This window comes from Hibiscus syriacus, unplaced genomic scaffold (assembly GCF_006381635.1).
Source record: "Hibiscus syriacus cultivar Baekdansim isolate YM2019G1 unplaced genomic scaffold, ASM638163v2 tig00111064_pilon, whole genome shotgun sequence".
In the NCBI taxonomy this organism is placed as follows: Eukaryota; Viridiplantae; Streptophyta; class Magnoliopsida; order Malvales; family Malvaceae; genus Hibiscus; species Hibiscus syriacus.
In genome coordinates, this window is record NW_024062968.1 from 273,623 (window position 1) to 345,711 (window position 72,089).

The 72,089-nt window shown below is 34.5% G+C and overlaps 5 protein-coding genes, 1 non-coding gene and 2 pseudogenes across 7 annotated transcripts; 3 read left to right on the forward strand and 5 right to left on the reverse strand.

Moving 5' to 3' along the window:
- Positions 1–10,930: 10,930 nt before the first annotated feature.
- Positions 10,931–15,216, forward strand: LOC120151659 (annotated as a pseudogene).
- A 1,651-nt stretch (positions 15,217–16,867) lies between these two features.
- Positions 16,868–18,123, reverse strand: LOC120151663 (ras-related protein RABA1f-like). Its single transcript, XM_039164040.1, has 2 exons — positions 17,660–18,123; positions 16,868–17,498 (listed from the first exon to the last, which is right to left on the reverse strand). Exons 1-2 carry the CDS (start codon positions 17,878–17,880, stop codon positions 17,066–17,068), a joined length of 654 nt encoding a protein of 217 aa, XP_039019971.1. The 5' UTR covers positions 17,881–18,123; the 3' UTR covers positions 16,868–17,065.
- Positions 18,124–19,915: 1,792 nt separating this feature from the next.
- Positions 19,916–25,087, reverse strand: LOC120151664 (annotated as a pseudogene).
- Positions 25,088–25,525: 438 nt separating this feature from the next.
- On the reverse strand, positions 25,526–26,224 carry LOC120151661 (ethylene-responsive transcription factor ERF091-like). Its single transcript, XM_039164038.1, has one exon. It carries the CDS (start codon positions 26,216–26,218, stop codon positions 25,526–25,528), a length of 693 nt encoding a protein of 230 aa, XP_039019969.1. The 5' UTR covers positions 26,219–26,224.
- Positions 26,225–29,395: 3,171 nt separating this feature from the next.
- On the forward strand, positions 29,396–32,076 carry LOC120151662 (nudix hydrolase 15, mitochondrial-like). The gene is made up of 4 exons (XM_039164039.1): positions 29,396–29,782; positions 30,504–30,646; positions 31,697–31,845; positions 31,946–32,076. Exons 1-4 carry the CDS (start codon positions 29,443–29,445, stop codon positions 31,989–31,991), a joined length of 678 nt encoding a protein of 225 aa, XP_039019970.1. The 5' UTR covers positions 29,396–29,442; the 3' UTR covers positions 31,992–32,076.
- Positions 31,906–33,723, reverse strand: LOC120151660 (spermidine sinapoyl-CoA acyltransferase-like). 2 transcript variants are annotated; one of them, XM_039164037.1, is made up of 3 exons: positions 32,917–33,723; positions 32,395–32,851; positions 31,906–32,059 (listed from the first exon to the last, which is right to left on the reverse strand). In XM_039164037.1, the coding sequence occupies exons 1-3, from the start codon at positions 33,717–33,719 to the stop codon at positions 32,000–32,002; spliced, it is 1,320 nt and encodes a 439-aa protein (XP_039019968.1). In that variant the 5' UTR covers positions 33,720–33,723; the 3' UTR covers positions 31,906–31,999. The 2 variants fall into 2 exon arrangements, with proteins under 2 accessions (XP_039019968.1, XP_039019967.1); XM_039164036.1 differs by lacking the exon at positions 31,906–32,059 and having other exon boundaries at positions 32,246–32,851.
- Positions 33,724–51,300: 17,577 nt separating this feature from the next.
- LOC120151643 (GDSL esterase/lipase At5g45920-like) lies at positions 51,301–54,304 on the forward strand. Its single transcript, XM_039164024.1, has 6 exons — positions 51,301–51,724; positions 51,836–52,072; positions 52,183–52,188; positions 53,545–53,606; positions 53,682–53,846; positions 53,968–54,304. Exons 1-6 carry the CDS (start codon positions 51,626–51,628, stop codon positions 54,122–54,124), a joined length of 726 nt encoding a protein of 241 aa, XP_039019955.1. The 5' UTR covers positions 51,301–51,625; the 3' UTR covers positions 54,125–54,304.
- A 1,248-nt stretch (positions 54,305–55,552) lies between these two features.
- TRNAI-AAU lies at positions 55,553–55,626 on the reverse strand. The gene has a single exon. It is a non-coding gene; the product is annotated as a tRNA-Ile (tRNA).
- Between the last annotated feature and the right edge of the window lie 16,463 nt (positions 55,627–72,089).

The following is a 72,089-nucleotide window of genomic DNA, read 5'->3' on the forward strand; positions in this document are numbered from 1 at the left end:
GTTATTGGCCTTATGGTATCGATACTGCCTCTTAAGTGTTGATACCCTACACAAGGTATCGATACTCTGGTTCTAATTATTCTTGAAATAAAAAAGAAATATTGATACTCATATAGGGAGTATTGATACTCTCTAGAGTACCGATACCAAAATGGTATTATGGAAAACTGAAACACGAACGATATCGGTATTGTTCCTCTAATATCGATACCACACTCGAAAATACCCTATTTGGGCACCCCCAAACTTACCCATATTTCTATTTTTAGGTTCCCCATTGTTATTAATATCTTATGTGAGCATAAAGGGTCATAAATAAGGCTTTAAAACATGTTAAACATCTAAAACATAAAATCTACCACGGAAATGCTTATCATACTTTGATCTCAACTTTTATGATATCTAGCATTTCAATGATCACTAAAGATATGAAAAGAGTTGTGAATGTGTTACCTTGGATTTTTTGTTGTTATCAAAACCCTCAAATCATTCAAGAGACAATTTCTCTTTTCTCGTTACTCTTGAGCTTTCTCCCACTTCTTTCACTAATTAAAAGTAAGAAAAAAGAATGATTACATTAACTAAGTGCTAAAGGTAGGAACACTTCCTATAACTTGAATCTATCCACAAACTACCTAGAATCCATAAATTCTTCTAAACCTCCCAAAAACCCATTTTTTGTTTCTATGGCTAAAACTTGTGATATGAAGCTTAAATGGAAGCTTGAAAGGTGGGGATTTATATTCTTACCTTAGTTTAACCAAACTAAACTTGAAATGCTTGAAATCTTCACTTTGGGAAGGAAGATGAAGAAAAGAAATAATATATTCTTACCTTAGAACGGAAAATCTATCCACCATAGCTTTGATGTCTTCATTCAGTTTCATATTGAAATTCTTGTAGCTATGGTTGAGAAGACTGATTTTTGTTTCCCTCACTTCATCCGTTTCTTCATGAGTGACTTGGAGCTTGTCTCAAATCTTATTGGCATTTGAACAAGATGAGACTCTTCCATATTCATCCGGGCCTAATGCACAAAACAAAATATATGTGGCCTTAACGTTAAGTTGGAACTTTTTTTTTCTCAATTTCACTCCATTCCGCCATAGCTCTAGTTAGAGTATAATGACCCATTAGAATAGAGTTCCAACCATCTAGATTGGTGGCTTGAATGAAGAGCATCAAACTATTCTTCAATATGCAAAATTTACTCCATTGAAATAGGGAGACTTATTGATTGGTTGAGAATCTTCAATGTAGTAAAAGTCGGAGGAAAAAGTCATCTTCTCAGTTGAGTCAAAAGTTGATAGAGCTCTTCTAGGATCTTCACAAGGTTGTTAAATCATCAATTTTGACCCATACTGATACCAATTATTGGAAATTTGGAAGCTCGATTCTATTAACTGAAATATGCCAAGAGGGAGTGAATTGGCGAAATAAAAATTTTGGGAGTATGGAGAGAAAGGATAGACAATTTGCACAATGAATTAGAGTGGTTTGACTTATCAACCAAGTCTACATCTACTACCTTAGCTCCACACTAAGAATTTTCTAAGAAATTCACTAATTTTTTATTTATTTTTCTAGGTTAAAGAGTAACTTTTTACAACTCTCTAGTTTTTAATGGCAAAACTAGAACCAAACCCCTTTTACAAAATGATACAAAGATTGTAAGCAAAAAAACTTCACAAGCTAGGTGTTTACACAATTTAGCTTACTAAAACACTGCATACAAGAGAAAAGAAAGATAAATAGTGAAAAAACTTTTCTCTTGATGATCAATCCTTGGATAGGTGTTGTGTAACCTTTGAATGTTTTGAACTTGTTTTTATATGACAAAATGAGTTTGTGGACATTTCTAGCCGTTGGAGATGTTTTGGAGCCATTGGGAACCTTAATTTTGAGCATTAAATGCTCACTTGCAACTTTGGTATCGAGACCGGAAAAATGGTCTCGAGGCTGGGTCTTCCAACGATAAAAAATATAGTCGTTGAACCCATAATATCGATACTCATTCAAGCTGTATCAATACTCATCCATCAGTATCGATACCAAATTTGCCTACTAGAATATCGGCCTCGAGATTACCATGTTGATCTCGAGACTGGCTGGTATTGGTCTCAAGACTGGCAATTTGGTCTCAAGAATAACAAAGTTTTTGGTTAATTTTAAGGGTTTTTGGCTAATTTCAAGAGTTTTGAGTTTTAAAACAATATTTGAAAGTTTGACAAAGTTGGAAAAAACATAATTTTCAAATTTATTTAGACTTTGAATAAATTCAATTTAGCCTAACAAACATTTTACCCTTATTTGTTATATCAATTTATCATCACAAAGCAATCCATATATATAGATATATGCAATATTCATAATACGACTAAATTATTTAAAGACATTTTATCGAAATTAGTTCGATGACCGATTAGTAACCTACGAATATATCGATCTCACCTCCTAATCAAGTATCGATGCGATATGAATAAAATAAAAATCATTTTGCCTCATTTAGGCACATGGTTGTTATACACAATATCCTTTTATCTCATCAAAACCGACGTCTTAAATAACTTGTATACAAGTGTTATAGATCCTATGACATATCGATTGTACCTGGAACTAAACTTATAACTAAGGTCTCATTATAAGTTTTATCAAAGTATGAAAATTGAATTACCACATGGCTTAATAGCAATTGGTATAAAGCATTTAGCTCACTAACACTTATCAAATATGATAACCTACGTATTACACATACCTTGCCAAATAGTATGCTGGCCAAGCGTTCGGATTAAACATAAATTCATACACTAAGCAATGTGAACATAATTTGCCTACACCAAACACATTAAACATACTCATATATATACAAACATGTATTAACATACTCAATTTCGATTATACTGATCACCTAATTTGAGCTTGTAATATTTTTCGAATATAAATCTTTCTTTCTAAATGATTTTTAGGTTTTCTCTGTCAAGAACTCAAATGTTCTTCAATGGAATTTGAAAGTTAAAAGAAGACGAGGAAGAAAGATCTCTTTCTCCTTTTCCTAGACGTTTTGATTTAGACCATTAGGCAAAATACATGTTTTAGTTGTTTACCATATTAGCTTTAACATGCATAAATAATTGTGATATTTAGCATACAAATATCTTACTTTTACTTATTTTTTTAATTTAGTCTTTCAATTTTAGTTATTTCTTTTGTAAACTTTAAAAATTCCACTTAATTCATTTTAGTCCCTTACCAATTTAGTATTCTCATATTTGTTCCTTAAATTTAATAAAAGAGTATTACCAATATACCCCTAGTAACATCAATACTTATTGTTGGGATATGGTCAAATGGATTTCGATACCTAAGTGAAGGTACTGATATACCGTTACGTAGGGTGTTCAAACGGGTAACTCGGTTAACCGACAGAACCGAATTACCTAAATTTCATTAACCGATTTTTTCCCCATTAATCGTTAATCGAACCAATTTTTTTTAAAAAAATTTAATCAAACCGAACTAAATTCGGTTAACTGAATTAACCAAAATTTATAAATAATATATAAATTATATATTATATATATTAAATATTAAATATTTTTTGGTATATTCTGTTAATTTGGTCGGTTAATCCGGTAAAAACCGAGTTCAAACACTTCTAAAGATAAATATATATATATATATATATATATATATATTAATAATTCCGGTTAATTCGATTAATTAACCGATTTCGAACCGAATTAACTGAAATCGAAATTCAAAAAGAAAACCATTAACCGTTAACTAATCTAACCCAAAATTAACCGACTGAAATTTTGATTCGGTCAGTTAATTCGGTTTTAACCGAACAATGAACACTGCTACCCTATGACTATCAATACACATAGTTTTTCCTAAATAATTTTCAAACATCAAAACGATGTATGATATAGGTACTATTTAAGTGTTATGGTTACTGTAATGAAAGTAGTGATACATTTCCCCAAAGTATCAGTATTCTATTTATTACCTCACATTTATCATATTTATTTCACATACTCACTTACTGTGATTAAATGCAAGTTATTTACAATCAAGTAATTGATTGTTGTCTGTAAACACAATAATGACTAATTTTAAAATATCTAAATTACTACAAATTTTTATTCTTATTTTTAAATGTCTAATTTTTATTTTTTTCTAAACCATCCTAATATTTAGTTTAGATTTTATTTTGATAATCGTCGTTAAAAATTAATAGTGATCCTGACATATCACCATAAAATAATGTCACATCATCAATATATATAAAATAAAAATGTCATGTCAGTAATTTTATTAATTTTTTAATGACAAATACCAAATTAAAAACTAAATTATGTATATTATGTATAATTTTGAAAAAAATGTGAGTATCAAAATAGAATTAAAATAATAATTTACTTACTAAACGTGTAATTGTAACATCACAAACTATGAGTTAGTGACTAAATTGTAAAATTTTAAAATTTGGTGATTAAAGTAGAATAATTAAATAGTTTAATGATTTATGTGGAGATATTTCCTAAAAGTTATTAGTAATTATTAAATGAAGTGAATGGCAAAATGGTCATTTGACTTAGAAATTAATTAAAAAAATGTGATTGATAAGTATATAAGGATAAGATGAATGAGATATTTTCTCCAAAACTTCTCTTCATCTTCTTTCTTTCTTCTTCACGTGAAACCCAAAGGTAAAGGTGAGTTTCTTTGTTAGTTAATTATTTGTTGATTTTATGGTTGGGTTTTGATCATTAGATGATAACTAATCTTAAGGAAAGCTTAAGTTGTCTTAAAATCAAAAGATAAAGAAGTTATTAAAGATTAAAGAAAATGAGTTTTAAGTGAAATTTTGAATAAGAAGGTTTAAATGAATTTGGAGGTTGAATTTGACTTGTCATCTATGAGAATAAGAAGTTAGAAGTGTTAGAATTAAGTTTGGATAACATGAAAAATTTGGTATGATTCTGAGCTTTAAGAATTTGGACGAAATATGGAAGATTATAGGGTGTTGGAATGATAGGAATTGGTTAAAATTGTTATAGATGAATTTAGTAGCATGATAAGGATTTTATACATGAAAATTTGGATGAGCTATTGATTAATTTCAGGCTATTTTGGACAGGTGCATCGATACACTATGAGTATGTACCGATGCACTAAGACAATTTTGAAGGTGCATCGATGCATTAAGGGGTGCATCGATGCATGGAAATTTCGAAGCTATTTTGTGTACCGATGCACCCATAGTGCATCGATACACCCCTAAATAAAAATGGAATTTTGGTTCATTAAATTAGCCTAAGTTATTAATACCAAGTTATAAGGTTTAGGCTTTTGATAATTATTTCGTAAATTATGTTTATGTAGATATTGAGCCTAAACAAGTTCCGGAACAATCAAAGAGTTAGGATTGAATCAAAGCAAGGCTATGGTGAGTGTAATTTAATTGTACTAATGTTATTGATCAAACATTCGATGAGCCAGTGACAGAGTTATTATGGTAACAAGTAATTTCTAAAATGTTATGTGATCTTTATGTGTGCATGAGTACATGAAATGTGTATAGGTGTAATATGTTATTATGTGCAATATGTGATATTGAACTACATGAAGATATATGAAAAAGATTATAGCAACTATGTGATATGCATGATATGTTATCTTATGTGTTATGTGATGTATATATGACATATGTATATGAACAAATGAGAAATGTATGAGCTATGTTATAAAGGTATGGAAATGATATGTCTATGAGAAGACGTAAGAACAAGATATAAACCATGTGACATGTGAAAGTGAATCATATGAAAATGTTCTACGTGTAAGTGAACTACGTGCCGATATAAATATGTAATAAATATGAAAGATAATGCCCATGTTCTGTATCATGAGATCTAGAGGTATAGTTGGCATGCCAAGAGTAGAGGGTCTATGCGGTCCTTCGGGACAAATTCTACGTGATCCTTCGAGACGTATATGTATTCTTTGGAGCATGTATGAGGTCTTTTAAGACACTTACTTGATCCTTGGTATATGTATATGATTCTTAAGGAATTTATATGTGGTCCTTATGGACAATCTTATATGGCACTACGGTGCATTTCTACGCGACACTTCGGTGCAAATTCTACGTGGCACTTCGGTACAATTTATACGAGCTGTGGTGACAGCATTTGTGCACAACCTCATTGTACTCACATACCTTAATTTCTCAACAGTGTACATGGGCTAATAAAGAGATTTAATAAGTATACTGAATATGATATGTATATGTGATTTGTTATATGGAATAGATCACAAGATTTATGTAACGGTGTATTGCTTAGTTAATGCATGATACGTTATGTATAAGATTGTTATTTATAAGGATTAATGATAATGGATATGAAATATTAAACGTGTTGATCATGATATATGTGCATGTGGGTATATATTACAGAAATAATATATGTTTTTATATGATATGATCGTAATAAATGTTCATGCATTTGATATGAATTATATGAGGTTAAGTGCATTTATTTATAAAATGTTTTACGATTTCCCTTATATGTTTATATGTCTCACTAAGTCTATGACTTAACGTGTGATTGTTTCACACGTAGGTTTCGAGAAGAGAAAGATTGATAAAAGTTATACAAGACAAGTCAATTTCCCCTTTCCAAAAATCAGATCAGAAAAGAAGTTAATAGTATTTATTTTGTAATAATTATAGTGGTTGGCATGTAATAAAGATTTGAATACAATATGCTCTAATTGGTTTGTAAAATCATATGAATGAGTTTTCTAATGTTTAAACGTATTTATGTAAATGTAAATGTATAGTAATGAACAGTTAAATTTTACGAGTTTTATGTATGTTTTATGAAAATCACTGTAGCACTGTTCATGACACAGTTCTTTACTTTTCACGGTACTGTTCATATCGTATTTTACTGTTCATAAATATGTTTTTATCTCAAAATATTATACCAAACACAATTGAACAATATATGATCGTATTTTCTTAATATAAGTTCAAATATTTTGATATTTTGTAAGAATATGATTTTAAAAAAGTAATGTGACATTTCGGACTCGTATCCGGGTCGGGTACGAATTGAGGGTGTTATAGTAATTTACCCATAATAATATTTTTTTTGAAATTGTTAAAGATAAACATAAGAATATAATTGAGAGTAATGAAAGTCAGTCCAATCCATAAATGAAGAAAATGATTGAAAGGAGAAGTAGAAATGTGGTTAGGATAAAAAATGGTCATTTTAAGAAAATTTTGGTGAACAACCTCTCTTGAATGCTCCACACCATCACTTTGAAAAGGGGAGCCCCATAGTTAATGATATCCTAGACTTGTTGGTTTATTATATTTGAGCCACATATTTTCTTTTTCTTTAATCCTACGAAGTAGAGGTTAATGAGTTTTTAGGAGCATTAATTAGAAAGCAATTGGGCTTGTTAAAGATGTAAGTTAATTTGGGAGAATGTGTCACAGTAATGAAGGTGAGCAGGTCCTTATCAGGGTCATCAATTGCAAAGAGGAACCCTAACCAAACCCACCCCTAGAGCTCAGACCTCTAGGCCCTAGGCTTGGCCAGATAATCAGGATAAATTGAAAATTTATAATTGTCCAACTCAAATAATTTTTTTATTTATTTTAGGAATTTATCAAACTATTTTAATGATAAAAAAGTTTATTTTTTTAAATATATTCAATTCAAATAACTGTACTTATAGATTATATACGTTATTAATGATATAATATAGCATGCAATATATTTTCAGAATTTCTTTCACAATCAGTTAGTCTAGTGGGATGAGGCACTAAGTTTCTTAAGTAAAGTCAGGATTCGAATCTTGACGTTTGCAAATGGAGCAAACTAGATTGGAAGAGTCGTCCTCGCCTCTGTAGTATCTGATCTGAATTAATTGATTAATAGATCGAATACGAGTAATTAATTAAAAAAAATCTATAACTATTAGGGGTTTCATGGTTTCAAGAAAACCTTTAAATCTTACGCCCCCCCCCCAGAATAGTATAATTTTTATGTTAATCTCATCATCGATAAAGTTTATTATATGATAGTCAAAATTATTTAATTTATATATCTATAAAAAAATAATCACCACTCTATCACAAACATTAAGAATATGTGCAAAGCTAAAGAAAGAACTTCTTCGCTTTCCCTCTCAAATATTAGAATTGTAGTTTATCATCTTCCTCAACTTGCTTCTATCCTCTTTTACATCTACAATATCATCATGTATGATTCTTTATCTAAATTAGAAAAATGAATTGTTCGAGAATTGTAACCTTCATTTTTTCATCTATAATAATTTAGAATAAAAAAATGTTTAAACATACATAATATATAACGCTCAATACTAAATAAGTGTTCAAATTATATTGTTTTTATGAATAGGCGTCTAAACTATTTTTCGACTCAGCGATGTGCTTAAAGTTACAAACGTTATCTACTTAGGTACCTAGGCCATCAACGACATTAATTTATTCGTTAAGTGACGCGTATCTTAATCTGGTGCTTTTAAATGTTTCATTAATTTTTTTATAAAAATTAAAATTATATATATATATATATTTATAGTAAAACATAAACATTTTGAAATAACCCAGAAACTTTGAAAACCTTTATTTCAACCCCTAAACCCACGTCACTCATCGCCCTTTGCCGTCGTCGAAACTCCACCCGATCTCATCTCCCCTCAGTGACCAAAACCCCATGAGATCGTGATCGATCGACGGTGAATCGTTGTTTTATACCCGCGAACCCTATAATGAAAATCACGATCCCACACGTTGTCGACGGTCATTCGACGGCAACTACAACGACGTGTGACTAGGAGGATGACAGAAACTACATCGGCCATGGCGGTCATGGCCGAAAAGGGCGACGATAGTGAGTTAAGGATAGAATTTGAGATTTTAGGTATTTTGAGGTTTTTTTTTTATAATTTAAGAGAAACTAGGTTTTTTATATAAATATAATAATTTTTTAATCAAATGCACTAGATTATGACACGTATAGCTTAACAAGAGAAATTAAAACTGTTGACTGCTCAGACATCTAAATGAGTAATATTTGTATCATTAAGTATTTGGATGAGTTAAAATATAATTTAGACACTTATTCGAAAAAAAGGTATAGTTTGGGTAATTATTTTAATATTAAGCCTAATATATAAATATAAATTTTGTTATTAAAAACATTTATGTTTTAATAATGGTAAAAAAATGTGATGTTTGGGTGACTAATGTTATGCGTCAGCCCCTCACCAACCGCACTAAGAATGGTTCATAATTAGAGTGGGCGTTCATTTGGGCACTCACTCTAGTTCCGGTAAATGGGCGACTCTCTTCCATTTCATTTTATTAGGGTGGTCATTCCGCTTTAGTTAAGCTTCATGATTAATCTTGGTCAAATTCGTCCATTAGTCCCTGCAACTTTTTTATTTAGCTTGAGGTTCGGTCTTGGTCAAATTCCTTGGTTAGTCCCTGTAATATGCATATTTTATGAATTTGATACATATATACTCTAATTTAGTCTATTTTAATCTCATGTTTCTCAAAACTTAAAATTTCAATCATGATTCAAGTAATACATGAACAATATGGTTAAATTATAGAGACTTGGTTAATAGAAAATTTAGAATAGATACTAAATCCATAATTAAGACAAAATACAAGGATTAATAATTGAATTTGGTCAAATGAATTTGTATTTAAATATAGGGGTGTAAATGAACTATGCTTTTATATGATCCAAGTCTCCTAAACATTTAACATTACCATTTTATATTTTTATTTGTAAGTAAAAAATGGTGAAACTACAATATTAGTCCTTAAGCTTTTTGGGTTTCACGATTTAAACCCTAACTTTACAATGGACTCATTTTAGTCCATATTCTCACCAATATTTAAAATGTAAAGAAATAAAAGGATAATCAGATAAACAAACTTATAAATTAGTCAGTAAATTTATTTATAAACAAATCAATAAATGAATTTGTTTGTGAACATAAATGAACTCAATATACATGTGTTTGTGTTCACTCGTATATTACATGAACATAAAAATTTTGTACATACTTATTATATCAATGATTCATGAAGGCCCTATTCACAAATATAATTTACTCTAATTTTTATTTGATACTTTTAAAGGTAAATCAATTTCAACATCTTGTTTATCTTCTCAAGCAACATTGTGTTTAGCTTTTCGATTCGTTTCAGTGTGCCTCGCCACAGGCTGGGCCTGGGAACCATTGCTTCTAGGGAAGAAAAAGGCCTTCAATTTTTGTGGATTTATTGGGAAGAAAATACAATCGTTGAAGTTTTTATTTCAAAAAACAAAATAATGGTAAAATGGTTGTGATAATATAAGTGTGATTTTTTAATTCTTCATATAATTCAATCGGAGATTATTTCTCATATAGGATGAATTGAACAATATCAACTTAAAGATACCATATGCTTCACGCGTCTTCAAGTTAGATATAAAGACTCTACGACTGCATGAAATCTTTAAGTAAATAAATAATACCCCACAAATACATGACGTCTTAAGATAATTTGAGAAGATATTAAAAATACACGACGTCTTCATACCAATAAAAAATCTTAATTCAAAAAATAATATAATAAATGTCTAAAAAAAATTTATTTTTTCCCAAAACTATGCGAAAGCCCAAGGATGGTCCTACTTTTGTGGTTAAATGAAAAAAATGCAAAAGACAAAGATGCGAGGACAGACAGTGAAAGGGAGCGCGTGGGGAATAGAGTGACATAGGCGTGTGCGGCAGAGAAATGGAAGTAACAAATGTAGGGCCCACATGACTAAAGTTAAGCCTGCAGGACACCCAGAGTGACCCTCGACTTTTACGCCGGTGACTGCTGCTTTTTTATTTTCTCTGCCCCTTCGTCTCAGCCTTACATCGTACTTTAAGTCTTGTCAATCATCCCCGCACGCGCCTTCATGCTCATTTCGGTCACCACGCTCTGCCTCTTTGTACCGTACACCGTCCACCGAACAGGAAGCCTAAAATTCATAGCCGAATCCGATGGAACCACGCTCCCTTGTGTTCGAACCTACGAAAACGACCTCGCTCGCCTTGCCCTCGTCGGAGCCGTCAGCTTCGACCAGGCTCTGACGGCTGCAGCCGCCGATGGAGGCTGAGCCGTTACGGAGCACTTCGAGGCCGGTGTCCCTGCTATGGTTATTGAAACTGTTTACCCAGGTCCCACATCTAAAAGAGCCACTGTTTCAACGCGATTGGTAAGTTCATTCCCGTCTTTTATGAAAAATAAGAAACTAATTATTAAATATGTATCTCTATTTATGTTTTTCTTTGGGAACAGTTTTTACCGGCTAGGAAAGTTAAAGAGAAGGCTCAAAAGCTGAAAAAGTCATTCTCTGAAGATGTTTTAGCTGGGACATCATCGAAAAACATACTGGCAATGACGTTTAGGCAAGTAGTTATGCAAAAGCTTTTGAGTTTCGAATTGGTTTTGTTTCCTCCTGGAACTGAAAGAGATATGGAAGACCTTGAGAATCCAAGAGAGGTTAGATACGCTTCAGTATTTCTTATTTGTGGGTTGTGTTCTTCGGGTTATCTGTATGTCGGATATTTTCATGTAATCCCATAATTAATGTCTTTTCTGCAGGTTCCACTTGATACTGATGGGTCAGTTCTCTTGTTATGCATTTACTATTTGCAGGTTTCGACATCGTTCACTCTCCGGTCATCAGAAGAAAGGGTTATCTCTGTGCTTGGTGAAGTTGTTTGCACCTTGGCTTTACAGAGCACTGAAAAACAGTTCCTGCAACATTTATTGGGAAAAACTCCCTCTATCTTCTTTGCCTGGTTTCGGAAATCGAAAAGGGTCGTATCAAAAGATTCCTCGGTTGTTATATATAAAGTGTTTGAAGATGAGATAGTTCAAAATGCAAAGTCTTCTTGACAGTTTTAATGCGAGTAAAGAGAGTTTCAAAGGTATGGATTTGAGGCGGAAAAACTATTGGTGGTCTCAACCATTGCAGTCTAAGATGGAAAAGATTGGTGGTCATGAGTTTAGTGCTTGGACAAGTGAGTTTATACCTGCATATCGGCTTGAAATAGATGCAAGTAGAGGTGTGCAAATCCGGGTACCCGGACCGGGTACCCGAAACTTCCGGGTCGACGATTTCTCGGCCCGTGTGTCTCGACCTGGATGTTACGGGTACCAGTAATTCGGTACCCGGATTTTGCGGGTACCCGGTAATCGGGTACCCGATACCCGGTTTTTAATTTTTTATTTTTATATTATTAATTTAAAAAAATATATACACAAATTTAAATGTTCGAAACTTCGAATTACATACTCTAATATCCGAACATAAAATTTAAAAGTTCAAAATACAAAATATAATAATTCATAATATAAATAAGTCATTATATTTTATATAATTATATATAAAAAAATAAAAACTAACGGGTACTAGGGTAACCGGGTACCCGGAAAAACTAGATTTTGTGACCCGGGCCTGACCCGGAAAATGTCGGATCGGGTACCCGATCCGGCCGGGTAATTTTTTTAAAGAATTACCCGATTTTTTTAGATCCGGGTCGACGGGTCGGATCAACTGGGTCAGGTAATTTTACACACCCCTATATGGAAGTGCACTTAAGCGTGTAAAATTTGAAGGATGGAGAGAATCTGACGAGAATAAGTGGCAAGTTCTTTTGACACACTCCCAAATGGTACTCTATTCCTTCCTTCTGTGTTTCTTCTTTTGATTTGCATGTCATCTATAGTGCTTTTTTATAATTAAGGTGTACTTTAATGTTTTGTTCAGTTTTATACCATGCATTATTTCATGGCATATTCACCTTATCCTTTTGATGCTAGCTTACAAAAATTTGTAGGTTGGACTGGCTCTGATATATTAGATATGAACTATGAAGATGTCTACACACTGCCCATGAAACAACTCCACTCTGGTATGATTTCCATTTACAACAGCTTGTCCAAAGCAAAGGTATTGAAATGTTTAAGCTTGAAGCTTTATTGTTGTTTGGTTCTATTAATCTTAAGTTTTCCCATAGGCAGAGCTCCCAGTATTTGGTGTTTAGAAATTTTAAGATGGGAGATGACTGAAAATCATTTGCAATTTAATAAATCAGCTAAGTAAATATTAAACAAGTTTCAAAGCTTTTTATTGTGGAAGTATGTGTAAAATTGTTGATAATGCTTGGACAGGAGGTGTTAATAAACCCAGTACTGGCTAGACTTATCAAGGACGTTTGAAACAATCTCTTCGAAAATTTTCAATATAAATAGTTAATATTTTGCGAACTATATTCTATATTTGAGTTTTGTGAAGTTTTTCACTTATTTTGTGGGATTTTTCATTTTGAGGTGTTTGGCCTTGTCTTATAGAGGAGCTCATCTTTCTTGAAAGTAGTAACTGCCACAGTTGCAGGTGGAATTGTTCTCATTACCATCAGTACTCTCAGTCAATTTAGTTTTCCTCAGCTAGGCAAAGGTGGAAAGAGGCCTGGAGGACCTAGGTCTCCATCGTCATCAATTACCGAGCATACAACAATTGAATCTCTAGACACTGAAAAGGTGCGATAACACTGTGGTTACTATGTATGTAGCATTCTACTAATTCATTGTCAGTTGTCTGTGTAATTGTTTTTGTATCCATGCTCGGTAACTTAATACTAAGATTAGAATAGGCAAACAATTTCCCTATAAATTTGCTATGTTTTTAGAGTTTTTGTTACCTTATACATGTTTTCTTCACTGCCAAAAGATTCTTGTGATTTAGGAATGCAGTTTATAGAGCCCCTTTTTATTTTTTGACCGAAGGGGAATCTTATTGAAGCAAGATTAGTAACAAGAGGAAACAAACAATATTAATAGCTAAAATACCCAATCATCGGAGAAGAGAAACTCTGAGGAAGGCCATGAACCATGCTTAGAAAAGTAACTACCAAAAAGGGTGGAGTTTCAAGACACAGTCCCAAGATTTAAAACACATTCCATCCATGATCTACTGCTCTTTGTGGAAGGACGTGTACTTCAATCCTATTTCTGACTGTCTAAAATGTTAAAACTTCAGTTCTCTTTTGTCTTTTCTGTTATATTCTATTATTATTATTATTATCACTAACAAAAGTTGCATTTGATGTAACAACTGATACATTGACTTCATATGGATAGTTGGGGACATTTTGTATATTGGTAATCCAAAAGATTAAGGATGCTTTTGGCTGGCCTGATGACATAGCAACAGAAACCAATCTTGGTGCCCGGATTGGTGAAATACCATACTACTTGAAAGCACCTCATCAAGTAAATTCTGACAGTGAAGCTTCGACTAATTCTGCTGATATGGAGAAAATGGACGATGATATAAAGTCATCAGTCCAGGATATTGCTAGCTATCAGGTAAACTCCTTGGTTTAAATTTTTCCTTTTATTTTCCGTTTGCTTTCTAGCTATATACTAGGTATCAGAAAGAAAAGAGGGAGAAGTGAGAAAGTGCGATCAAGCTTAAGTTGGTATTAGTCACCGACGCTTTATCTTGTGTGGAAAAACTGCCTTTGCTGGCAACTATAACTGAAAAATGGTTGCAATCTAGGTTTCGGATCTCAATTAAAACGTGATCTAGCTTGCCATGCAATGGCATCCTGTATTCTAATATGCTTGTTTGTCCCTTAGGTTGGCATCTAGGTGGTTTTATCAACAGATGGGAAAATAGTTGGGTTCCAACCTACAAGTCGGGTGGTTGTCAATCATTGGGCTGTTAACCCCTTAACAAAAGAGCTACATGGTGGGAAGAAGCTTTCCCCTGGTGAGAACATCTTACATTTCTTACGTATTACTCTAATGTAACCTGTTGCTAGTTGGCTTGGGTAATATGTTCATGTTTTGTATGTTTCAAGCAGGTATAATTGAACCCCGTCTTATATCAAACTTCCGAATGAGATTGTTGTAATCGAGTTGTTGATGTCGGTTAACCCCGATACCTGCTTTGCATTGGCTAGGCCAATCCAATGATCATTGCTTGGTTTGGTTTATAAGATGAGAGCTCATTGTAATAAAGTTTATAATCCAGGTGCTTTTCTGTTGTTACCAACAGTTTTGGTTTGAAGTTTGAGAACACTTGTATTTCTCCTTATACGTATATGATGAACAGAATTCCGTAGAAAATACGATTCCAAACTTGTGGTAGTTATCTGGTTACAAATGGAAACTGTGGTAATTATTTATAGGGTTAAGTAAGAAAAAGATTTTCTTTTGAGAAAGTAGAGGTAAAAATAAAATACTTGTATCAAATTTATATCCAAAGATCAAAGCTTTACTTAAAAAAACAGATCATTGCATTTGTTTACCTAAAACAAAATCGTGATTGAGTTGGGTTCACTCGAGTCTTCGATCTTCGGATTCCCCTGCTTGTTTCAAAGAAATATTTGGTGTCGTAAAGTAGTGATCATGTCGGAAAATCCGAAACCCGAATCCCATCGGAACCCACCGCCTAAATCAATCCCAGAAATCGGAAACAACAGGACTTTCGATTTTTCGGGCCATCAAAAGCTCCGTTACCCGAACCCACCCGACCTATCAAACCCGGACCCTTCTACACTCAGAGATCAATGGAGGTATGCCATCAGGCAGTACAGTCGATGGTACTCCCACGCCTGGGGAACTGCAATTCTTGCTGGGGTTTCGTTTTTTGCCCTCGGTTGGGTCATCAAAGGCTGTAATCCCCTTCCCTCTTTCAACTCCGACTCAAAAAAATGACCACCCAAAGTGATCTTCCGACCTTCATCAGTCTTCTGGAAAGTTCTTGGTTGCTTTTTATTCTGTGGGTTTATTTTGGGTTTTTGAGTGGATAACTGCAGCGCTTGAATTAGGTTTCCTTTTGTAGTCTTGATTCTACTACTAGTTTGTTTGAGCTTTGAATGTGATTTGATATGTTGGATACTGGGTTTTGTAATATATTATTTGAATTGGAATTACAAGTTAAAACCTGGTTACAAGGTTTATTTTTATTTCAGATATTCCCACTTTTGCTATTAATGGTTATTGGAACTATAATGCCCGGAAAGTGTTCGACATAATGCTTAAAAGAAACAACAAAAGCCCTAAAGACATAATAGTCTGGCAATGGTTTTTGCTATAGCCATATTACAACACAGCATAACCACAGCAGATTCTAGAAATCCACCTCACCATACTTGATCAGGCAATGCTTTCGGCTGACCAAGTGTGACCAAGCTATCTCAAAATTTGTTTCCAGTCTTTCTGATAGTACTGTATGCTAATATGCTTTATTTCATAATTCATGATATCCACCTAAATTTGGGTTGTAGAACAATTGGTCAAGAGCAGAATCAGGAGTGGTGTTGTAAAACATGCTGATTTAGCTCAAAGGGCGTCATTTTTACTGCCGTCTGGCCCTAACTTTAGTTGTTTTTTCATCTGAATTTTGCCCATCTGTTTCTTTATAGACACTGAATATCTTTGTTTTTACACTTTGATCCAGAGTGAACTTTTTGAGAGGCCATTTTGTTCAATAAGAAAAACCACTGAAACCAGAAGAGATTATGGTGTCCTTTTGAGCTACAAAGTGTGACTGGATATTGATGAAAAATGGAGTCTTTAGATTTTGTGTTGTTTTTTTAGGTCATTTGTTCACTGATGATCTATCCTGTTATAGATTGTGGTGTAAATTTTCTTTTAGGCATATTTGTTACAGTCTCCAAAGTTTGCTATCTATTTGGATTTTGAACTTGGATGCAAGCGTTGGATATGGAGGGCTATATCTTGTTTTTATACCCGAATATATGCGATGAGTATCGAACAAGTATTTTAAGAGAGAGAGGATGGTTCACAAGCTCAAAGCATATCTTTCATTTTGGCATATCATCAAAAGCAACAGTTACGATGGGTTTATCACTTAAAGCATTGTGTGAAATTGACAAATGAAAACATAGACATGAACAACGGGCATAAATTTTTCAAAGCCCGCGGTTAAGACGAGCAACATCCGGCTTTTTTCATGGCCGACACATCGTCGTTCGATCTAACATTGATCGTTTGGCCTTTCGGCAAAGCTGCCGAGTTGTCTCCAACTTCAAGAGCGTTCCTCTTAGCAAGATGATACATCTGGGTCAGCACTTCGGCGAACGCATTCTCAACATTGCGAGACTCGAGTGCAGATGTTTCCATGAAATAAATGTTCTCATTCTCAGCAAAAGCCTTGCCGTCCTCTGTCCGAACCGCTCGCAAGTGGCGCAAGTCCGACTTGTTTCCGACCAACATAATCACAATGTTGCCATCGGTGTGTTCTCTGAGTTCCTTCAACCACCTTTCTATGCTTTCAAATGTAAAATTACGGGTAACGTCGTAGACTAGTAAAGCACCAAGAGCCCCACGGTAATATGCACTGGTTATTGCACGATACCTACACCAAAAGGAAGAAGATAGATTAGAAAAAAACACCATTAATCCCCTATTTTGCAGGGAGAAAACACCAAAGAAAATCACCCGATTCCCCAAATGAAGCAACAACAAAAGAAACCCAGATCAAAATCTTCTCTAATAAATGAATAGAAAAAGGAATACCTTTCTTGGCCAGCAGTGTCCCAAATCTGAGCTTTAACAACCTTATTATCGACATGAATATTGCGAGTTGCAAACTCAACTCCAATGGTAGGCTTAGAGTCGAGACTGAACTCGTTTTTTGTAAATCTAGTCAAAAGGTTGGATTTCCCAACACCAGAATCCCCGATTAACACCAGTTTAAACAAGTAATCATATTCTTCATCAGCTCTGTAATATCCCATTTCTCTTCTCTCTCTCTCTCTCTCTCTCGCCTCTTTCTCCTCTTGTTCCTGTTCCCTGTTTTTGTGTTCTCCGATGCTGTCTTCAATCGACAAACAAAAGTATATTTAAAAAGAAACACAAAAACAAAACAAAACAAGAAAGGGAAGAAAGAAACGCCCTTTGTTTTTGTTTCGATTGTTTTCGCTTGTTATTTGGGTAAATTACTTGTAAAAGCTGGCATTTTTTTTTGGGATTCTGGGTTTTGGAAAACCCTGAAGAACGAGAGATACAGCTAAACGCTTGAGGCCAATGGCTAATATTAGAACAGCTGGGGTGAGTTTCCACTTTTCCCGTGATTTTGGAGGCCAAAAAGGTTCGTTTTGTTTGGTAACAATGCCGTGTGATTTTATTTTATATATATATATATATATTACCTCCATTCAGGGTTAAATTCTTAAACTTGATGAACAGCCAATATAATCGGATATAATCTCTGAGAATATATTTAAAAAAATAGTATATGCAATGATCCCTTAACCTATGCGTGTTAGTTAAAATTTCAATTCCTTTTAACCGATTAGTTTTATTCAATAAATTAGATTAATTATTAAATATTAACTCAAATTCCAATTAAAAATCAAATTAGATCTCATTATAATTTTAGGGTTTGAATAATACTTAATAATTAAACCAAGTATTTATCTCTATAAAGAGATTGTATGTTCTAGCTTTTAAAATTATGATATAGAATTATAAATTATTTTAGAGTGATATACAGTTGTTTTAGTATACATATCGTGTTTTGGGATAAATGAGATATCGTATATAGTGAATTATATATCAACACTAAGGGTGTGCAAAATTATCCGACTCGGTTGACCCGACCCGGATCTAAAAAAACCGGGTAATTCTCTAAAAAAAATTACCCGGCCGGGTCGGGTACCCGGCCCTACATTTCCCGGGTCGGGCCCGGTCACAAAATCTAGTTTTTCCAGGTACCCGATTACCCGTGTACCCGGTTAGTTTTTATTTTTTATATATAATTATATAAAATATAATGAATTATTTATATTATGTATTATTATATTTTGTATTTTGAACTTTTAAATTTTATGTTCGGATATTAGAGTATGCAATTCGAAATTTCGAACATTTAAATTTGTGTATATATTTTTTTAAATTAATAATTTGAAAATAAAACATTAAAAACTGGGTATCGGGTACCCGATTACCGGATACCCGTAACATCCGGGTCGGGATACGGGTCGAGAAATCGTCGACCCGAAAATTTCGGATACCCGGAAATCGGGTACCCGGATTTGCACGCCCCTAATCAACACTGCCTGTATTAAAAGTAAAAAATAATGGCAGCTTAAATTGTCAAATTAAGCTACAACTTTCGGGGGTTCAAAGTTGGTAGGAGAAATTGTTGAAAATTGACAATGGTAAAATTACATATTTAATTTATGTACTTTAAGGTATTTATAAGATTAGTCCTTAAGCTTTAACTATAAATACCCTAACCCATTTAACTTCAAAATCATCTCAAATCATTCTGGCTTTCTCCCAATACTAGATAATTTAGAGAGTTTTTTGAGAATTGTTTTCTCTTTTTTATCAAGAGAGAATTGTTGTTGTTTTTCTCATTGTTAGATTGAGAGAAATTGTAATTCCTATTTTCTCATAGTGAAATTCTTTTACCGTTGCCCGTGGTTTTTAACCTAAATTATTTAAGGGGTTTCCACGTAAAATTTGTGTCTTCTTTATATTTATTTTCTCAAATTATCAGTTACGATTTTGCTCTATCCGATAACCGTATTCCGCAACAGTCTTCTGTATAGTACACTGCACATAAAACTTGTAATAAAAATTATTACTGAGAAAATTACAAAGAACGTCCGTCACTTGAAAAAGATGATCACAAACTTTTAATCGATATATATCCTTCGTGTATATAAATTCATATGGAATTTATGTAAAAAAAAAATCAATGGTGAAATGGTATAGCAGATAATACTTGTTTCTGCAGACAGTTTTTGATCCATAATGCTGACTGATTGACAATTCAAAGCAAAAGACATGATCTTCTCTTGTGAGACTTTTTCTTTGGTTTTGGTGGCCTCAAAGCTACCTTTATTGCTGTATCGAACACAGCCTTCACGTTCTGAACAAATGGGAGAGTTGAGCCTTTCAAAGATTAGCAGATATTAGGAGATTGCTATTGAGATGGTTTTGGATTTTTGGAAATAGGGTACCTGCTGGGTTTTGGAGCTGCATTCAATGTAGGTAACTGCTCCTATCATCTTCTTTAGCTCCTCACCCTGCTCACCAGAGTTTCCAACATGTATTAGAGATTCGGATATGATTATGTGTCCGACACGACTATGTTTGATTTTCGAAAGCATACTTGAGATGTTGTTATTGCTGTTGCTCCTGGATGATCACTCAAGAACTGCTTTTCATCTCGCAAATCTGCATTTGGGTAGAATCAAATGTAGAACATATGGCTTATATTCGTGGATGGGAGAAATGGAGTCGTAATGGTGTTTGACAGTTCACTCATTCTAGCTTGGACAAATCGCATACGATGATTCTACGGAGGAGGTAGAGAGTAAATGATCTAAAGAAGATTATACAGAAGATTAACAATGAATGTGCAGTTTGAAGAAGAGATACAACAATATTAAATTTTCCTTGAAAACACAGAATGTGTTGATAAGAAAATGTTACCTAGTTTGGTTCCGACGAGCACAATTGGGACATGAGGAGTGTTAAAAGTTTCAAAGTTTGGCAACCAACTTTGGTAAATGTTTCTTTGAAAAATGTTTTTCAAAGTTTGGTAAAATTTTGGTAGATGTTTGTTGAAAATAGGAATGGGTAAATTCACTTTAGTCATTGCACTTTAGGGTATTTTCAAAGATTAGTCCCTAAGTTTCTACTATAAATACCCTTACCCATTTAGCTTCAAAATCATCCTAAAACATTTCTTTCTTCCTATACTAGAGAGCTTTCTTGTGAGTAGTGAGTGTTTTGTAAACACCTGTAAATTTTCTCTCTTAGTAAAAGATCTGCAGCAGCCCGGAGACGTAAGCACAATTGGCTGAACTCCGTTATCAATTTTCGGGTATTATTTTTCCGCTTTTATTTCGTATTCTCACTAATCTGGTTATAGGGAAATTACTTGTACTCGGTTTATTTTTCCCAACAACTGGTAATCAGAGCTTTTGGTTGTGAATTTTGTCAAATTTTCTGCGAGGTTACTATTCATTACTATTCACATGAATAGTGAATTTTGTGAATAGTAAAATTCAGTCGGCGATACGAGTTTGTCGACGGTGGTGTTCTAATACACGGTGATTCGCAAGAATTGTCAGAAACGATCCAAACGAAGCCAGATTCGAGTGGGAGCGATGGCTGCAGACGAAGGGAAGGTGAAAATTGAAAAGTTCGATGGTGCGGACTTTGGCTTTTGGAAGATGCAGATTGAAGATTTTTTGTACCAGAAAAATCTATATCAACCTCTCTCAGGAAAGCAACCAGAGGGCATGAAGGATGAAGATTGGGCTCTTCTCGACAGACAAGCCCTCGGAGTTATCCGACTGACGTTATCCCGCAATGTTGCTTTTAATATAGCAAAGGAAAAGACCACGGCGGGTCTTATGGCGGCTCTCTCCAGTATGTACGAGAAGCCATCGGCCTCAAACAAAGTTCATTTGATGAGGCGGTTATTCAATTTACGGATGGCGGAAGGGGCATCGGTGGCACAACACCTAAATGAACTCAACACAATCACAACCCAGTTGAGTTCAGTGGAAATTGAGTTCGATGATGAAGTTCGAGCTTTAATTCTCTTATCATTTCTACCAGACAGTTGGAATGCTACTGTTACAGCAGTCAGCAGTTCGTCGGGAAACAGCAAATTAAAATTCGACGATGTTCGGGATCTGGTATTGAGTGAAGAAATTCGACGAAGAAAATCGGGTGAAGCATCAACCTCCTCAGCCTTACACACGGAGTCTAGAGGGAGAACTTCAGAAAGATTTTCAAATCGTGGCAGATCAAAATCTAGAAGGGGCAAATCAAGAACAGGAAATAAAGATTTTACCTGTTATAATTGCGGCAAGAAGGGTCACTTCAAAAGAGATTGCCGAGCACTGAAGAAAGATACCGGTGCACAGGAATCTGCTAACGTGACAGAGGAGACAGGTGATGCCATGATTCTAAGCGTCAACAGTCCGATTGAATCATGGATCTTCGATTCAGGGGCATCTTTCCACTCCACCCCATACCAAGAAATCATGGAGAATTATGTCAGTGGTGATTTTGGGAAGGTTCATCTTGCTGATGATGAAACCTTAAAGATCGTCGAAAAAGGAGACATCCGATTAAAGTTGCCAAACCAGACCACCTGGAAGCTGACAGGAGTGAGACATATTCCTGGCCTCAAAAGAAATCTGATTTCTGTTGGACAGCTTGATGGAGAAGGATATAGCACAACATTTTCAGGATGTGAATGGAAGATTACCAAAGGAGCACTCGTCATTGCTCGTGGTAAGAAGACTGGTACTCTCTATGTAACCTCAAATTTAGAGAATATCATTGCAGTAGCAGATGCTGATGGAAAATCAAACCTATGGCACCAAAGGCTTGGCCATATGAGCGAGAAAGGAATGAAGATACTTCTGTCAAAAGGGAAGCTGCCGGATCTAAAGAATGTAGATGTCGGACTATGCGAGGATTGCATCTTTGGCAAACAAAAGAAAGTCAGTTTTGCAAAGATTGGCAAGACACCCAAGGCAGAAAGGTTAGAGTTGGTTCATACTGATGTATGGGGACCATCCCCAGTTCCATCTCTTGCGGGCTCACTATATTATGTCACCTTCATCGATGATTCAACAAGGAAGGTGTGGGTTTATTTTCTGAAGAAGAAATCAGAAGTCTTTGATACCTTCAGAAAATGGAAGGCCATGGTAGAAAATGAGACTGGTTTGAAAGTCAAGCGGTTGAGGTCTGATAATGGAGGAGAATACAGAGACAGTAGATTCAGAGATTTCTGCGCAAACAAAGGGATCAAGATGGAGACAACAGTTCCCATAACACCGCAGCAGAATGGCGTAGCAGAGCGCATGAACAGAACTCTGAATGAACGTGCCAGAAGCATGAGGATACATGCTGGATTGCCCAAATTTCTATGAGCTGAAGCTATCAACACTGCAGCTTACTTGATCAACCGTGGGCCCTCAGTTCCTTTGGATGGCGGAATACCAGAGGAAGCTTGGAGCAAGAAAGAAATAAACCTTTCATACTTAAGAGTGTTTGGTTGTATTTCTTATGTACACATAAACTCTGCTGAAAGAAGTAAACTTGATGCCAAGTCCAACAAATGTGTCTTTGTTGGTTACGGTGGTGATGAGTTCGGTTACCGGTTTTGGGACTACGAAAATCGAAAGATCATCAGAAGCAGAGACGTCATTTTGAATGAAAATGTGATGTACAAAGATAGGTCAACCGCAGAATCAAGTAATACCGAAGCTGAAACAAAGGAATTTGCTGAGTTCGAGGAGATTTCTGGAAATGATGTTCAGATCAATCCTGAAGCAGTTCAAGAAGAACCAGGCACACCAGAACTGAGACGCTCCTCCAGAATTCCTAAACCAACCCAACGGTATTCTCCTTCTTTACACTACTTGTTGCTGACTGACAATGGTGAACCAGAGTGCTATGATGAAGCAATGCAAGTGGAGGATTCAGTCAAGTGGGAGTCTTCCATGAAAGATGAGATGGACTCGCTTATGTCAAATCAGACATGGGAATTAGCTGAATTACCACCAGGCAAGAAAGCGCTCCACAACAAGTGGATTTACAGGATCAAAGAAGAGCACGATGGGAGCAAACGCTACAAAGCAAGATTGGTTGTCAAAGGCTTTCAGCAAAAAGAATGTATTGACTACAATGAAATTTTCTCTCCAGTCGTAAAATTGTCTACAATCAGACTGGTGTTGAAAATTGTAGCTGCAGAGAATTTACATCTTGAGCAGTTAGATGTAAAGACAGCTTTCCTTCATGGTGATTTGGAGGAAGAAATCTATATGAGGCAGCCAGAAGGCTTCATAGAGGCAGACAAGAAAAACCTGGTATGCAGGTTGAAGAAGAGCTTGTATGGTTTAAAACAAGCTCCTAGACAGTGGTACAAGAAGTTCGATAGCTTCATGAGTAGCAGTGGTTTTATCAGATGCCAAGCAGATCATTGTTGCTACATCAAGAGGTTCGACAACAACTTCATTATTTTATTATTGCACGTTGATGACATGCTCGTTGCAGGCTCAGACATGCAAGAGATTATACACTTGAAGCAAAAATTGTCGAAGCAGCTATGAAGGATCTGGGCGCTGCAAAGCAGATTCTTGGGATGAGGATCAAGAGAGACACAAAGTCGGGGACTTTGATGTTATCACAGGCTGAGTACATCAACAAAGTTGGATACGATGACAGTTCACTCATTCTAGCTTGGACAAATCGCATACGATGATTCTACGGAGGAGGTAGAGAGTAAATGATCTAAAGAAGATTATACAAACGATTAACAATGAATGTGCAGTTTGAAGAGGAGATACAACAATATTAAATTTTCCTTGAAAACACAGAATGTGTTGATAAGAAAATGTTACCTAGTTTGGTTCCGACGAGCACAATTGGGACATGAGGAGCATAATGTCAAGAATCCGGTCGGCATGTCAAATGGAACATTAAGAAAAGCTGTAAGAAGACAGGTAGCAGACTTACCTTTTTGTGGATATTTTCATAGCCGGCCTTGCTAATCAGGGAAAACTCCAGCAGAAACACATTGGCTCCCCTGTAACTCAGAGGTCTTAGCCTGTTGTAATCTTCCTGCCCTGCAATTCACAAAACTCATTCCACACCATTGATAAAGCTGTGAATTCAACAACTCGCCGGCAGTGTCCTACAACCCGAGTTTCACCGTGCTGCCGTCCACCACCACATTGACACTAAAGTTGTCAAAAACCGTCGGAACATAATCCTAAACTAAAAGAAAAAAAGCCATTGCTTATCAGTTATCACTCCATCACATGCATGAAAAATATTAAACGATCTACCATCATTATTTACCGTGGGAAAAGTGTTGCTGGTATAGGAAATGAGCATGCAAGTCTTTCCCACCGCTCCGTCGCCAACGGTGACACACTTGATGAACCTTGCAGTGTTCATTTTTCTGTGCTGCTTTCAATGGTGGAGGATGAAAAAAAGGAGAGGGGAGGGGTTTTAACAAGGTGGTACAATCCGATCGTCCAACTTCAAAGCGGAATGATTGAAGGGCGGGGGGTTATATTGTCTCGAGTGCAAGGATATGGCTACAAAAATAGGTGAGTAAAGTAGGTTTGGTGCCGGCGTTTGTTGGTTTAAGTGTTGGGCAAGGAAGAGATCATTGGGACTAATGATGATTATAATTTTATAAAAATGCAAGTTGCTTTAGGGTTTGTTTAGTGGACCTGTAATTCACTTTACTGGAGACAGCATGATTATATGATAATCCGAAAATTAATCAAATTACGGTATGAAATATGAAGTAATACGAAAATAAATATGAATATGATTTTTAAAAATAATTAATTAAAATCATTTGAATTTATTGAGTGATTTCAATTGTTAAAAAGAAGACAATAAACTCTCCAAATAATCACTCCCCAAATCCTGAAACTCAAACACATCCTCTTCACCAGTCGCCGGTCTCTTTCGTTTAGGCTCTTCGATCTCACCGTTTTCCTCCCAGACTCTACCCTCCCTTTTTGGCTTATTTCCAACACCTTGATAAGCAGCACTCGACGAACAATGGTCCAATCGATCAGTGCCTTTTCTGTCGTCAATTCCCATAGCTCCATGAACCATCTCCAGTGGGAAGTTAAGGTATGCTTTGGGGCCTCGAATCCTCAAAGCAGCTTTGTCGTACGCCATGGCGGCTTCCTCGGCTGTTTCAAATGTTCCGAGCCACACCCGAGCTCTCTTCGACGAATCCCTTATCTCCGCCGCGTACTTTCCCCACGGCCTTCGTCTCACTCCCCGGAAGTATCTCGTGGCCGCCTTCTCTTTAACACCTCGGGTGCTTTTATCTTTGCTCGTTCCATGGTTACAGAACTGACCCGAAGGAATGATCCCATCGAGAAGACCCTCCCAGGCATCGGCTCCCATCGAAGAAACCTCTATTCCATCAAGGCATGGAAGTTCTTCCCAGGATTTAGACGTTGATTTTGTGGTTGCTTCTTCTCCACCGATGAAGTTCGCCCATACGTTCTCTAATATCAACTGATTATATGTTGCATGGAGACTGCTTTCCATAGCCATCTTAGTATCGATTTGATCTTCGAGTGTCCGATGATTTAGAAATATAAAGCTTTGAATACGCGTGGTTTGGATCTTTATCCCAAACCCATCATCTATGTCAAGTTCCAGCAAGAAACTTGTCATTGAATCAACCGACCTGCTGAATTCATGGACATGGATTGGAATTCAAACAATAAAGAATGAAGTGGATTTGTGTATTTTAAGGCTTTAATGTTGACTTATGTGGCTGCTCTAATCATTCGAAGGCTTAATTTAAGCATATAGTTTAATCTCTCTGTATTTGAACGCTTAAAACTAAAGAAAGTTGGAGTGTTATGCAAATACGGCGGTGATTCGATGAACCCAAGGAAGAAAACTTCACTAATTAATACGAGCAAGGACCGAGTCTTAATTCACTTTATATCCTTTGTTGTTGTAACAATTGAAAGGTTACCGATTCCGTGTGCTTGTCTTTAATTTATTTGATTTAAGATTTGAGGGTTATAGAAATTTATTGTTATTCTTTTAGGTCTCGAGTTAGAGCACTAGAAATATTGAAAGTGTGAAAATTTAATGTTAAATGATTGAGAGTTATCTTTGAACATATAATCAATAAAAAAAGTAACGAAGCAATTGTCAACATTATCGTTTTATGACAAATCGACTCTTGAACGTTATGTATTGTTGCCCCTATCATATAAAATTGATTTGACATGTTTTGAGTGTCGGGATGTCACTGTTAAACCATATTAAACCATGAATGATCAGTCGTTCATTTTGAAATATAAATTTAAACATTTAAAAAGTATCACGCCTCGAACTCATCAAGCGACTTCAGAAAAAAAGAAGAAGATTATTACTCTTTTCAGATGTTATAAGTTTAAATAATTGTATCTACAAGATATACGTATCGTCAACACGAATCCATCCGATCTTTCACGTTTCTTAACTAAAACCCTATAAAATTCCGTTAACGTGTGAACTCTGTAAGAAATTGAATGAAGAAATACCGTCCTCCAATGATGTTACCATCAACGTTTTTAGAACAAGATTGGTGATTGAACATATCATTTTGGCTTAATACACATTTTAGTGTCTAAATTATATTTTAAAATAAGATTTGGAGCCTAATTTTTTTTTGCTAATAATAGGTATTTAACGTTTTCTCCATTACACTTTTAAGTGTCTAAAATTTTCTCTGTTATACTTTTAGAAGTCTACCGCTATATTTTTTAATAATAAAAATATTATTTTTTTAAAAAGGGAAAAAAATTAAAAATCAAACCCCCATCCCCTTGTCGTCCCTCTCTCTCCCATCCTCACCTCCGACGGTGAAGGGCCACCACCTGTCGGGTTTTGTTCGGAGCATGATAAGGAATTCAACGGTGGCGGTCATGTAACGTACAGACGATTGTAGCTGTCAAAATCTTCGAAAAATAGTAATGAAAAACCTATAAATTCAACAACCCTTTGCGATATTTTTCACGACGATGGACGCAATTTCATGGTGGATAGGGGATTAGGTTTTGATCGCGATGGCGAGACGGTTTTGAGGGTGTCAACGGTGATAATCACGAACCGACAACGACCGATCGATGGTGGAAGATATAAAATTTGGGGTTTTTGGTTTTTAAAATTATAATATTAATTTTTTTTTAAATAAAATAATTTTAGAAATTTTATATGCATGACATGTGTCATGTAACACTAAATTTAATGCTCATTACAGTTCAGACACATAAAATTATAACGTTGAAAATAATAAACCCTATTATTAAAAAAAATTTCTTTAAACACCAAATCATATTTTGAAATATAATTTGAGCATTAAAAAGTGTATTAAGCCTATTATTTAATTCAGTACAAAATCAATCAATCTATTGTTGTTTGATAGTCAATATATTTTTAAGGATAAAAAATTGTGGGTTTGTAACAGAAGTCCAGAGATATTGGTTGAATTAACATTAAATATAAAAATTTTGGGTAAACTGCATTTTTAGTCATGAAAGTTTTCGGAAACTTTCATTTTAGTTACTAAATATTTAAAACTTACATTACAATCATTAAAATTTTAATTTACTTTTATTACATTCACTGTCTTTTTGTTGATATGGAGTCTTCTTCCACCCAAACCCTAATTTTTCAAATTGAAAGTCATTGTAAAAGTTGATTTTTTTTATAAACGGAGCGATTGTCAATTAATCCTACAAAAAAGGCTTTATTTGGCCAAAAGATTAACATAGTTAGATTTCAAGTTGAAAAGATAGTTAATAGTTGTGGATTAAGAAGTTATAGATTTTAGTTTTTTTTAGAACATCATCTCCTTTCGCTATCGTTTTTGTCATTCTTCGATGGTTTTCTCTAATTGAAAAGACACGGCCTATTATATTTTTTCTTCTCTTTCTTTTTTTGGGTTCAAACTCATTGAAAAACTTTTTAATCTCCTCAAATTCAAAGTAAGTCTTCATCAAAACTAAAGTTAAAACTTTTTTTTTATGTTACACTATCAGATAAACTTAAAATCAAACTATATTAATATTTTGATTAAACGAATCATTTTTACAGTTGAGATTAATCAACGATTGTTTTGTTCATCAAAATTTTAGCCTTGGAAGTGGCTATAATTTGGAACCTTGGGTTCTTTTTTAAAAGAAAACTTTGACGTGCCACATTAGTATTTCTTAACGACAACTAATGATAATGACTATAATAAAAATAAATTAAAAGTTTGGTGGACAAAGTCAAAATGACTTAAAATTGTAAATGTAATTTACCCTAAAAGTTAAAAAGGAAATAAATGAATTAAGAGGTGTTCAAAGTTAAGTTAAAACTGATTTAACCGAAATTGAAATTTTTTCCTGTTAATTGTTCATTTAATTTTAGATTCGGTTGATTAGGTTAATGATTTTTTTAAACTTTAGTTATCGGTTAATACGGTTTGAAATCGGTTGGTTAGTTGAATTAACCAAAATTATTAAAAGTTTGATATATTATATATATTATTTATATAATAGTGTGCTTAAATTTTTATTTTAACCGAATTAATTAACTGAATTAGCCAAAAATATATAATATATAATATTTAATATATAATATATATTATTTATAAAATTTAGATTAATTATTTTCGAAAAAATTCGCTTTGATTGAACATCCCTGTTAACCTCTCTTCTCAGTAAAACAGGAAAGGGTCAATAATTCTGTTCCCTCGTAATACTAATTTGTACCATGCAAAACCAGGCTTCATGATCTTCTCACTTCTAAAGAGATTGCCTTCATTTTCTCCGCCATTTGTCAACGTTTTTCCTTCACCATCGAAGAGACTCTTGCCGTTAGCTCAGCAGCTGCGTCATTACAAGCCTCCATCTTCGTCCTGGGATGACAACGACGAGCGGACCATCGAGGAAACCGCCGACAAAGTTGTTTCACAAGTGGGTTTTCAAGAATCCTCTACCCGAGTCACTCAAAACTCGGATAAGTTCAGATCCAAAAGAGCTGCTGTGTTGGTCTGTCTCTTTGAAGGGGATGCTGGGGATTTGCGTGTCATATTGACCAAAAGGTCTTCCAGATTATCAAGTCATTCGGGTCAGTTTCGTTCTATTTGGTTTGGTTTAAGATTGGGAAGTTAATGGTTTGAATGAAATGTTTGGTTTTTGTTTGCTCGAATTGTTTACTCTCCTGGGATTGTGGATTGTGGATCAGCTTTTGATTGGTTGATGGGAAATTTTGAGGAATGAAAATTTTAAATTTCTTGGGAAGGGAATGATGATTTTACTAGAAAGTTAATGGACTCACACTGGATTGACTTGAAGTTATGTTTTTATTATATGCTAGGATCCAAATGTTAAAATTTGATTAACTTCATCATCCGGTCACTGTGGTGATTTTTTTTTAAAAATCCCTTGTTTGGTTAGTAAGAAAATTCAAGCCAAATAACAGAAAGTATTCTCTCAATAGCATTAGTTTTCTACATATAGAATGCTCACTGCATTACGTTTTCCTTTTTGGATGTTAGGAACCAACTAATGTTATTAAGGTGTGAAATCAAAATGAAGTTGAATCCTTGATTGAGTTAGAATCTGATGGTTTAGGGAAAGGGAAAGAAGAACAAATATATGCTGGATACCATTATATTTTGGTTTCCTAAGTTTGTGTGTTTCAGTTCACGTGATTTAGTTGCTTTAGGTTCACTTAAGTCAAGGAGTTTGCATGTATAAGATTGTGATTTGGTTTATCTTTCCTCTGTGTAACCACCAAAAGTGGACTTAATGGTGATTGACTTAGTGTCTTCGAGGCTTTGTTGCAGGGGAAGTTTCATTGCCTGGTGGGAAATCAGATGTGGGGGACAAAGATGATGGTGATACAGCTACTAGGGAGGCTAAAGAAGAGATTGGGTTGGACCCTTCCCTTGTGAATGTGATAACTGTTCTTGAACCATTTCTGTCTAAGGTATTGAAATATTTCTTGGCTTTTCCAGTATCTCCATCAACCATTCATCTGCTTGGTGAACGGCATTAGTTTGATTTGAATCAGTTCTCATTTGGATGATCATGACGTTTTCTTTTATACTTATCAATAATAATATTTGTTGAAAGTTTAGGATGTCTGTGTCTAAAACTCAGCATTCAAAACTTAGCATAAAAACGAAGAAGAATCTACTATGTAATGAGAGATAGACTGTTAAGCGTGCAGCAAATTTATTGACCTAAGTTTGTTTCACCAAATACAAAATCTTGAGCAAGCGATTATATTCGAAAACTTTTCGTTCTAAATGCATGTCTGTACCTCTCCATCACCTAAACTTTTATGAGTTACCCTTTAACTCCACCTTTATCTGTAAAATGTGAAAATCATGATTATTTTTGGCAAGGGGTGACATGGGATGGGGATGATTTGCCCTAACTCGATAAAACTTACAGAAAAAAATCTTGGAAGATAGTGAAATCTGGGATAATGGAATAAAGAAAGGATTGATTTAGTTTATATAAGCTACCTACCTGTTCCAAGCATGATTTTATCATGGGCAATTTAATAGCTCTTATCATTATCAAGTAATTGTAATTGCTCTTCCAACCTGAGTTGTATAAGCCTACTGGGAACTATCAAAATGTGAGTTTGACTGTTGTTGGTTCTTTCTATGAATGATATGAAATGATCTAAATTTTCCATGTGAAGCAATTGACAAAGAAATGCCTTTGTGGTCCCTAAATTGGATTCATAATCTTTAAGCATAGATACTTTGTTTTTTTTTTTCCTTCAAAAAGAACGTTGTACTTGTATGTTTGTTGTTTTGGATTATTGTGTCTTTGTATCATAGTAGATGCTCTGTTGATGGATGATAAATTAATGATAACTGCATGCCTTTGATCCAAAAGATCCTTTACTTCTGGTTCTGTTTCACCATTAAATGTTGAATATGTTTCGGCTTTGATAATCGTTCCTGTTGCACATTCTTCTTTGGCTTTTTGCTTAGTTACAAATAATTGGTTTTCCGTGCAGCATCTTTTAAGAGTAGTTCCTGTTATTGGCATTCTTCATGACAGAAAGGCATTTAAGCCTACTCCGAATCCTGCAGAAGTCGATGTGGTATTCGATGCTCCACTCGAAATGTTCATTAAGGTTCCTCTGTTCAACTCCGACTCGTATACATGTTTTTACTTTTTTTAGGAAAAACACACGTGTATGATTTGCTCTGTTCAGGACGAAAATCGACGTGTGGAAGAGCGAGAATGGATGGGAGAGAAGTATCTTCTTCACTTCTTCGATTACGAAATTAAGAATAAGAGGTATTTAATATGGGGTTTAACTGCTGGTATTTTGATTAGAGCTGCTTCGGTGGTCTACCGGCGACCACCAGCTTTCCTAGAACAGAGTCCCAAGTTCAAGTTTCCTGGATTTGTGGACAAATAAACAACTTTGCATTGCAGAAAACAATTCTAAATAAGATTTGTTCATTCATGTCAATCTTATCATCTCTTTGTTTTACTCTTCACACAACTAAATCAAATACTAATTGATTATCAGATGAGCCATTGAAGAAGCAATTCATTATTAGCCAAATTCGCCACAAAGAAAAACAAAGACAAAGCTCAATGCTATCAGATTCAGGAAACAGCTCAAAGTTAACTAAATTCTTTCTGGCTAAATTTCTCCATCTCAAGCCTAAAATCAGCCATGGCAGTCTCACGCAAGCTTACCAACACTTTAAACCCTTTGTTCCTCCCCATATTATTCGACGAAGCGTAAGGCAGGAAGAAACATGGCTCCATACTCCCAAGGAAATTGGTTGAGAGTGGCAACACCGCTATCGGACCTCCCCAACCGAAATCCACAGCTGAATGGCCTAAATGTCTCCAATCAGTGAAACCACTCACCCCTTTTCCGGCAGTGATGCCATCTTCGTAGTGCAGTTCTTGTAAGTCGATGAAAGAACGCACAAACTCGTCACTAGCATTGCTTTTGCTCTTCTTTATTAGCTCAGCCATTTTCCACAAAGGCTGCTCGATTAGGTCCTTAGCACGGACCTTGGCATACATTGCGACGCAGCCGTTGCCCCAATAGCCGGCAGGCAATGCTGGCTTTACCACTTTGCGGATGTTCATCAAATATGAAAACTTCACGATCTCATCACCTTGAATCTTCGAGGCTTTCACCCTGTTTAAGCATCAACAATGAAAACCCATTTAAGCGAAAAAATATGTGAAAATTAGAAAACTTACTTGGCTCGCCAAATATAAGCACCCAAGATTTCAAACGTGGTTAAACCCAGGCCACTTTGTTCAGAAAGCAAAGCCTTGAGCTGGTCCAAGCATTCATCTTCCACATAAAAACATTCCTTCACAACATTTCCGATATCCTGTCTGTAAGGATAGAAACCTTTACCTAAGCTTAGAAATTCACGAACCGGTGCTTCAATTTTCGGTGGGTTCCTCGGACCCAACAGGTTGGGTCGGTCCCAAACCGGCTGAAACTTCACCTGGTTCACCCCACGAGCTATATCCGCTGCCATACAGAAAAACTGGGTGGCACCAAGTCCATCACAGAGAGAATTATGTATGGCCGCCCCAAGAATAAAGCCACCGCATTTGAACACCGTTAGCTGTAAAGTACAAGGATTGATCATCGTTTCTTCCAGGCTCGGGTCGGGAACGAACTGCTCGATCGAATTCATGTCGGGATCCTCGAGGTAATTTACAGACTCTAATGTACAGTCTACGGTGGCTTTGACAAGCGGTAGGCTTTGATCCACCCCACAGAAAAGCTCATACCTACCGTTGGAGGCACGGCGGAGGGATCCTGCCAGAGGGTAATAGTGGTGGAGAGCGGCGGAGATGGCGGAGGGGATGACCTGGAAAGGGTCGCGATCGGTGGTGGCGCTGGTGTTGGTGTAAACTCGCAGGTAACGGAAGGTGACGTTGAGGGAGTGATCATTGTCTAGGTGAGAGAGAGCGAGGGTGTGGTCCTCGGTGAACGGTGCGGCGGAGGGGCGGATGAGAGCGGTTTCTAGGACTTGCACCTTCATTTTTCTGGCGGGTTTGGGGTTGGTGGTGGCGTTCAAAACGGCGGGATTCGTCAAAAACGTGGGAGAATGGCGTTGCCACAAGGATCAAAGACACCTTTAAACTAGTTACGGTAGAGGTAGAATGTTATAATATCATCCTGGTTCAGTGTCCCTTCTTTGAATTTTGACTTTGGGATCTGGCGTGCGGGTAACTAGAGAATTAAGAATACAGTTCTCATTATTTGGGGCGAGTAACTTGTACTTTGCGGCATGGGTCATCGACGATTGAAAAATTAAATTTATTGATCTGAAATTGAAATTAAATTGATAAAAAAAATTATAAATAATAAAGATTAAATATATAAATATATTAATTTTAATTGTTAAGTTAAATTTTCATCAAATATTTTTGGCTTAATGCCCAAATAAGTGCTCAAACTATATCTTCTGTGTTAAACAAGCACCTACATTTTATTGCCCATACGAGTGTCTAACGTTATAAATGTTAGCACTTTAGATGTTTGGGCCGTCAATGACGTTAGTTCTTCCCGTTAAGTGACACGTGTCATAACTTAGTAATTTTTGAAAATTTATTTTTTTAAAATATTAAAAATATTATTATATTTATTAAAAAACCCTAACTTTTCTTATATTATAAAACAACCTAAAAATCCCATATCCTAACCTTAATCATCCATCCCCGCCCTCTTCGGCCACGGCCACTGCCGTCGACATAGTCATTGCCATTATCCTAGTTATATGCCGACGTAGTTACTGCCGATTCACCATCAGAATCGCATATCGCGTGGGATTGTAATTTTCATCATAGGGTTCACGGGATTTCAAATGTTGATTTGTCCTGACCAATCACGATTTCATAGGGGTTTTGATTGTTGGGGTGAGGGGAGGTCGGGTGGAGCTTATTCGACGGCAAAGGACAGCGATTAGTGTGGTTTAGGGGTTGACATAAAGGTTTTCAAAGTTTAGGGGTTATTTTGAAATTTATGTATTTTTTAAATATATAATTTTATTTTTTTAATTCTATATAAAAAATTTTAAAATTACCATGTTGTGACATATGTCACTTAACGGGGAAAACTAACGCCGTTGATGGCCCAGACACCTAAAGTGTTAATGTTTGTAATGTTAGGTACCCGAATGAGCTAAAAAAATGTAGGCACTTATTTGTGAAAAAGGTATAGTTTGGGCACTTATTTGAATATTAAGCCAATACTTTTTTTATAGAAAAAAAATCATCAAATATTAATGATAGGTGATTTGATTAATCTGTATTGTTTAAATAATTAAACGTTATGATTGATAAATTAAAAAAAATAATAATAATCAAACTAAAATCTTCCTATAATTAAATGGTTATATGTGTAATATACTTAAAAAATAATTTAAGAGATAATAATTAAGAGGAGTATATAAAAATGTAATTATATTTTTATTAGTCTGGAACGATTATAACATAATAAATATTCAAATAACTTTCAATCATTTGATAACGAATGCTCAAACACCTTATAGATATCAAGCTGAGAATCTCTAAAAATAACAATTATCCCTTAACTACTAAGATCGTTTGATTTGTTCTGCAACTATATCTTTTAAATTTACATATATATTATATTCGATGTATATTATTCCGATATATATTACTTTTCCATTACCTTTTTGACAATGAAAAACAAAGTGAAAAGGGAGCTTTGTGGGAGAAACCATGCACACTGCCAAATCCCACGATGGTCACCACTTTCCCTTTGCAAATATTGATAGGGGTCCCAAAGTAATTAAAATTGTGAATGGATGTGCTTTTCTATTCAATGGCCGGCTGAATGTAGCTTTCGAATTCGGTCAATTTGGAGCAAGAAAGCAAATGCTCGGGGTAGGTGTACCTGTCCCCGCACAGCCTCTATCTTCTATGAGAAAAGTCCTTTGAAAAAGTTAACGTGCTGCTAAGCGCAGATGGTAATTGTGGGGATGCCGGTTTAGGGTTAGCCGATGGAATTATTGCTATGTGTCGCAACCGTCTTTCGGTTGTGCCCCGGAATTGGGCTTCGACTTGAAAAATATGGATTGGAGTCGCCACCGATCATTTATTTAAAAATAAATGGGTTGATCGGATACCCTATTTCATACCTGATCTGCGTCTTACCAGAAATATGTCGGGCTCGGGAGTCGGTTACGGTCAAGGAAGGATTAGCACCCTTGAACCGCCCTTTCGGTACTACGTAATTTCCAGTTGTCTTAATTAAGAAAAATAACAAGTTAAATTAAAAGGTAAAGTTTCGATCCTAATTACTTACCCTTGATTGATTTGAAAATATCCTTTAAAAAAAAATCGAGAAATGTGTTAGATAAACCAAGTAAAGAAAACAAATAAGATATAAGGGAAAAATAAAATAAATAAGTAAGATAAGAAAAAAAATAGTAAAGTAATAATTATATATAGTAATATTTGAAAAAAAGGAAAAAATATAAATATATATATATATATATATATCAAAGTATTAATAAAATAAATAAGCTATATATATACACCAAATACTTAAAAATAGAAAAGCTACCCTCCCAATTCACCGAAAGTGGGAGGCTTTAGTAAGAAATAAGACAAAAAAATGTACCCTCTAAGTTAGTAATATATAATATAATGTTTAATAATAATAATGATAAAAACACAAGTTTTTTTTAAAAAAAATAAATGTATATAATAATGAATAAAAAAACGAAAATAATAAAAAATAATATAAATATAAATTTATAAGATATATTACATAAATAAAGAAATAATCAAATAAAAATAATTAAGAATATATATTTAATAATAGGTATATAGATAAACTATTAAAAATATAAAGATATATGACTAGATAAAGATAATTACAATATATATAGTAATATTAGACTATAAGTAAAATATTAAAGAAATATATATATATATATAATAATAAAATATAGTAAAAAAATAAATGAAAATAATTTAATATATATATATATATATATACATATAATATAATAACATGAATAATAAAAATAAATGAATAAAATATCCATATAATAAATAAATGGACTAATATAGATTTTTAAAAAGCTCTTCCCCTCCTTTAACCGAAAATCAAACCGGTTTTTAAAAAATAAGTCTCGGGTTAGATCTAGGTTCGAAACTTCGAAACCCCACCCATTTTGGTCATCGGCGCAACCCAAGTTTTGGGTTATTCAAACCAAATCTCAAGAACAATAACGTGCACATGCAAAAGAAATAAAAAAGAAAATGCTACCTTTTATTTCCTTTTCGAATCCTTTACAATAGCTTTGCCTTTGTATCTTCTCGTGCTTTCCTCTGTTTGTGTGTAAATCGTGTCTTACAATGGTGAGTTACAATGGCTATTTATAGTGCTTGTGGATCCTATCTTTAGGAGTTTAATCATAAATTCTATCATATTTTTTGAATCCTAGTAAAATTCTATCATATCTTTAGGAGTTTGAATCCTAAAATTCTATCCTATTTTTAGGAGTTTAAATCCTAGTAGGACGAAAAATGTGTGTTGATACTATGCTTCTCTAAGACTTGCTAACCCTCACCACTCAAAATGGGAAAACCGAGGCATGAAGATGCCAGGACGATGTTGGCGGAGACTTAAAAAAATGATTATAATTATGAATGTAAATTTGATTCTAATAGATCACATTAATTCTAATAGATCACATGAGACTATAAAAATCTAATACTGAGTTTATACATTTGTAACCATTCGAGGAGCAAGAGACTCACAATGAATCGTGGACGAAAATAATTTTTTTTTGAGAAAGAGTTTTGTATGATTAAATAACACAAACACAATACGGACATCATTTATAACCTCATTAAAAAAATCTCTCTAAACTAAGATGAAGGAAAAAGAGTACGAGAAATCGATGTCAATACAAAGATGAATCATTCACCACAAAATTCTCAACCACAATCTCACCAATTGAACCAAGACACACACTAAAGAATGAAACAGAGGCCTGCAATAGCACCATGTGTCCCGAATGCTTACAACCAACATACAGATCTTTAAAGTGCAACTCACACACTCACCCTGCTAGAGCACCAACCTACAACCAAAACAAGATGGGAGGAGCCATACGATCTTCATCTGTGCCCATGTCGCTTCCTTATCTATATCATCGATCCTTATTCCCACCATAGCGAGCATATAACACAGATGCAACACGAAAATCAATTAGCAAACCCTATCGCTCTTAAACTAAGGCACTCGTATATCAACAAAATTTCACCAACAAAAAAGCATCAAGACACGAATCTATCAAACATACAGTAACCATCCACTTCTTAGGCGAGAATTTAAAGAATTGAGTCTCAATATCATGCTAATCCTCACCTTTTCCATTCACATTAATATATTAATTAATATCTGATTAATTGATCGATTAATTCAAATCAAATATCGTAAAGATTTATCAAGAAATTAACATTCTTAAAATAATACCGTAGTGATTCATGCTCATCTATAGATTTTCGATAGATAAACAAAATAGTGTCCCACAGGCAATTTAATTAATTTTTTTTAATTTAAATAAAAAATAAGTTGAATGATCTAGAATATAAATTAACTTATCCGTTTTAATAACTTAAAAAATAGAGAAAATAACCTCATTGACCAAAAATGCCTTATAATATACGATTTTAACCAACTTTTTTTAGATTTGCCAAAATGACCAACTAAATCGCAATGCGATCGATAATTCGCAACGCGATCTCCGGTATCGCAAATCAGTTTCCAGATTCGCAACGTGAACTTGGACTATCGCAATGCGAATATGTAAATCGCAATGCGAACATATCGAAGACACGTATTACCACGGCCACGGCCACGGCCACGAGACGGACGGCGGCGGCGGCGGCGCGCGAGAGTCCCCCTTGTTCTCTATCACTTAACAAGGAAGTGGGAAAGCCAAGCCTTAAATATCATTCCCAATAGTGTTTCCAATACTATGTGGGATAAGCATTACCAACACTTATTTCAATACAAGTGATATTCAGGAAACATTAACAATCATGGGACGGCGGCGGCGGCGGCGCGCGAGAGTCCCCCTTGTTCTCTATCACTTAACAAGGAAGTGGGAAAGCCAAGCCTTAAATATCATTCCCAATAGTGTTTCCAATACTATGTGGGATTAAGCATTACCAACACTTATTTCCAATACAATGTGATTATTCAGGAAACAATTAACAATCATGCACCTTAAAACAACTGAATCAGCAACCAATTGCATTAGTATTATACGATTAAATATGTCATAATTAAAAGTCAATCTACAATCAATCGCGATTATTGCAATTTTAAGCAAAACATTCAAAAATAATATCACTATTTAAGGCTCAATCCCACATAGTATTGGGAACAAGTGTTGGTAATGCTCAATCCCACATAGTATTAGAAACACTATTGGGAATGGTATTTAAGGCTTGGCTTTCCCACTTTATTGTTGAGTGATAGAGAACAAGGGGGACTCTCGCGCGCCGCCGTCGCCGCCGTCCGTCTCGTCTCGGGTCGTGGTCGTGGTCGTGGTCGTGGTCGACTATCGCATTACGATTTACATATTCGCATTGCGATAGTCGAAGTTCGCGTTGCGAATCTGGAAACTGATTAGCGATTTAGTTGGTCATTTTGGCAAATCCAAAAAAAGTTGGTTAAAATCGTATATTATAAGGCATTTTTGGTCAATGAGGTTATTTTCTCTTAAAAATATTATTCTTATAAAATTGGATCCAATTGAAACCTATCGATGGTTTTTTTGGCCCAATAGGTAGTTCGAGTTTTTTTTTTTGCAAGATAGGACATAAATACTTTTATTTTAAGATTTACGGTATTTTTACGGTGCATGAAACTCATTATTTCGAGGTGATAAATTTTATCGTAGATCCCAAAATAAACTTCTACTTATTCTAGTTTCCTAATAATTTATCCATTTGTCGTATTGAAAAAAACCCTAACGAGTATGAGTTGTTTCACCAACCATACACATAATTACATTTTCTTATTTTTTTTCCATTTACATTCAAGGCAATGATTAGAGAGGAAAGCAAAAATCTGCATGGATTTTATTTTGTTTTAATTATTTGAATACCAAGTGCGTATTAAAGAATAATTTTGGTTTCATTTTCTTCTGAGTTTGGCCACTTAAATTTCTCCTGTGTTATTTTAATCACTTGCGTTATCGGTTAATTACAAATTGATCACTAATACGTTAACTCCTGTTGTATCGATGCCATGAAATGTTAATAAAAATTAAAAAGGGTTAATTTCTAATTTGAACCTTAACTTTAGATATTATATCAATTGAATGTTGTTTATAACATTTTAATTATAGTTCTATAAGAACCCTAGCCGTCATCCTTGATTCCACGCTACCGCTCCTCCGGTCACCAGTGGCGGAATCACTAAGCCCCCATAGGGCCAAGTGCATCCCCATTATTTTGAAAAATTGGTTAAATTTAGCATAATGTGTTAAGGAAAAAAGAAAAAAATTACAATTTTTGTGTACCCATTATTTTTAAGAAAAGAAAATTAAAATTTTGAACCCCCATTCTTAAATTTTTGGATCCGGTCACCTTCTCCGGCGAAAACCAACACCAAAAGCGCATTGTAACCTTTTGGTTGGTTTTGGCTCGCTTAGAAGTGGAATAAATTATCCGATTCCGTTCAATCTTCTCTCTACAATTTGGAACTGAAACAATTCACAAACTCAACATTTTATTTCTAAATGCAAATGTATTAGATTACACATTCTTGTCACTGCAGAGTTCAATGATTCAATGAATAAAAGTGAAAGTTATAATGCCAAAAAGTATACGGATCTATTTCCATGCAGTCGCATTCAATCCATTTTGTAATTTGAAAAATAAAAGTAGGACGGTCCAGTTGGTGATATGTCATTGAAAACCAAGTATAATTATGGGTAATGACACAGCGTATTTCCTGAAGATAACTTCCACATCTTACCTTTTATCTTATTCCATGAAATTAACCTACAAACTTATGTAATATGTATAGAGAGAGAGGTAGTATTTATTGACACAATATAGAACTTTTAAGGTGTATATGTTTTTCACTCACACGTGCAGTCAGTTCTTGATCCATGCATGACCAGATCCTAATACTATAGATACATACTACTTGACATTCGGTCTAATATTTCAACATCGATCCTAAGTCATTAGATTCATAGAGTGAGATATTTTTTTGGTTAGATAAAAAACCCAAATTCGTATTCAGGAGTGCAAAACGAATTTAGCAAATAATTTTGGGTCTCATCGACCATCCTTGAGGATAATTGATAGTGGCTGATATTGTGACTAATCACGACGAGCGATGATCAGAATTTGGGCAAATGAAAAAGGAAATGAGAGGATGGAAGAAAAAGATGAAAAAAAGAGGAAATGAAGACAATAAAGAAAATTAGGTTTTATATGGATCCAAAACGACACCCTTTTAGTGTAAATTAGATTTATCTATGTCGGAACCGTCTTTCGGTTGGGCCCCGGAATTGGGCTTCGACGTGAAAAATGGATTGGGAGTCGCCACCGACCACTTTAAAATGAATTTAGGTGGGTCGGACACCATCTTACCTGATCTGCGTTGTACCAGAAATATGTTGGGCTCGGGAGTCGGTTACGGTCAAGGAAGGATTAGCACCCTTGAACCGCCCTTTCGGTACCAATTAATTTACCGATTGTCTTTAATGGCGAAAATTAAAAATTTAAATTGAAATTTAAAAACCCAATTCAAATTACTTACCTTTGATCGATTGAACGAAGACCCTTAAAAAGATGAAATTGTTAGATTTGTAAAGAAGTGCAAAATCAACTTAAGATGGAAAATGCATAAATACGAAATAAATAAACAACATAAAAAATAAAAAAATGATAAAGTAAAGAGAAATAAACAAAATAAATAGAATGATAAAATAAACAAAAATAAAACATACAAAAAAAAATAATAAACAAAAACAAAATAAAAAAAACAAAGGAAAAAGTAATGGAGTTAAAATAGACAAACGTGAACAAAAATAAGATAAAAAGAAAAAAAAAGTAAAGATAATATATATATATATTCTAAAAAAATAAGAAATGTATATAAAAATATAAAAAAAACAAATAGAAAAACCAAAAAGAAAAATAGAAGAACAAATAATAAAAAAGCCAAAATGAAAAATAGTAAAATAAAAAAAATAAAATAAAATATATACATAATAACAAAATTGAACCTTAAAAACGAGAAAAAATGATATATACATAACATTAATAAAACAAACAAAAGTAAAAAACAAAACAAAACAAAATATATAAAAAAAGGATCGAATTGAAGTAATCAGAAATCAGAGGGTTAATTTGCAAAATGCAAAAAAGCATAAACGGTGACCAAATTGAATAACTCGAAAATCCAAAGGCCAAATTGCATGTAGTGACCGGATTGTAAAGCGATTCAAACTCTTAGGGATGACAGAGAGAGTTTAACAATCCTATAATTGCACAATGGTCCCCCGTATATAAAAGGTCCAAAAGACCAATGTTCAGTTCATTTCTCTCATTCTCAGAAATCTCATCTCTCAAAACGAGAGAAACACTCTCAGGCTCTTCCTCGGCCAATGGCCGGCCGCAACCCGACACCCCGGCCGCTGCGAGCGGCGGCCGGACAAACTGAACCTTAGCAAAATACTCCCTTTAACCCCGTACACCCAAATCCGAGACCTAAAACACCAAAACTTATCCCTACCAGCGTGGATCTAGGTGTAAAGTTTCGATTTTTACCCTTAAACCGTCGGTGTCCCTTCGTTTACCCAAGTTCTTCAGCTTTGTGGTTGGTTCTTTGATATTTTATGTGTGGCTGGGTCTTTTGTGTTTGTGTTGATGTGATATTTTTGGGGGTTTTGCTTGCTTGTGTTGATGGCTTTTGTTTACTGTTGGTATCTTCGTTGGTTGTGTATTGTTGATATCTCTCGGGTTCTCTCTGTTCTCGAACGATGGTTTTGGTTTACTTATGTGGTTTGGGTTATCTGTTGTACGTTGAAGTCGGGTACGGTTGATGCCCGATGATGGTGGTTTGGCTCTGTTTTGGCCAATGATCTCTATGTTTGGTTTCGTTTCTTGGTTGTCCTCCCCCTTTCTAGTGGCTTGGTGGGAGTATTTATACCCCACCGGTGGCCTGTTGGTTCCGATTGTCACGGTGCTCATCGTGGTTGGTTGGCCGGGGATTTCGGGATGGGTCAGTCCCGATCTCCTCGGCAGAAAATCTCGGTGTAAATGATGTAAATGATGTGCCCTCGAAGTTGAGTGTAATCGAACTCGGGGGTCTTTGGCAGATAGCCCTTCTCGACTTAAGCTACACTGCAAATGATGTGCCTTGGAGCTGAGCGTAGTCGAACTCAAAGGTCTTTTGTTAGCAAATAACCCTTCTTGACTTAAGTTATACTGCAAATGATGTGCCCTCGAAGCTGATTGTGATCGAACTTGGGGGTCTTTGGCAGATAGCCCTTCTCGACTTAAGCTATGCTGCAAATGATGTGCCGTTGAGCTGAGCATAGTCGAACTCAAAGGTCTTTTGTTGGCAGACAACCCTTCTAGACTTAAGTTGTGTTGCAAATGATATGCCTTGGAGCTGAGCGTAGTCGAACTCGAAGGTCTTTGGTTGGCAGATAACCCTTCTCGACTTAAGTTATGCTGCAAATAGTTTGTTTTAAAAAAATGGCTTCCCTTAACGGGTCGAAGCCGGTCATGATTCTTCAGGTGGTTCCTCTGAGCGAGAATCAAGTAAGACAATCTTTGGATGACTCCCATTTTATGGGAAAGCCCGTTGATGAATTCTGATAGCCAAATATCTTCCGTTGTGGAATTGAAATCTGGCTTGAAGACATAAACTGGAAACATGTTGCTCATTGTTGAGTTGAGCTGAACTGAATTTGATCTGAATTGGTTCTCGAACCCATCTGAAATTGGTTCTGAGATCTGTAGATATGTAAAGTCGGTTGAGGTGTAGCTTCTTGCTGCTGAGTTACACCATCGTTTTTTAAAGGTGCTTGCAAGTCGAGTAGCCTTCATCCTAAAGTCGAAGCTTGACTCTGAAAGCTGCAAAATTATGTATGCTAAAATGATGAATGTGATGCACCTAAGTATGTCTAAGATGCATGCAACATGAATAAATTATGTGTTATTTCTTGGATGGAGTCTCGTGTTTGGCCTGTCAATCTGGTCCTTGGAATGGATCGTGCCCCATTTTCTTCCCGAGCTTTGGCTTTACAGACCTTTCATATCTGAGACTGTTCTTCTTGAAAATGTTTTTCTCCTTTTTCTTGTTTTCAGGAGAGAAAATGATAAAAATGCTGTAAAATATTATTCGCAATTGAATCAATATTATAAACGTGAGTTCAAAGAATATCAAAGGAATCAATAGCTCTTTTAACGCTTTCAGAGTTACAGCTCTTTGACAAATGTTCAAATGGATGGGTTGGCTTTAGGTTGGCCTCCTTTCTAAGGTTTCGGTAACCAAAAATGTCATTTTTTTAAATATCGAAATATGCTTTGGCATTTCATTTGGGTGCGGACATAATGACGCAACTAGAATGACCAATTACTAGACATTTTATTTTGGTCCTCTGAAATCTTCCATTTATTCAAGCTTTGTAGGCTCCTCCAACAAAGGCAGTGCGAAAAATATCGGTCTAAAAATGAAATTCTTGGGTGCTCGTGTGTAGTTGACTATAATAGGTGTTCCTTAACTCCCTTAGTCCATTTTACCGAAAATTTCTTGCTTAGATAAATTTGATTTAACTTGTCATTATCTGGCTAGCTGAATCCATAAAGCCGGGGCATTTAACCAATTGCCTTAGAGGGACAACTTAATATTATAATCACTCTTATCAAGTTAACTGAAGGGTTCATCTCATTACAGAGTCTTCAGCCTGACAAGAGCAGTGGAGCAAACACCGAATTGCCAAGTGTCCGAGCAATGTCATGGTTTGAACGTAATCTACTCATAAGGTCAGGGCTTTCAAGTTTCCTCTATAACCAATTGCCTTAGCGGAATAGCTCAGTTTTACAGATTTAATTTCTTAAGATTGTCAAGAAGAACCTGTTATAGCCTAGGTATTTGTTGAAAGTCAAAAATTTCATCTTTAGAGTTCAATTTTCAAGCAACTGACCTAAACTGGATTCACCTACTCGACTATTTCATTTGTAAAGATCATCATCGTCATTGAACGTCTTAAATAAAAAAACATAGTAATTGTCATATGCAAATGATGCCCCGTGTTGTCCGCACCTTATGAAAAGAAAGTGTTGTATTGGTTAATTGTAAGAGCAGGGTATGGTGTTTGAGGGTATATTCTGGATAAGGTCAAAGTCCTTGTTTTAAATCATGTTACTTCGTCAAAGATTCGTAACTTTGAACCGTTTACAGAGTTTCTTAATTCAAATGATATGCAAAGAATTGCAAATTTGCAAATATATCCATTGCTTAACATCTTTTAAAGTAACATAAATTGATTAAAATGTCTTTACAAAACTTGAGAAAAAATGAAAGAAAAACAAAGTCAAACAGAATGCCTCAAATGATGAAATGATATTCCTCACTTGGATGCCCCCAAGTTGTTGAAGTCGATCCAGTTCTGGTTACGCATCTTTTGTACAACCCTCTTGAATGCGTAACAGTTCTCAATTGTGTGCCCTGGGACTCCGCCGTGATATTCACAATACGCATTCTCATCATACCACTTGGGGTATGGGGGCTTCATGGGTTCTACTGGATATGGTGACACCACATGGGTGTCAAGAGTTGCTGGTAAAACTCTTTGTAGGTCATGGGAATTGGGTCGAAATGTTCCCTTTCCCTCTTGGAATCTTGTTTAGAAGTACCTAACGGTACAGCTGCAGTTGATTTTGGGCTGGATATTGTAACACCTTTGCTGGAGTGTTTGATGTTGTTAACCTCTCTATCCCTCTCCCTCATAGGAGGCTTCTTATTGGCTTCCCCATCCTTAATCTTGCCTTGCTTTATGGCCGACTCAATCATTTCTCCGGCCATAACCAAGTCTGAAAAGCTTCCTGATGTGATCGCCACCAGATGCCCGAAGTATGGAGCCTTCAGAGTCTGCACGAAAAGTTTCCGGGTTTCCTTTTCATCTAATGGTGGATGAACTTGCACAGCCAAGTCCCTCCATTTTTGTGCGTACTGCCTGAAACTCTCGTTATGCTTCTTTTCCATGTTTTGTAGCATAACTCGATCTGGCCTTATGTCATTGTTATGCTTGTATTGTTCCAGAAATGACTTGGCCAGGTCCTTCCAGGTCTTGATATTTGATCGGCTTAGCTGATTGTACCACCAAATGGCTGAGCCCGACAGACTATCCTGAAAGCAGTGGATCAGGAGTTGGTCGTTTCCTATATCCTGTCATCTTTCGGCAGAACATGGTGATGTGAGCGGATGGGCAACTATTCCGTCAACTTCTCGAACTCCGGGGACTTAAATTTCGGGGGAAGAACCAAGTCCGGGACTAGACTAGTTCCGTTGCGTCGATTTCATGGTAGTCACGGTCTCCTTTGACTATATTCATTTGGTCCTCCAATTGTTTGATTTTTTCCTCCATCTTCCTCGCTTTTTCCTCTTCGTCCAAATCCGGTACATGGTAATAACCCTGATTGTTCCTAGGGTTAAATACAGAGGACAAGGGCTTTGTTTTTGCAGCAGATGAGTCCCCTCGAAGTTCTGGTAGGATTTCAGTGAGATAACCACTTGCGGGGTAGGTTGTATAGTTACCCCTTCCGGTGAACCTGCCCCGGGCGCACTGGTCTGTTGTAGGCCAACTAACTTGGCAACGATCTGATCAACCAAGGACTCTTAGTTCTTTGTGATTGTTTCCAGAGTATTTCAACTGTTCTGGTTTATCTTGTCTTCTAGCTCCTTCTGTAGTTTTAACATATTCTCCTCGATTTGTGTAATTCTGGCTTCCATCCTTTTCTTCTTCAAACGAGTGTTATGTGGATGGGTGTGTCCAATGCTTGAGGCGTGTATCCAGTATTTTTCCCTTTGATGAGACATGTTTTATGTTAGTTAATGTGAATGCAAAGAAAATAACAAAATGCAAAGAAAATAAGAAATGCAAAATGTCTAAATATATAATGCATGAAATGTCCGAGGTATTGATCCAAAAAATGTGCCTGTTATTCTGAATAACCCTTATTGGTGACAAAAGTGTTACGCCTGAAGAGATAAAAAACTCTTTTTGATGGTACAAATCCTGTACAGCTTCTGACAAGTTGATTCGTCTTTTTCACTAGTTGAATATCCTGTCGAACCGGCTCCTTTGGCTAAAATGTGCAAATAATAAGATGCTTGCCCCAAAAAAAAAGATCTCGAAGGACTGCATCTCCGACTTTCACTTTCTACCGAGCTTGTTTCTAACGAAAGTGTCATTGGAGCCCTCCATCGAGAGAAACTATCCGAAGCTTGCTTCTTGAATTCGTCAGTAATGGCATCCAGCTCAGCTAGGGTTTCACCATCTTGTTCTTGTAGTTTTCAAAAGGAGTGACCGGGTCAATGACCTTTTCCTCGTATTGCCCCTGCAACTTTGCCTTTGAGTATTCTTTGACCACGGTTGGACTTCTGAGTTTTTTTTATCTCTTTGTATTATAACCCCTTTGTCTGTTAATGCAGATTATTTACGTTTAACAAACACATTTTTGGTGGATCAACACCTCGTTTTAAATGATGCGAATGATGAGAACAAAATGAAAAAAAAAGAGTTAGTGAGGTAAATCAAAACAATAATAAAAATGAAAAATGCTACCCCACATGATATCTACCCCACATGCTTATTATTCCTACCCGGACATGATCTCTATCCCGCATGCTAATTTCAAACAAATCCTAACCGCATATTTGTCTAGTTCGCATGCTTTTGAGCAGAAATAAAGTAGGAAATAAAATAGCCTAAGGTTTGGAATGAGGTTTTGGGGTGGGCTCTAATTCCCTGCACTCTCCCGGTTTAGGTTCTAAAAAACGGTACTCGAGTTCTCCTTGCCGGTGCCCCCTTGGGCTTGCCAGACCCTTAGTCCTAAGCCCATTACAAGCTTATGTAGACTAAGTTAAACTCGAGAGGAAACATTCCCTTATGCCCATACGGAGAATAAATTCACACGAAGGCATAAGGTATATGAATCCCGAAGGTTACTTGCTAGGCCCATACGGTGAATAAATTCACACGAAGGCGTCGCTTTCTCCCCCACTTAAAAGGGTTCGGAGCTCGGGTATAGAGCCTGAGATGAAAACTTTGAAAAATCTGAAATCATTAAAAAATATTAATACAACTATTTATTTGAAAAATAATCAAAGGTAAATAACTAGAATCGAAAAAATAAATTTAAATTTAAATTTACCATTTTCGCATAAAAAGACAACCGAAAATTAATTTCGGCCTGACTCACTTACCTGTCCCCAGCGGAGTCGCCAATCTGTCGGAACCGTCTTTCGGTTGGGCCCCGGAATTGGGCTTCGACGTGAAAAATGGATTAGGAGTCGCCACCGACCACTTTAAAATGATGATGAATTTAGATGGGTCGGACACCATCTTACCTGATCTGCGTTGTACCAGAAATATGTTGGGCTCGGGAGTCGGTTACGGTCAAGGAAGGATTAGCACCCTTGAACCGCCCTTTCGGTACCAATTAATTTACCGATTGTCTTTAATGGCGAAAATTAAAAATTTAAATTGAAATTTAAAAACCCAATTCAAATTACTTACCTTTGATCGATTGAACGAAGACCCTTAAAAAGATGAAATTGTTAGATTTGTAAAGAAGTGCAAAATCAACTTAAGATGGAAAATGCATAAATACGAAATAAATAAACAACATAAAAAATAAAAAAATGATAAAGTAAAGAGAAATAAACAAAATAAATAGAATGATAAAATAAACAAAAATAAAACATACAAAAAAAATAATAAACAAAAACAAAATAAAAAAACAAAGGAAAAAGTAATGGAGTTAAAATAGACAAAAGTGAACAAAAATAAGATAAAAAGAAAAAAAAGTAAAGATAATATATATATATATTCTAAAAAAATAAGAAATGTATATAAAAATATAAAAAAACAAATAGAAAAACCAAAAAGAAAAATAGAAGAACAAATAATAAAAAAGCCAAAATGAAAAATAGTAAAATAAAAAAATAAAATAAAATATATACATAATAACAAAATTGAACCTTAAAAACGAGAAAAAATGATATATACATAACATTAATAAAACAAACAAAAGTAAAATAAAACAAAACAAAACAGAATATATAAAAAAAGGATCGAATTGAAGTAATCAGAAATCAGAGGGTTAATTTGCAAAAATGCCAAAAAGCATAAACGGTGACCAAATTGAATAACTCGAAAATCCAAAGGCCAAATTGCATGTAGTGACCGGATTGTAAAGCGATTCAAACTCTTAGGGATGGCGGAGAGAGTTTAACAATCCTATAATTGCACAATGGTCCCCCGTATATAAAAGGTCCAAAAGACCAATGTTCAGTTCATTTCTCTCATTCTCAGAAATCTCATCTCTCAAAACGAGAGAAACACTCTCAGGCTCTTCCTCGGCCAATGGTCGGCCGCAACCCGACACCCCGGCCGCTGCGAGCGGCGGCCGGACAAACTGAACCTTAGCAAAATACTCCCTTTAACCCCGTACACCCAAATCCGAGACCTAAAACACCAAAACTTATCCCTACCAGCGTGGATCTAGGTGTAAAGTTTCGATTTTTACCCTTAAACCGTCGGTGTCCCTTCGTTTACCCAAGTTCTTCGGCTTTGTGGTTGGTTCTTTGATATTTTATATGTGGCTGGGTCTTTTGTGTTTGTGTTGATGTGATATTTTTGGGGTTTTGCTTGCTTGTGTTGATGGCTTTTGTTTACTGTTGGTATCTTCGTTGGTTGTGTATTGTTGATATCTCTCGGGTTCTCTCTGTTCTCGAACGATGGTTTTGGTTTACTTGTGTGGTTTGGGTTATCTGTTGTACGTTGAAGTCGGGTACGGTTGATGCCCGATGATGGTGGTTTGGCTCTGTTTTGGCCAATGATCTCTATGTTTGGTTTCGTTTCTTGGTCGTCCTCCCCCTTTCTAGTGGCTTGGTGGGAGTATTTATACCCCACCGGTGGCCTGTTGGTTCCGATTGTCACGGTGCTCATCGTGGTTGGTTGGCCGGGGATTTCGGGATGGGTCAGTCCCGATCTCCTCGGCCGAAAATCTCGATGACCGGTGTGTGGTGGCGTTGAGGCTTTTGGTACCTTCCCAGATTTGATCTCGACCGTTGGATTGGGTCAGATCCAACGGTCTGGATCTGGCTGCGCATTTAAGGGTTAGACAAACCCTTGTTATTTTGCAATCCTGACCATTGATCCCATCTCGATCTGACGGTTATGATTCATGCGGCGCTGGACTTAATGATAGAACCCTAAACCTTTACTGGGTTGGTTCAGGCCCTAATCCTGGACTGATTGGACCTTAATGATAGACCTAAAAAATAAATAAATAAATAAACGAGTAAATAATAATAAACAAGAAATAAATAAAAAATAAAATACTATATAATATATTTAAAAAAATGTTTTAAAACTATATATTTCAAAATATTTTCAAAACCATATACTATAATTTTAAAAATGTTTTAAAACTCTATGTTATAATTTTCAAAAACGTTTTAAAACTATATGTTTCAAAAAAAAAATTTCAACTATATATATAAATTTCAAATGATTTTAAAACTATTATTATAAGTTTTCAAAATGGTTTTAAAAACTATATATATATGGTTCAAAAATATCTTCAAAACTATATAATATGTTTTCAAAAAAATGTTTTCAAAACTATAATATATATGTTTTCAAAAATGTTTTCAAAAATTATATATATATAAGTTTTCAAAATGATTTTAAAAATTATATATTATATATATTTTCTAAAAATGTTATTTTTAAAACTATATATTATATAGTTTTAAAAACTATTAAAAACTATATATTATATACGTAGTTTCAAAATATGTATATATATAAATATGTAGGTACATATAAAGGAGAAAAAAAAAATGTCGACGAAAATTAGTGTCTACAATCTAAAAGGATGCCATTTTGGTATTATCTTACGTGTTACAACGTGGTTAACTATTTAATAACAGAATGACCAAAACATTAACAATTCAAAGTTTTAGTGATTAAATTAAAAATATTTAAACTTCAATATCCAAAATAAGAGCTAAAAGAAATTTAATGATGAAATTTGTAATTTACTATTTTTTAAAAAATCTAGTTGAAGAGATCAAACTTCCTTTTTGTAAAACGACATTTTGTAATCAATTTCAATTTCTGATATAAAAACAACAATGATAATGCCAAAGAACTTTGCATAAACTTAAGTGCTTATCATTTTCGCAACTTTCTTCATTGACGAAATTTCATCAAGATATTACCTGACCATGGTGAGGCATGATTGGCCCACCATAATTATGAATTCCCCCATTCTCCATTAAAGCTCTTCAAGGTAAAAGGATCAATGCCCTGAGAATCTAATGTAAAGTCTAACAGCCACTCCTCCATGTCAATTCCATCTCAAAACACTTGTGTTCGAAACTTGATCAGTATTTAAGACCAAACCTGCAGGGCGAATCTTGTTGTCGGTTCCAACTAAAGATGCTGCCTTGGTCATTGCAGAACAAGTTGTGTTTTAATATTGCCTTCGTCCAAAACCGAAAACCTTTCTTTAATCTTGACTTCTTGTCTGCATACGCAAATAAGTTGGTGAGCATTTAATAATATATCCAGTCGACGAATTCAAGGTCATTTATTTCCTCAGCCCTTTGTTGTTTGCTCTAAACATGAGGCCAAAGATCTATCTTTTTGGAGACTCCATCACGGAGTCTTCCTTCAACGATGGCGGTTGGGGTGCTGCTCTTGCAAATCATTTCTCTCGCACGGTATATGGATATGTATATATATATATGGTTTTTGTTTTGACGGCGGTGTGAGTATTGGTTCTTTTTTTTTTTCTGTGATATTGAAGAGATTTTGTGGTTTAATATTTGCAGGTTGATGTGGTGCTGAGAGGGTACAGTGGGTACAATACGAGGTGGGCGTTTAAGGTGTTTGATAGGGTTTTTCCTGCAGCGGAAAGCGGTGGTTCTGAGGGTACAGCACAGCCGCTGGCGGTGACCGTGTTCTTTGGAGCTAATGATGCTTGCCTTCCCGATGGATACGCAGCTTTCCAACACGTGCCGGTTGATGAGTACAAGCAGAATCTCCACTCCATCGTCTCCTCTCTCAAGGTTCCTTCACCTCTTTAGTCTTTTTCTCAATAAAATCTCAGCAGTTTCATTCGGAATAATTAATCTCGCTAAATTTATAAAATAATAATTGCTTTTTAAAAAGGGAAAAAAATAGACAGATATATATAAATTGATAACTTCCGTAAAAATATATTATTAAAATATTATCAAAGATTTACCTATACTAACGTAAAATTAAATAATGAACTTTTTTACATCAAATACATAGTTAAATATTTTTATTTTACTTAAATTTGGCATGCATAATTTATATCAACATAACATGAAATTCAATAATTAAATTATTAAAATATTAATTATAATTTTTTATATAAATATATAAGGTTCACTTAATTTTATACTAATATAAAGAGATCTCTTCCTATATGTAATTCAGCCTCATATCTTTAGTTTTCTCAGAATGCCAACACACTTAGCAGTTTTTGATTTTCTTTTGGGTTATAGCTTGTACAATTTAGGGGATTATTGATTGAAAAACGTTTTTGTTTTATGTTAAAAAGATGAATTTATAAAATTTTAAAAGGATAAAAATATATTATTAACAATAAATATAAAAAAGTATTTAAATTATATAAAAAATTAAATTTTTTAAGAAAAGGACTGCTCTCGCCAATCCTTCAACCATCTCTACGCGACATTGCGGGGGTGGAATATAATTAGAGAAGAACAGTGAGGAGGATCTGATCCCATTTATTTGGTAGAAAGAAAGATGATTTTTTTTAATTAATCATGGTCAATTATAAGTTAATATCTGTTTAAAGATAACTCTTAATCATTTGACATTGAATGTTCACATCCTTATCATTCTTGGTGCTCGAACTCAGACCTCGAGAAATAACAATAATTCATTTACCATTAAGATAGCTCGGTTCGTGTGAGAGAGGAAAATGATTAAATGGTCAGCTTCAGTGGATTTTGATCGAAAAAGTGGGCCTATGAATATCCAAAAAAGCAAGAGATGAAGTGTGTGTGGCTAAGGCCCAGTTGTCGCTTTTTATTGTTTCCCCACTTGCCTTGGCTAATGCCTTTGTTTTAATCTTCTACCTATAGGATGATAGCTACCGAGTAGTATTCTTTAGGCCGAACTCATTGGGTTGGCGCCCCTTATCACAGGCAATCATGCTATTTGTTGCTTTCTTTTGGTTGGATGGGAAGCCCCTTGTATACATATATTTCTATAATCCCTATGTTGACTTCTGTGCCTCTCGAGAAACAAAGTTGGGACACTGATCTCAATATTATAATTTGTTTACTTGCTTGCCACCTTCAATGGTTATGAAAGAAGCTAGTTTACTTGTTTGCCAAGCATTATGAGGAAGACATAACAAGTGGTTGGATGGGAAGCCCTTGTATACATATATTTCTATAATCCCTATGTTGACTTCTGTGCCTCTCGAGAAACAAAGTTGGGACACTGATCTCAATATTATAATTTGTTTACTTGCTTGCCGTGGCCGAAGACTCTCATTCTTCTGATCACCCCTCCTCCAATTGATGAAGACGAACGCCTTAGGTATTGTTCAACATTTTCTATCCACTTTGCATTTCACATCTTACCATATGCTCAGTGCTTCTATACTTGATGCAGACATCCTTACGCCGAGAATCCATCCGGTTTGCCCGAGAGGACGAACGAAGCCGCCGGTGCTTTCGCCAATGCATGCGTGGAAGCTGCTGCAGAATGTGGGATACCAGTGGTCGATCTCTGGAACAGGATGCAGCAGTATCCTGACTGGCGCAAAGCTTTTCTTAGGTAGTATTCGTTCAACATCTTTTTTTTAACCACTGACCAAGCAAGCGCTCATGCACCGTAGATGCATGCTCGAACTCAGAACTTATAAGTGATGTTGAATATGATGTTGGTGGAAATGCAGTGATGGTTTGCACCTCACAGGGGAAGGCAACAAGGTTGTGTTTGAGGAGGTAACGAAGAAGCTGGATGAAGGGGGCATAAGCCTGGGAAAGCTGACGGTTGATCTCCCACTTTTAGCTGATATCGACCGATGTGATCCACTCAAGGCTTTCCACTAGAAGTTCAAATCTTAATAAATCACTTCTATTATTTTTTAGCAGATGGTCTCAAATTTCATTCTGATAAGATTGTAATAAATAAAGTCGCTCTCCATAAATCGAGTTGTGGAAATAATGAACGTGACATGTTTATGGACATTGCATGTAGAAACAGAACACTGCCCACTTTCCAGGAATCATAAAAACAAAACTAATATGACTAATCATATATCTTAACATGTTTTAAAAGTATCTACAACTCAACAATAAATAAATATATCCTTTTTCATTTGAAATCATCTTTAACCATCTCTCGCATGTGGTTCTCTCTCCTTCCATTTGTAATATTTAAAAATTTCGTTTGTTTGTAATATTTTGGTGATGGTGAATTGTTATATGATAATAGTGTCCGTGAAATAGATGATATTTTGTTGAATCTCGTAAATTTAGTGTGTCATCTCTGTTATTTGGTTTGTTTGTTTAATATTGATTTTTTTTATTGTATCTCAATATTCAATAGCTTGACGGATTTGTCTTTTGCCCATTTTAGTAGTTTTAATATTAACATTTCAATTTAGTTTTAAGTTATATTTGTGTGGAAAATTGCTTGATTTCTCCAATAATTAGTATTAGAGCCTGGATAATGGTTGTCAAAATTGTTTTTTTAAATCTTTGACAATTTATGATTTTTTAAAAGAAGATATGGTTAGAGAAATTATCACCAATATTTTATTTAGGGTGTGTTCATATACCAAAAAAAATATTTTTTGAAAAAATTATCAAAACCCTAAACCATAAAAAAAAACTAAAAAATAAGAAAAAAGGGGGTAAATTATGCGTTTAGTACTTAAGCTATCAATTTTGATTCATATTAGCACCTAAACCTTCAATTTTTTCAAAACATAACTAAAGGTTAGTTTTTGTTTCTTTTTAGAATCTTGTTTAAAATTTAATGTTAATTTTTGGGGGGAAAATGAAAGTGTAGGTACTAAAATGGATGAAAACTGATAATTTTGTTATTAAACGCATTGAGTTTTAACGGTGGAGTATTAAAATATAACAAAAACTAAACATTAGAGATGATTTTGAAAATATTGAAAGTTTAGTTACTAAAACAAACTAAAACTGATAGTTCAAGTACTAATGCGTAGTTTACCCGAAAATAGTGAGCGTGGCCTATTGTCTAATGAGCTTAAAATAACCAAACGACATCGTATAGAAATCAAAATTATACACAAAGGTGCAAATGACACCGCTTGGAAAATAAATAATTAAAATGGCCTAAAACAAACAAAATTGATAATTTAAGTACTAAATGCGTAGTTTACCCGAAAATAGTGAGCGTGGCCTATTGTCTAATGAGCTTAAAATAACCAAACGACATCGAATAGAAATCAAAATTATACACAAAGGTGCAAACGACATCGCTTGGAAAAGAAATAATTAAAATAGCCCATGCAGGTTTCGAACCTGCGACCTTCGCGTTATTAGCACGACGCTCTAACCAACTAAGCTAATAGGCCATTGATGCAATTATGAAAACGTTTCATTTACATCTTTATACCAAGCTGCTAAAATACTAAAGTATTAAAATTATTTAATTTACATCCATATTTGTTGAAAACATTTTGATGTTTCGATATAACAAATTAAGATAAAAGAATTTTAAGATTTTACAAATGATTTTCTAAGTATATTAGATATAATTACTCGAATATCAAAATATTACTCCAAGCCTTTCAAAGTTTAATTTCAATCCTTACTAAAGTATAAAATTGTGTTTTACACTTAAAATATTTTTGAAACAATTTTCACAAAGTATTTCGAACAAAAAACAAACCAAAAATCAATTTTATGAAGGGATGTACCGATGCATTAATTTGATGCATCGATGCACACCCATTTCGAATGCATTTTATGCACCGATGCACAACCATACATCGATGCACTCATGATTTTATTAAAACATCGAATTGATTTTGTGCACCGATGCACAAGTCATGCATCGATGCACCCCAACTATTTTTGAAACATCGGAGCAAATTTGTGCACCGATGCATACCCTAGTGTACCAATGCACTAAGTCTTCCAACGGTCAAAATATTTGAATTTTACACATAGTGTACCGATGCACAAAGCCTATGCATCGATGCACCATACGCTCTAAACTATTTTATTAATTTTTTTCACATACTAACGACTCTATTAACTCCACTAATGATCCCCAACGTTCATAAATGATCCAAGGAGAATTTAAACAAGCTTAGAAGCCATTGATCAACATAATTATCAAGAATCAAGAGAGAATCAAAGAGAAAGCATCAAACCTCAAGTTTGAGCATTTTCAAGCCTATTCCATTCAATATTCATTTTTGCTTTCAAGAACACTTATTGTGCTCAATTGTATTATTCTTGAGTGTTATTTCTTTGTTCTAGAATTGTGCAAACATCTTTCTTTGTGAGGATTTTCTTGTAAGTTTGCAAAATTTGTATTGTTCTCTTTGGGAGATAGTGTTCTCAAGAATTTGGGGTATAGTTTTTTAGGGATTTGTAAGGTTACTCTTTGTCCTCAAAAGAAAGACAAATTAGTGAATTTATGGAAAATCCTTAGTGTGGATAGCTAAGGTAGTAGACATAGAATTTGGTTGAGAAAGTCGAACCACTTTAAATTGCTGTGTAAATATTTTCAATTTTCTGTAAAAGCTTCCACCGAAATTTTTATTGCCAATTCACCCCCTCTTGGCCTATTCCGTCGATCAATTAACTCAACAATTGCTATCAGAGCCTCACTCATTTGAAGGTTTATACATCGATAATCAAGTCATCAATGGCCTCTACTTCAAACTCTGACTTCGGTCTTGATTCATTGCCCGTCAACAAGCCTCCTTTCTTCAATGGAGCTAATTATGCTTATTGGAAGAATATGATTATGTATTTCATTCAAGCAAGTGACATGGGAGCATGAAATATTATAGAAGATGGATACATCAAACCTTCCACTCATCCAAGATTGTGGAGTGAAGAAGAGACAAGAATGTTCCAGCTCAACTCCATAGCTATCCATATTATTTTTTGTGCTCTTGGACTGGATGAATACAAAAGAGTTTCATCTTGTACAACTGCCAAAGAGATATGAGATAAACTACAAGTCACTCATGAAGGTACAAACGAGGTAAAAGAATCTAAAATTAGTCTTATAACTCATAGCTATGTTTCAGGATGAAACTGGATGAAGATATCAAAGCTATGACAGATAGATTTTCCACGATTGTCAATGGTCTCAAATCATTTGGAGAGATCATTCCAAATGAGAAGCTTGTGAGGAAGTTAGTTTACTCTCTTCCAAAATCTTGACAATCAAAGAAGACGGCTATCATCGAGGCTAATAACTTAAAATCCTTAACTCTCGATGAGCTTATTGGTTCTATTCTCACTCATGAAATGATGATTCAAGATGAGATAGATCTCGAAAAGACGGACGAGATAAAGAAAGAGACGGAGAAGAAGAATAACGTGGGAGTTTCTCTCAAATCCACAAAAGATGAGAGTGATTCGGATGAAGATGACAATGACGAGGAGATGGCATTATTTGCCAAACAGTTCAGAAAATTGATGAGGCCCAACCGAGGAAGAAAATTCAAACGTAATGAAGGCTTCAAAAATGAACCAAAGGAGAAAGACCCTATTATTTGCTATGAGTACAAAAAGCCGGATCATGTAAAATATGAGTGCCCTCTATTGAAGAAAAATGGTCAATCAAAGAAGAAGCTCAAGGCTCATGTGACTACATGGAGCGATGAAGAAGGTTCCGATGAAGAGGAACAAGAAGTTGCAAACTTGTGCTTGATGGCCATCGGGGAAAACTCTCAGGTAACCTCTAACTCATTTGATTTAGATGATTTATCTTATGATGAGTTATTAGAGGATTATAATGGGTTGGCTTTGGATTATAAGACTTTATTTTCAAAATATAAAAATGTTATTTCAAAATTAAAAAATGAAAATAGTCTTATGTCTAAAACCAACAATGATCTTGAAAGTAAGGTCAAAGAATTGTAAATCAAACTAGAAGAGTTTGAAAAGAAAAATTTTGATTTGCAAAATTTACTTTCAAAGGTCAATGATGATCATCAAAAGAAAGTTGATGATCTTAAAGCTTCTTTTGATAAAGTTGGAACAAAACGTTTTGAAAATGGAGAAAGTTCAAAATCCAACTTTGTTAGTGTTGAGTTAATCGATTGATGGAATCGGCTAAGAGGGGGGTGAATTGGCAATAAAAATTTTGGTGGAAGCTTTTGCAAAAAAATTGATAATAAATGCACAGCGATTTAGAGTGGTTCGACTTTCTCAATCAAAGTCTACGTCCACTACCTTAGCTATCCACACTAAAGATTTTCCACAAATTCACTAATTTGTCTTTCTTTTGAGGACAAAGAGTAACCTTACAAACCCTCAAGAATTATACCCCAAATTCTTGAGAACACTCTCTCCCAAAGAGAACAATGCAAATTTTGCAAACTTACAAGGAAATCCTCACAAGGTAGATTGTTTGTACAATTCTAGAACAAAGAAAAGAACACTAAAAAATGAATACAATTGAGCACAATAAGTGTTCTTGAACGCAAAATGAATATTGAATGAAAAATAGACTTGAAATGCTCAAACTTGAGGTTTGATGCTTTCTCTTTGATTCTCTCTTGATTCTAGTTGCTTGATATTTCTTGTTGTTGATCAATGGCTTCTAAGCTTGCTTAAATACACCTTGAATCACTTTTGAACGTTGGGGATGATTAGAGAAGATAATATAGCCGTTTTAGTGTGAAAACAATTAATAAAACAACTTGGAGCGTGGGGGGAATCGGTACCCCCTATGAGGAATCGGTTCCCTAAGTGTAAAATTCAAATATTTTGACCGTTACACAGGGGGGAATCGGTACCCCTTGGGGGGAATCGGTTCCCTCCGAGCATACTGGAATTCTCGGAGCCAAACCATTAAGGGGGGAATCGGTTCCCTCTGAGCAATCTGGAATTTTTGGCTTTGAAATGGTTCGAAATACTTTGTAAAATTATTTTGAAATTGTTTTAAGATTAAAACTTAATTTACACTTGAGTAAGGATTAAAAATGATTTTTGAAAGATTTAGAGTAATGTTTTGATATTCGAATAATTATATCGAATATACTTTTGATTTCACAATCTTAAAATTCATTTAACTTAATTTGTTATATCGAAATATCAAAATGTTTTCAACAATCTCTCCCTTTTTGATATAACAAAACATTTTAGTGATTTTAAGATATTGAAATCAAAAACCGACGTTTTGAAATTACCCCCTTTACTTTAACACTTACTCATCTTTTAAAACATTTAACACTTCTCCCCCTTTTTGTTAAATCAAAAAGACATTTGTAAAGAAATTAAACAAGGTTTTGAAATCATTTAGCCAATTGAATATAATTTAAGCTGCTAAGATCACAATCAAGAGAAACGTTAGCCATTAGTTTCATAATCAATATTCATAATTAATGTGACATGACAAAATTGGTCATATTGCTAAAATGATGTAAATGATGCAGTAATAAATTTAACCACACCAATATATAAGTTCTCACCATTCATAAATCCCAACAAATTCAAAATCAATCAATCCACAAATTCAAACATTCTAAAATATTCAAAATGTTAAAACAATAATCTTTTAGTTCAAAGTTTTAAAAACTAAGCATACAATCAAACATCCGGATCGAGAGGAGGAAAACGAGCTCGCATAGCGGCCATTTCGTGAGTGAGTTCATTAATACGCGCGTTGGTTGTTTTATTGTTTGCATGCATCTCCCGAAGAATTTCTAATTGTTGAGCTCCCATTGTGGATAAATGGGACTCTATAGAAGTAAAGCGCGAATCCATGGTAGCATATCGAAAATCGAATGTCTCCATAAAGGATTGAAAATATGGAGGCATTTGATGCGTTTGTTGTGCTTGCTCCTCGGGATGCTCAGGCTCATCTTTGGCTTCATCGATGTCTTGCATTAATTGTTCAAGCTTGGGATCGTCTTCAGCTTCTGGTTGTGCTCGTGAAGAACTTGCTCCCGGAGTACTTTCAGACGATCGAATCCATTCACCAGTTTCCTTATCCTTAATCTATCCCGCTCTCGTTAAGGAAAGAAGATTAATTTGTTTCTTTAGAGGAAAGGAGACATATAGACCAACTCTAAGCCCGGCTTTAGAAAATAGGTTACTCAAAATGCAACCGTAAACTAGAGATGAACAGAGTTTCTTGTTAAAAACAAGGTTTACGGTTTCAACAATTTCAGCAAAAATGATCTGAGGTAGGTTTATTTTAATACTGTTTTCAAAACAATGTAACCACCAAAGATCTAAGGCTCTAAGAGTAGAATAACGACCTCCGGATGATCGAAACCACCAAGAAATCATTAGATGAAGAAAACGTTCATGAAGGTCTAAGACACTTGCACTATCCCTTCTTTTATAACGAGATCCTAAGATTTGTTTTTCATTGGAAATACCATCATTATCTAATCCGAATGCATTGGCTATGTAAGCCGAGTCAATATATAAGAATAGTCCTAGGAGGCAGGAACGAATTCCTATGGTTTCAGTTTCAGTTTGGTTTTTAACACAAACGGCATTAGAATAGAAAATACGAACAAGTTGATGGTAGACAATGGGTTCAAGATCAAAAAGTTTGTCAAATTTCCACTCTTGTAAAAGAGGAAGATATTTAAAATTAATATCTAACATAGCTTGATGAGAAGGAATACGTTATTCTCTAATTTTGTATGACTCAAAACAAGTATGGTACCTATGATATAGATCTTGTCCACAACCAAGTACGTTGAAACAAGAGTTCATAATGGTCATATTTGGGTTATTTGGATTGGGTGGAGGAATAAGAGGTTGATTTTGACTTGAGCTACTAGACAATGTCCTAGGTCGTTTAGGATTTGACATGGTTTAAGAATCGGAATAGAATATATAACCTGCAAATTTAAACACATGTATGCAATATAATCAAACCCAAAACTCAAATGAGTCCTCAATATTTCAAGGTTATCTAAACTGAATCCTAAAGGGCAATGTTTTGAAAAACTATTTGGAAAATAATGTTTCAAAATCATAATACGTATAGTTTTTATGAAAACAACATAATTGAATCAAAAACATCAATTAAAACAACAATTCTCTATTTTTTTAATTTCAAAATTAAAAGAAAAATTGAGTGTTTTTGACAAAATTGGTTGTAAAATCATCATATAACCAATGCCCGATGTAATGTTCATCTTAGAACTAATCAAAACTAGTCCTAAGTTCAAAAATCAATGAAATAGAGGATTTTGAAATATTACCTTGAAAATTTGGATTTTATGAGAATGTGATGTTGTTTGCAAGGATTAGAAGTTGAAGAAAGATCTAATTCCGACTTGTATTTGATGATTTTGGCAAAAATGGAGATTTAGAGAGAAAAAGAGGATGAACGACGTTTAAGAAAGAAGAGAAGTTTTGAGAGAATGGGTTTTCTGGTCGTGATATATCCAGAACCCGTGGGGGGTATCGATTCCCTCAAGGAGGGAATCGGTTCCCATTCAAAGGAGGAATCGGTTCCCTTATGGGGGTATCGATTCCCTCTGCCAAATGTTTAAAAAATCTTTATTTTAAACATCCAATAGTGCTAAAATAATTAATCCTAGTGGTATTGGCAACTCATATTTCGAAAATTAACTATGTTCAAGTAATCAAATTTGTCATTAAAACATCATTTGAACAAACAATTAATTTTCACTAATAATCATAAACTCCCCCTAACTAATAGCAATGAATGCAATCAAAAATTACCATTATAAGTATTTTTTATTTATTCTTAAAAGTGCTAAAAAATATTTTGAACACTAAGTGAAGATAGGTCAGTTAAACCTAATTCTCTCCTAAGTGTCCAAAATCTTTCCTTGTCTAAAGGTTTTGTAAAGATATCCGCTAATTGATGCAAAGTATCAACAAATTCTAGAACTACATCTTCCTTAGTGACATGGTCTCTAATGAAGTGATGTCTTATTTCAATATGCTTAGTTCTAGAGTGCTGGATGGGCTTTTTAGTGAGACAAATAGCACTAGTGTTGTCACACTTGATAGGAATGGTACCTACTTCAATTATATAATCAAAAAGTTATTGTTTCATCCATAAAACTTGTGCATAACAACTACCAGCTGAAATGTATTCGGCTTCAGTGGTAGATAATGCAACACAATTTTGTTTCTTTGAAAACCAAGAAATCAACATATTTCCAAGGAATTGTCACGTACCGGAGGTGCTTTTCCTATCTAATTTTCATCCTCCATAATCCGCATCAAAAAAGGCATGCAAGCTAAAGCTAGAGTCTCTAGGATACCAAAGTCCTAAACTAGGAGTGTCCTTAAGGTATCTAAAGATTCTCTTAACAGCTAGTAAATGTGATTCCTTAGGGCATGATTAAAATCTAGCACATAACCAAACACTAAACATAATGTCTTGTCTACTTGCAGTTAGATAAAGTAGAGATCCAATCATTGACCTATATAATTTAACATCTACACATTTACCTCCTTCATCCAAGTCAAGCTTTGTAGAAGAGCTCATTGGAGTGTCATGAGGTTTCCCATTTTCCAGTCCAAACTTCTTGAGCATATCTTTGACGTACTTAACTTAATTGATGAAGATGCCATCTTTTCTTTGCTTGATTTGGAGTCCCAAGAAAAATGAGAGCTCCCTCATCATGCTCATTTCGAATTCACTTTGCATTAGCTTAGAAAATTATTGGCAAAGAACATTATTAGTAGAACCAAATATTATATCATCAACATAAATTTGAAACTACTAATAAATGTTTACCTTTATGCTTTAAAAACAATGTAGTGTCAACTTTCCCTTTTGAAAAACCTTTTTCAATTAAAAAATTTGACAGTCTTTCATACCAAGCTCTAGGAGCTTGTTTTAAACCATAAAGTGCTTTTGTCATTTTAAGAACATGATCCAGAAATTTTGAATCTTCAAAACCTGGAGGTTGTTCCACATACACTTCTTCTTTTATAAAACCATTTAAAAATGCACTTTTAACATCCATTTGATATAGTTTAAATTCATAAAAACATGCAAATGCTAATAACATTCTAATTGCTTCCATCCTAGCTACGGGAGCGTATGTTTCATTATAGTCTATGACCTCTTCTTGAGTATACCCTTGAGCAACAAATCTAGCCTCTTTTCTCATTATATTACCACTTTCATCAAGCTTATTCCTAAATACCCATCTAGTACCTACAATAGATTTATTACTAGGCCTTTCAACTAATGTCCATACTTTACTTCTCTCAAATTGATTTAACTATTCTTGCATAGACATAATCCAATGTTCATCATTTAATGCTTCTTTAATATTCTTAGGCTCTATGCATGAGATAAATGCAACATAATTACAAATATTTCCAAGAGAAGATCTAGTTGTTACCCCTTTGGATGGATCACCTATAATCTCACCATCCTTGACATAGTTGTACTCTCTTGGATAAGATACTTCCATTTCTTCAATGGTTGGATTATCGAGAGGATCACGAGTTTCCTCATATTTTGTTTCTTCATTTGATGATGATTCCCCAACGTCATGTCTAACGTCATTTGCTTGTACAATACCTACATCATCATTAACACAAGAATCCTTCCTCGGAAGGAGATTATCATCGAAAACACCATGTATAGACTCTTCTACAACTAGAGTTCTTTTATTAAATACCCGATAAGCTTTAGAATTTAAGGAATAACCCAGAAAAAATTCCTTCATCACTTTTAGCATCAAATTTGCCAAGGTTTTCTTTACCGTTGTTCAAAACAAAACATTTACATCCAAAAGGATGAAAATAACTAATGTTAAGCTTTTTATTTTTGAAAATTTCATATGGAGTTTTCTTTAAAATAGACCTAATCATTACTCAATTAATAACATAACAAGCGGTATTTGTGGCTTCCGTCCAAAAATATTTTGGCAAATTATTTTCACAAAGCATGGTTCTAGCCATTTCTTCTAAAGTTCGATTTTTCGTCTCAACAACTCCATTTTGTTGAGCGGTTCTAGGTGCTGAAAAATTATGGCTAATACCATTAGAATTACAAAACTCAGTAAATCCAAGATTTTCAAATTCAGTTCCATGATCACTCCTAACACTAGTTATAGAGTGACCTTTTTCATTTTGGATTACTTTTGAAAACGTGATGAATTTTTCTAATGCTTCATCTTTAGTAATTAAAAATAGAACCCAAGTATATCTAGAATAGTCATCTACCAAGACAAATGCATATTGTTTTCCACCCAAGCTAGTAGTCCTAGTTGGCCCAAAAAGATCTATATGGATCAATTGTAATACTCTACTAGTTGATACGTCATTAATGGATTTAAAAGAAACTTGCTTTTGTTTTCCTTTAACACAAGCATCACAAGTTTTATCATTATCAAATTTTAGTTTAGGCAGCCCTCGAACCAATTCTCCTTGAACTAACCGTTGCAAAACACTCATACTAGCATGTCCTAGTCTCCTATGCCATAACAAATCATCATGCTCATCCCTAGCAACTAGGCACAAAATAGTCATATTAATAAAATCTAAATGCATCATGTATATATATATATCCCTATTTTATGACCAACAAGCATAATTGAAAATAGATGCAATGTCAATCAATTTTGCAATCATTTAAAATAAAACATTGTATCTTTTATCAAATTTATTTTTCAAAAGATTATGCTTTTAACCTATTCACATATAAAACATTATGCAATGTTGATTATAGAGATTAAGAGAACATGCATAAAGTTTTTGAAAATGTTATGCATTAAAACTTTATAATATTTAAACAAAAATCTATGCATAAACATTAAGAAAAATTTCAAGTCAAAATTTTGCAAAACCAAAGTTCTTGAAAAATTGATATCAATTGTTAAAGAGATATCAATTACTTTTTAAAAACAATTTTGACCAAAAATTAATATGATGAACTAAAGTTTATAAAACATTACCAAAAATTACCATGTTCATCATACAATATTTTTCAACATACATGAGATAAAACATAATTCATCATTTTAAAACCTCATGCATGCATAAACTAAATGAGCAACCAAATAATAAAAACATTAAGTTTAGAGGTTACCCATTCCCTTTTTATGTGTGGCTTAGAGCATCTTGAATATCATCATCTTTATCACCATTGCTCTCACACACCTACAAGAGACATTTAAGTAGATTTTGGTATCCAAATTGCTTTGAATCCTTGAACATTAGTTTCAATGCCTCTTGTTCCTTTTGGAACCCATACTTGTCTAATTTTAAATCGTTTTCCTTTCTTTAAAGGACAAGTATGTTCCTTATGACCATGATAATAACAATGTGAACATATTGTCATTATTGAACTAGATGAATTATTTAGAATGATCTCTTTTTCTCTTGTTAAACATTCAAGCTTATCTTTCAAATTGAAAATTTCTTTTTCAATACTTTCAAATTTCATTTTTGAGAGTTATAAGTCCTTCTTCAAGATTTCATTTTGATTTTCAAAATCCATTTTCATTTCTAGAAGAAGTTTGTTTAATTTGAAAAATTCTTTTTCAAAGTTTTCAGATTTTATTTTTGAAAGCTCTAACTCATTTCTCAACATTTCATTTTGATTTTTCAAGTCTGTTTTAGCTTTCAAATGAAGATCATTTTTAGCAATAAATTTAGAAATCAATTTATTGTATTTGGAGTTCATGGTCTCAAACTCCAAAAATAATTTATCATAAGCATCTTGTAACTCATTAAAAGATTTTGAATTTGATATATTTGAGTTAGAAGATACCTTTGGCTCTATGAGAGCTAATAGAGACATCACTTTTATTGGTTCTTCTTCTTCCTTGTCTCTATAGATCTCCTCAAGCTTATCCCATATTTCCTTGGCACTTGAACAAGAAGAAACTCCTTTATATACATTAGGATCAATTGCACAACACAATATGTGCATAGCCTTTGAGTTTTGTTGAGCTTCATTCCGTTCTTGAACACTCCACTTCTTTGCCTTCTTAGTAGGAGAGGAATATCCTTTCTTGATTATCATCCAAGCTTCCATATCAAATGCTTTGATGAATATCATCATACACCTCTTCCAATGACGATAATTTGTTCCATTGAAGTGTGGAGGCACGTCAATAGGTCTGGATTCTTCCATGGAGAATGAACCGGAAGTAGATGCCATCTTTATCGATTTAACTCTTCCTGGATCAACTCAAGAGGCGATTAAACCTTCAAATGAGTGAGGCTCTGATACCAATTGTTGAGTTAATCGATTGACGGAATCAGCTAAGAGGGGGTGAATTGGCAATAAAAATTTTGGTGGAAGCTTTTGCAGAAAATTGATAATAATTGCACATCGATTTAGAGTGGTTCGCTTTCTCAATCAAAGTCTACGTCCACTACCTTAGCTATCCACACTAAGGATTTTCCACAAATTCACTAATTTGTCTTTCTTTTGAGGATAAAGAGTAACCTTACAAACCCTCAAGAATTATACCCCAAATTCTTGAGAACACTCTCTCCTATAAAGAACAATACAAATTTTGCAAACTTACAAGGAAATCCTCACAAGGTAGATTGTTTGCACAATTCTAGAACAAAGAAAATAACACTAAAAAATGAATACAATTGAGCACAATAAGTGTTCTTGAAAGCAAAATGAATATTGAATGAAAAATAGACTTGAAATGCTCAAACTTGAGGTTTGATGCTTTCTCTTTGATTCTCTCTTGATTCTAGTTGCTTGATATTTCTTGTTGTTGATCAATGGCTTCTAAGCTTGCTTAAATACACCTTGAATCACTTCTGAACGTTGGGGATGATTAGAGAAGATAATATAGCCGTTTTAGTGTGAAAACAATTAATAAAACAGCTTGGAGCATGGGGGGAATCGGTACCCCCTATGGGGAATCGGTTTCCTAAGTGTAAAATTCAAATATTTCGACCGTTACACAGGGGGAATCGGTACCCCCTTGGGTGGGAATCGGTTCCCTCCGAGCATACTAGAATTCTTGGAGCCAAACCATTAAGGGGGAATCGGTTCCCTCTGAGCAATCTGGAATTTTTGGATTTGAAATGGTTCGAAATACTTTGTAAAATTATTTTGAAATTGTTTTAAGATTAAAACTTAATTTTACACTTGAGTAAGGATTAAAAATGATTTTTGAAATATTTAGAGTAATGTTTTGATATTCGAATAATTATATCGAATATACTTTTGATTTCACAATCTTAAAATTCATTTAACTTAATTTGTTATATCGAAATATCAAAATGTTTGCAACAGTTAGAAAAAAGTTTTAAAAACTACAATCATAGAAGTCTCCAAAGAACCTCCAATAGAAAAATCATTAAATTATATGAGTTCCTAAAGAACTTATTACTACTAAAGATAAGGATATCCTATATAAATGGATGCCCAAGGGGACTAGGATTTTGAATACTAATGAATATGGACCCAAAAGAATTTGAGTACCAAAAATAAAAAATTAATCTATGTTTGTATGAAAAGGAGCATTGCTACAAGGTAAGGGAAACAAATTCAAATTCATAGTACCTTGATAGTGGATGCTCAAGACACATGACCGGAGATAAGAGCCGGTTCATAGAGCTTAACGCAAAAAATGGAGGAGATGTGACTTTTGGTGATAATTCAAAAGGTTTTTGAAGGTATAGGCACTATAGGTAATACATATTCCATACAAATTAAGAATGTTTTATATGTGAATGGATTAAACCATAATCTATTGAGTATTAGTTAATTATGCGATAAAGGATTCAATGTCATGTTTGAAACTAGTGGTTGTAAAGTCATTACATTGAATCTAATTGGATTATACTTGTTGGTCATAGAATAGGAAACATATACATGGTGCATTTAGATTCTATAGATATGACTAACTTATGCCTAGTTTCTAAGGATGAGCATGATAGTTGGTTATGGCATAGGAGACTAGGACATGCTAGTATGAGTGTTTTGCAACGGTTAATTCAAGGAGATTTAGTTTGAGGGTTGCCTAAACTAAAATTTGATAATGATAAAATTTGTGATGCTTGTGCTAAAGGAAAACAAAATCGAATTTCTTTTAAATCCATTAATGACATATCCACTAGTAGAGTGTTACAATTGATCCATTTAGATCTTTTTGGGCCATCTAGAACCACTAGCTTGGGTGGAAAACAATATGCATTTGTATTAGTAGATGACTATTCTAGATATACTTGGGTTCTATTCTTAAGTACTAAAGATGAAGCATTAGAAAAATTCATCACATTTTCAAAAGTAATCCAAAATAAAAAAGGTTACTCTATAACTAGTGTTAGGAGTGATCATGGAACTGAATTTGAAAATCTTGGATTTACTAAATTTTGTAATTTTAATGGTATTAGCCATAATTTTTCAGCACCTAGAACCCCTCAACAAAATGGAGTTGTTGAGAGGAAAAATCGAACTTTAGAAGAAATGGCTAGAACCTGCTTTGTGAAAACAATTTGCCAAAATATTTTTGGGCGGAAGACACAAATACCGCTTGTTATGTTATTAATCGAGTAATGATTAGGTCTATTTTGAAGAAAACTCCATATGAACTTTTCAAAAATAAAAAGCCTAACATTAACTATTTTCATCATTTTAGATGTAAATGTTTTGTTTTAAACAACGGTAAAGAAAATTTTGGAAAATTTGATGCTAAAAGTGATGAATGAATTTTTCTGGGTTATTACTTAAATTCTAAAGCTTATCGAGTATTTAATAAAAGAACTTTAGTTGTAGAAGAGTCTATACATGTTGTTTTCGATGATAATCCCCTTTCGAGGAATGATTATTGTGTAAATGATGATGGAGGTATTGTAAACACAAATGACGTTAGACATGACGTGGGAGAACCATCATCAAAGGAAGAAACAAAAGACGAGGAAACTCAAGATCCTCTCGAGAATCCAACCATTGAAGAAAGGGAAGTCTCTTACCCAAGAGAGTACAACTGTGTCAAGAATGGCGAGATAATAGGTGATCCATCCAAAGGGGTAATAACTCGATCTTCTCTTAGAAATATTTGTAATTATGCTGAATTTATCTCATGCATAGAGCCTAAGAATATTAAAGAAGTATTAAATGATGAACATTGAATTATGGCTATGCAAGAAGAGTTAAATCAATTTGAGAGAAGTAGAATATGAACATTAGTTGAAAGGCCTAGTAATAAATCTACTGTAGGTACTAGATGAGTATTTAGGAATAAGCTTGATGAAAGTGGTAATATAGTGAGAAACAAGGCTAGACTTGTTGCTCAAGGCTATACTCAAGAAGAAGGCATAGACTATGATGAAACATACGCTCCCGTAGCTAGGATGGAAGCAATTAGAATGTTATTAACATTTGCAATTTTCAATGAATTTAAATTATATCAAATGGATGTTAAAAGTGCATTTTTAAATGGTTTTTATAAAAGAAAAAGTGTATGTGGAACAACCTCCTGGTTTTGAAGATTCAAAATTTCCAAATCATGTTTTAAAATTGACAAAAACACTTTATTGTTTAAAAACAAGCTCCTAGAGCTTGGTATGAAAGATTGTCAAACTTTTTAATTGAAAAAGGTTTTTCAAAAGGGAAGGTTGACACTACATTGTTTTTAAAGCATAAAGGTAAATATTTATTAGTAGTTCAAATTTATGTTGATGATATAATATTTGGTTCTACAATTTATGTTATTTTCCAAGAATTTTCTAAGCTAATACAAAGTGAATTTGAGCATGATGGGGGAGCTCTCATTTTTCATGGGACTCCAAATCAAGCAAAGAAAAGATGACATCTTCATTAATCAAGCTAAGTACGTCAAGGATATGCTCAAGAAGTTTGGACTGGAAAATGGGAAACCTCACGCCACTCCAATGAGCTCATCAACAAAGCTTGACAAAGATGAATGAGATAAATGTGTGGATGTTAAATTGTATAGGTCAATGATTGGCTCTTTGCTCTATCTAACCGCAAGTAGACCAGACATTATGTTTAGTTTTTGCTTATGTGCTAGATTTTAATCATGCCCTAAGGAATCACATTTAATAGCTGTTAAGAGGATCTTTAGATACCTTAAAGACACTCCTAGTTTAGGACTTTGGTATTCTAGAGACTCTAGCTTTAACTTGCATGCCTTCTCTGATACGGATTATGAAGGATTCAAAATAGATAAGAAAAACACCTCCGATACTTGCCAATTCCTAGGAAATATAATGATTTCTTGGTTTTCAAAGAAACAAAATTGTGTTGCATTATCTACCACTGAAGCGAAATACATTTCAGCGAGTAGTTGTTGTGCACAAGTTTTATGGATGAAACAACAACTTTTTGATTATGGAACTGAAGTAGGTACCATACCTATCAAGTGTGACAATATTGTGCTATTTATCTCACTAAAAATCCCATCTAACACTCTAGAACTAAGCACATTGAAATTAGACATCACTTCATTAAAGACCATGTCGTTAAGTAAGATTTAGTTATAGAATTTGTTGATACTTTGCACCAATTAGGTGATATTTTTACAAAACCTTTAGACAAAGAAAGATTTTGGACACTTAGGAGAGAATTAGGTTTAGCTGACCTATCTTCACTTAGGAGAGAATTAGGTTTAACTGACCTATCTTCACTTAGTGTTTAAATTAATTTTAGCATTTTTAATTAGAAATGAAAAATGCTTATAAAAATAACTCTTTTGATTGCATTCTTTGCTATTAGTTAGGGGGAGTTTATGATTCTTAGTGAGAATTAATTATATGTTCAAATGTAGTTTAAGGATTTTATTTGATTGTTGAACATAGTTAATTTTCAATATATGAGTTGCAAATACCACTAGAGCTAATTAATTTAGCATTTTGTGTGTTTAAAATGAATTTTTGACATTTTTGTGCTTAATGCATTGATACACTAGTTAGTGTATCGATGCATCCCTTGAATGTGCATCGATTCACCATGAAGGTACACCGATGCACGCCTTGAATGTGCATCGATGCACTCTGATGTGCATCGATACACCAGTCCGGTTTTTTGGGTTTAAAATGCTTATTTTCTTTATTCCTTTAAAACCCCAAAACCTCTCAACACTCACATCATTCGACCCTCTTTCACCCTAATCTCAAATTTACTTCAAAATCAATGTTCTAAGGTCGGAATCAAACTGTTCTTCAACTCCTAATCCTGCCTATATCATTAAAATCGTACAAACAACATCTCATTCTCACAAATTCTGAATTTTCAAGGTAATATTTCAAAAACCTCTATTTTATTGATTTTTGAACTTAGTACTAGTTTTAATTAGTTCTAGGTTGAACAAATTATCGGGCATTGATTGTTTAATGTTTAGAAACTAGATTTTACAACCAATTTCATCAAAAACACATAATTTTTCAATCTTTCTTTGAATTTTGAAATAAAAAAGTCGATTTTTTTTGTTTTAATTAATGTTTTTGATTAAATTATGTTGTTTTCATAAAAACTATACGTATTATAATCTTTAAACATTACTTTTCAAATAGTTTTCAAAACTTTGCCCATTAGGATTCGGTTTAGAGAACCTTGACTATTGCGAACTCAATTGAGTTTTGGGATTGATTATATTGCATATATGTTCTTAAATTTGCAGGTTACCTATTCCATTCCGATTCTTAAACCATGTCTAATCTCAAACAACCTAGGACATCATCTAGTCGCTCAAGCCAAAACTGACCTCCTATACCTCCACCTAATCTGAATCCAAATGACCCAAATATGACCATTATGAACTCATGTTTCAACATACCTGGTCGTATACAGGATCTCTACCATAGGTACCATACTTGTTTTGAGTCATACAAAATTCGGGAAGAGCGTATCCCTTCGATCCAAGCTATGAAAGATATGGAT

Excerpts from the sequence above, each read along its gene's own strand:
- LOC120151661 (XM_039164038.1), bottom strand. The coding sequence starts at position 26,218 with ATGGCTATGGAAAGCAGTCTCCATGCAACATATAATCAGTTGATATTA.
- LOC120151663 (XM_039164040.1), bottom strand. The coding sequence starts at position 17,880 with ATGGGATATTACAGAGCTGATGAAGAATATGATTACTTGTTTAAACTG. Across the intron at positions 17,499-17,659 it reads GACACTGCTGGCCAAGAAAG|GTATCGTGCAATAACCAGTG; the intron begins GTATTCCTTTTT and ends CTTTTGGTGTAG.
- LOC120151662 (XM_039164039.1), top strand. The coding sequence starts at position 29,443 with ATGATCTTCTCACTTCTAAAGAGATTGCCTTCATTTTCTCCGCCATTT. Across the intron at positions 29,783-30,503 it reads CAGATTATCAAGTCATTCGG|GGGAAGTTTCATTGCCTGGT; the intron begins GTCAGTTTCGTT and ends GCTTTGTTGCAG. Across the intron at positions 30,647-31,696 it reads TTGAACCATTTCTGTCTAAG|CATCTTTTAAGAGTAGTTCC; the intron begins GTATTGAAATAT and ends TTTTCCGTGCAG.
- LOC120151643 (XM_039164024.1), top strand. The coding sequence starts at position 51,626 with ATGAGGCCAAAGATCTATCTTTTTGGAGACTCCATCACGGAGTCTTCC. Across the intron at positions 51,725-51,835 it reads CAAATCATTTCTCTCGCACG|GTTGATGTGGTGCTGAGAGG; the intron begins GTATATGGATAT and ends TAATATTTGCAG. Across the intron at positions 53,607-53,681 it reads GATGAAGACGAACGCCTTAG|ACATCCTTACGCCGAGAATC; the intron begins GTATTGTTCAAC and ends TACTTGATGCAG.
- LOC120151660 (XM_039164036.1), bottom strand. The coding sequence starts at position 33,719 with ATGAAGGTGCAAGTCCTAGAAACCGCTCTCATCCGCCCCTCCGCCGCA. Across the intron at positions 32,852-32,916 it reads GCTTATATTTGGCGAGCCAA|GGTGAAAGCCTCGAAGATTC; the intron begins GTAAGTTTTCTA and ends ATGCTTAAACAG.